The following is a 70843-nucleotide window of genomic DNA, read 5'->3' on the forward strand; positions in this document are numbered from 1 at the left end:
AAATATACCTTTTTGTCCCTCACTGCTTCTTTTACATGGTGGTTAAGCCACGGTGACTCTTTTTTAGGTCTCTTGCTATGTTTTTTAATTTGGGGTATACATTTAAGTTGGGCCTCTATCATGGTGTCTTTAAAAAGTTTCCATGCAGCTTTTAGGGATTTGGCTCTAGTCACTGTGCCTTTTAATTTCTGTTTAAGTAACCTCCTCATTTTTGTGTAATTCCCCTTTTTGAAATTAAATGCCAGGGTGCTGGACTGCTGAGGTGTTCTTCCCACCACAGGAATGTTGAATGTTATTATATTATGGTTTAAACATGGCTTCTTACTAACACCTGGTTCTACATCAGGTGACAATATTTTCCTATGCTGAATATGGGACACCTGGTAAAATTATTCATATTCAAGCAAGTTCAATGGCAATCAAGCAGAAATATGTAGTACAAATGTTCAATTTAACATCAAGCTGACTGATCCTGTTAAAAAGGAATACTGTGTACAGTAGACTTCCGATAATCCGGCACCTTTGGGACCCAGGGGGTGCCGGATTATCGGATATGCCGGAGTATCAGGAGGTACTCCAGCGGGGGCTGTGACGGGTCTGCCGGGACCCACACTGCGACCGGCAGGAGGCGTGGAGGTCGGTGGGGAACAGCGTGGCGAAGGGCAAACCCTCCGCCGTTTTGCAAAGAGGCGGGGGAAGCCCCGCGCAGCTGCTGGCAACAGGCCAGCTGGGGCTGCAAGCAGCAGCGGCAGACTTGGGAAAGCGGCGGTGCACAGCAGCTGGGCTGTTGCTGGGATGGTCCCGCAGCACCACCCCTCGCCTTGCCCCCTCTCCTCTGCCGCTGCTTGCAGCCCCAGTTGGTGCCGAACTATCAGGAGTGCCAGACCACTGGATGCCAGACAATTGGAGTTTTATTGAGTTGGATTCTTTTTATATCTCCTTTAAGTTTCATAGGGCGAAGAGGTGACACACAAACTCCCATACTGGGACTGGTGGCACCAGCTGGTCATGGAGCGGTGGGACGACCAGCAGTGGCTCCAAAACTTCCTCAAACAGAAGACCACCTTTTTGGAGCTGTGTGCCTGGTTCACTCCCACCCTCTCTCCAGAGAGACACCCACCTGCAGCCCGCCATTCCCGTGGAGAAGCGGGTCACAATCACCCTTTGGAAGATCGCCACCCCAGACAGCTACTGATCGGTGGGCAACCAGTTTAGCGTGGAGAAATCCACCATCAGGGCCCTTCTCATGGAGGTAAGGCACTCTCAGTCTGCAGTCCCTATGTGGGAGGGATGGGAATCCTGTTAAAGGGGGACCCTTGGGAAAGGGGGGCTGGCGGCTGTGAGGGTAGAGTGGGAATGGGGGGGAAGCCCCATCCCTGGGGGTTGTGCCATCCCGCCCTCACACAGCCCTGCTGAGGAGCAGCCTCAGAAGGTGTGGTTCCTGGGATGTGTGTGTGGGGAGGGGAGATGGGGGTGGACATCTCCCAAGGGCTCAGGCACCCCCTCTCTCATTCTGTTTTGTACGTTTCTTTGTCTCCTTCTGCAGGTAGTGAGGGCCATCAACTCCATCCTGCTGTGGAGAGTCATCCGTTTGGGAGATCTGGATGTGACCATGGCCAGATCTGCTGCCCTGGGGTTCCCGAACTGCGGTGGAGTCATTGATGGGACCCACATTCCAATTTGTGCACCAGAGCATCGAATGGCCCAGTACATCAATCGCAAAGGCTACTTCTCAAAGATGCTGCAAGTCCTGGCCGACCACCGTGGACAGTTCATGGACATTTTTGTCAGGTGGTCGGGCAGGGCACACGATGCCCATGTCTTCAGGAACTCTAGCCTGTGCAGGAAGCTGGAGGCGGGCACATTCTTCCTCCGTTGTGACTTTGCAGTTGGGAACATGCAGATGCCATTGTGCATTGATGGGGACTCGGCTTACTCCCTGATACTGTGGCTAATGAAGCCATACACAGGCCACTTGGACCCCAGCCGAGACCAATTTAATGCCCACCTCAGCTGCACCCGGATGGCATGCTTTGCAGAATAGTTCTGGTTTTCAGGGGCACAGCAGGAGGGAGAGAAACAAAAGGGAGACCAAGCCAAGGAGAGGCTGGTCTGAAAACAGCAGGGTGCTGACTCCAGCTCTGAGAGCTTCTCCCTTCTTGTCCCCTCACCCCACCCCAGCTGTCTGGACAGTGGTGGCCCCTGCTCAGTCCCAGCTGCCCTGCCAGGAGGTCCCCGAGCCAGTTCCCAGGGCTCAGCGCAGCCCTGCTCTACCCTGTGGCCCAGCTGCCCCAAAGCAGCCCCACTTGGCCAAGTGAACTGGCTGCCCCAAGAGCAGCCCTACCTTCTGGAGCAGCCACCCACCACGTGGCCCCACCGGCTGGGCTGCATGGCTGCCATGGAGCTGGAACTGCGGCCACAATGAGGCTACCTCAGTAGGGACAATCTCATTGTGGCCTGGCTCCAGCTGTGGCACATAGGGTTCCCAGGTGTCCGGGTTTGAACCAGACAGGCCAGTATTTGAGCTTTCTGTTTGGGAAACAAATTGAGAAAATAGAAATGTCCGGTATTTTCTAAATAAGATGGAATGTAGATTGTGATGTAATGTCAAGTGTGTCCAGTATTTTTGCTGAAACCATCTGGTAACCCTAGGCACGGAGTTGGGAGCATGGCCTGGCGGAGTGCCATGGCCAGCCACCGGTCTGCAGACCGGTGCTTGGGAATCTCTGTACTTGTTGCTTACCACATCCTTACCTTGGAGGATGCTGCATTTCACTGATGCTTTGTGTATGTGTGTATATATATATACACACTATAGACTGAGCCTTCCAAAAGAATGTTGTCTTCATTCTTATAAGATGTCCTTTCTGTTCTCGGTTTGGTGGAATTATTGTCACTTCAACTTCTGTTAACTCTGACACAGACTTATAGCTCTATAAATAAATTAATCCTGGATTCTAGAAAACATTTAAGCCATGTCTGTAATAGAAAAACAAGAGGTTAGGATTGTCCATGAGCACATAATACATGTAAGCAACCCTTCCCTTGTCTACGTAGACTGGGTGAAAAGTCCTGTTTTATACTGTATTTTTAAAATTGCATTTGCTAACATGATTTCAAACACAACTTATTTACCTAGTCCTGGGCAGGTCTTCAATACTGTAAGAATTTTATGACTGAAATGTCTATATTTTCCCAAATCCTGCCAAACAAAAGTGTATTTAACCAAGAACAAGTCCTGTTTGTTGTGTGAATGTTTATTCATGCCCACATTGCAAACATAATACATACACACTTAATTTTATTGTACTTATTCACAAAAATATACATCCAACTCCTTGCTCTGCTTTTTTGATGCTATGACAAGTAAAAAAATTATGTGTTGATATAGAGATGACATAGGAAGGCACATCATTATAAATTAAGATAATTTATGTTGAGTTGGTACAAAAAGTGTTGGTTTCAATAAATTGATTTTCCTATTAAAGTGACAGTAGAAGAATCTGACCACAAACAGACATTTATTTTTCTGGATTAGTTATTCAAATCCAGTAATGCTATCCAAGAATGCAGCAAACTTTTCTGGCTGTCCAGGAGGAAAAGGTTTCAATGTTGACAAATCAATTGACTTCAGTGACTCCAAAAGGGTGCTATAAAAACATAACAAAAACAAAGGCGATATGAACAATTAAATACTTTACACGGGCAATGTTTCCTCTAATCTTTTCCACCCACGTGCAGATTTTTTCTATCCATGTATGGAATAAGTTTTTTCTATGTGCACTGAGGCATGTGCAAACGTGCTCCACCAGTAGAAACAAAAACCTATCAGTTGACACTCTGCTAATCAGCTGGGTGGTATTTCAATTTCTCCTGAGAGTCTGCACAAGCACACAGCTTACAGGGAGTGCTGCAAAGGGGGTATTTGGTCTTTCACTGTTTCTAATTCTGCCTTAAATACATTACTCCCTTTGGCATTAAATCAGCAACAAGAGCACACCCTGGAAGGAAAAAAAAGACACCATAGTATCACGAAATTTAAACTATTTCAGCACATGACCGATGGGTTTTCCTTTCAAAGTGGAGCCAGACTCAGAGGCTACGTCTAGACTACATCCCTTTTTCGGAAAAGGGATGTAAATTAGACGTATCGCAATTGCTAATGAAGCGGGGATTTAAATCTCCCGCGCTTCATTAGCATAAAAATGGCTGCCGCTTTTTTTCAGCACGGAGCTTTGCTGGAGAAAAGCACCAGTCTAGACACTGATCTTTTGGAAAATAAAGCCTTTTCCAAAAGATCCCTTATCCCTCTTGAAATAAGGGATAAGGGATCTTTCGGAAAAGGCTTTATTTTCCGAAAGATCAGCGTCTAGACTGGTGCTTTTCTCCGGCAAAGCTCCATGCCGAAAAAAAGTGGCAGCCATTTTTATGCTAATGAAGCGCGGGAGATTTAAATCCCCGCTTCATTAGCAATTGCGATACGTCTAATTTACATCCCTTTTCCGAAAAAGGGATGTAGTCTAGATGTAGCCAGAGGGCTTGTCCCACGTCAAAAGCAACCCCACACTCCCTATTTTGTCAGCTCTGCAGATCCCTTCTCAAAATTCTTCTTCCACTAAATATTTTCACTCGGTTATTTATTTGTCTCATGATAATAATTTTAAATTTACCAAAACATAAAAAATTACCATGATGACCCAAATTTCCCAAACATGAATCATAAAACAAATATACCATGTATCCTAAAGCCTTCTCATTCTCCCTTCTTAATTTTTCCTGAATAATTTTCACTAAGGAAGGACAAGAATATTCACTGTTATTTGTGCTTATATTAAGTTTAAAATCTTTGAGGGGGAGCTCATATTATTTTAGTTATACAGAGAACCATGAACTATATAAGCAGGGCTCGACAATTAGGGCAATCTACTCGCCCATGGTGAGTAGATTTTAGCCCGGCATGGCACCACAGCACCATCAGTGCATGCACAGCGTGGTCTGCGTATGTGCAGCATGCTAAACCACACGGCTGGCGAGAGGGGCTTGCTGCCACTTGTCAAGCCCTGTATATAATTAATAAGATAATTAAATTTAAGATACTTTTAAATGCATTTTACAATACCCAATATATATCCTGTTTTTATCCCCCTAAGGATCCCCAACAGACAGCTACACAGAGTCTTGACTAGGTGTTAGAATTAAGCTGACAGCAGGAACAATGAGGCTGCGTCTAGACTGGCAAGTTTTTCAGCAAAAGCGGCCGCTTTTGTGGAAAAACTTGCCAGCTGTCGACACTAGCCGCTTTGAATTTGCACAAGAACACTGACGATCTAATGTAGGATTGTCAGTGTTCTTCCAGAAATACAATGACTCTCCCATTCGGGAAAAAGCCCTCTTGCGCAAAAGCATTTGCGCAAGAGGGCCAGTGTAGACAGCTGAGAACCGTTTTGCGCAAAAAAGTCCTGATGGCGAAAATGGCAATCGGGGCTTTCTTGCGCAAAACCGCGTCTGGATTGGCACGGATGCTTTTCCACAAAAAGTGCTTTTACACAAAAGCATCCGTGCCAATCTAGACGCTCTTTTCCACAAATGCTTTTAATGGAAAAACTTTTCCGTTAAAAGCATTTGCGGAAAATCATGCCAGTCTAGACGTAGCCTCAGTGTGCAAGACAAGAGAACTTATCAGATCTAAATGGTTACTCACTATCCTAATCAGAGGGAGAGTTGTTGATCAACCTAAACTGTTTTAAGGTTGTACTCAACATGCAGCTCTAAATACTTTCAATCAGAAGCTTCTGAAGAGACACTGCCTTTTACTACCTTACAAAGTATGTTACTTAGGTCTATAGACCAGTGCTGCTTTCTACCAACTTCAGAGGACTTATCTGATTTTTCCTAACAGTTTGAATAACAATTCAAATTCCTACACTTTACTTTGTTTACAGTATTCATCATTTAATGCAGCGATGGGCAATCTAGGTTAGTGAGTGGGGCACATGAGTGGCCCTCCTTCATCTCAGTGGGCTGCAGGACTGTTGTAACCAAGATAGTCTCCTAGGAAAGAATAGCAGAGTGAACTGTAGCAACACTGATTGGATGCAGAGGAGGTACAAGATTCACAATCAGCAAGCACCTTGCTTTATGTGCTTGTCACTTTAGTAATACTGATAGGGAAAAAAACCCGCATAGATGGAAACTACCAGAATCTGGCAACCCTGCTAACTAGGGATGTGAAGACAAGATAGTCAACTAGTCGCTTCTCTACCCTTGCTGCCTCTATCAGGTAGAGGCAGCAAGGGGGAAGGGGAGAGGGAGGGAAAGGAGGGTACTTTAAAGCAGTAGCGTTGCATGTAGCCCAGGATCAGCTGCTCCATGCAGCGCTGACACTTTGAATGTCATGGAGAGCCTGGCATAAGGCTCCAGCTGATCCCGGGCTCCTGGCTTTTCAAAGCGCAGCACCGTGTGGAGCCCAGGATCAGCTGTGGAGTCTTACCACTTTGAAATGCTGCATGAAGCCCAGGATCATCTGGACTCCCTAGCTGGCCCCGATCTCCACATGGCGTTGCCACTTTGAAATGCTGCAGAGAGCCCAGTGTCAAGCTCCTCACGGCATTTCAAAGCAGCAGCACTGCGCCGAGCTCAGGTTCAGTCCCCAGCTGACCCCGGGCTTCGGCAATTTCGCCTTTGAAGCATAGCAAAAATGCATTGGCTATTCAATCAGTCAGTTACCCCATACTTAACATCCTTACTGCTAACACTCGGCAAAATGTCTCATGGGCCACACATCACACGTATATGCCTGCAGGTTGCCCACCGCTGATTTATTGGGAATCAAGTAGTGCCCTTGAAAATTATAACCCTGGAACCTGATTTTCAAGTGTTTGGTGAATGCTGCACCAAGCATAACTCTAGTAATCTACCCTGGCAAAAATATGTGGCAGTGGTAGACCTGCCCTGGAGGGAGCTATGTCCAATCTAGTCACTATTTTAGGGATGTGAATGGGTAACCAGTTACCCCTTAAGCATTAACCTTAACAGTTAATTGGTACCTGTGAGCAGTCAACTGGAGGGCTGCTCCAGCCCTGCCAGCCCCCAGCCAATGTAAGGCACGCAGAGTTCCCCACCACCCATCACGCCAGGCTGGAGTGACCCTCCTGCTGCTGCTCTGGCCACGTTGGAGCAGCCCCTGCCTGCGGTGGGGGAAAGGAGGTTCCAGCCCTCCCCCCCATTAATCAGTTAACCAGTTAAACACTATTAAACATGATTTACATCCCTAGTCTGTTGGAGGAAAAGTTACTGATTTTTGCCTTTGATGTAGTTGCAGAAAAGAGGGTTTTTTTTCCAGTAAATCTATGTGTTGTAATATAGTAACATACAACAGTGACCACCTTATACCTAGCACCGTGGGGACCTACCTCATGACTGGGTCTCCTAAACACTATCTGAATATTACCACTAATAATACTTGTTCAGACAAGATGGCTACTCCTAAAAAAACTAAGTGCGAACAATGACTGTACACTTAGAGGCACAAATGATGTGAAAAGATCTGACGTACCTACACGTGCAATAGAAGAGGTGTTCATCTTTGTAGAGTTGCCTGGCTAATTCTAGCTGATGATTGTTCATCAGCTTTTCATTTATAACCACCAAGAGTGGTTTTCCTTTTTCCAGTGTCTCCAAACATGTGCCTGCACCTACAGAAGAAATCAGTAACATGAACACTGTTTGCACAAATGCATCCATGTTTCACCTTACACTCACAGGAAAAAACAATTCACCCTGAAATATTTACTCAGGTCATACTCCCATTGTCCTGTTTGAGCCCACTGACATTTGGTTTGAATGGATGCTTTGCTTAAAATTTTACAAAATATCACAGATCCCTAGGATTGGTACAGAAACCCCACTTCTCCTGTCTCCAGGACTGTCTCTCCTCCCTGCGCCGCCTTGGATTCTCTGCATGATGCTGCCTTGATGCAGAGGACATTGCCCAAGCCCAGGAGTGGGAGGGTCAATAGGGGCTGCAGCTAGGGGTGCCAGATGGCTGAAACAAAAATACCGAACCCCTCCTCTCCCCCCCTCCGCAAAAAAACACCAGGAAAAAATTCTGTTGAAGGAAAAAAAGAGGGAGGGGGGGACCAATGCTGTTGAGAAAAAAAAAAAAAAAGACTCCGAGAACCAGGATCACTGCTAGGGGTTACCAGGTAGTCATTTAAAAAAAAGCCAAAAAACCGGACATGCTTCATGGGGGGGGGACGACACCGGCCAGGAAGGGAGCAGTGCTGGCCAGGAAGGGGGGAGGCCTGGGAACAGCTAATGCAGGGGGAGCAACAGAGCTGGCCGGGGAAGATGGGGGGGGCCCAATGGGAAGCAGAGCTGGTTGTGGTGGGGGGGGAGGGAGAGGTCAGGCGGAACGGGCCTGGCCGCGGGATATCAGGGTATGGGGGACCGGCTGGGAGGGGGCGGGGCTGGCCAGGAGTAAGGGGGGGCAGAAAGAACAGCTGGGGGGAGGGTTGGGGGCCATGAGGGTGGCTGGGAGGAAGGGGGAGCGGGAAGCACAGCGGGGGGGAGGGGTGAAGCAGCACTGGCTGGGGGAGATCAGGAAGAGGAACGGGCCGGCTGGAAGCACAGCTGGGGGGGGGGTGCAGGGGGGCTGGCTGGGGAAGATCAGGAGGGGAAGTGGGGGAGAACCGGCCGGCCGGGAAGGGGGGGATGAGCAAATTGGCCAGCGTGGAGTGAGACTGACCTGGGCAACTACTGCCTGTCCCGCACAGGCTCCCGGCAACGCACGAGCGAGGAGGCTTCCCCTCCTCCTCACACTCAACCGACTGAGGGCTCCCGGTGGCAATCGTGGCCCCGCCTCCCAGCTGGGACTCCCAGCTGCTCCCCCCGCCCACGCCAGGCTTCCGTCGGGTGCGCAGCAGGCAAAATAAAAAAATACCGGACATTGCACATGGCCGGTATTTTCTGATTTTTTTACCAGGCAGAGCACGCAAATACCAGACACCTGGCAACCCTAGCTGCAGCATGGTGGATTGCTCACTAGGACCCAGCAGCAGCAGGCAGGGGCTCTGGGAGTCAGGGCAGGGCTGGGCCCCTGCAGCAGGTAGGAGCTTGCAGCCACTGCTCACGCTGAATCTGAGGCCAGGCTCCAGACCAGATCCGTGATTCCCAGAGGGGGGTTGCAGCTGGGCCCCCAGGGCCCAGTCTGCAGCCAGGAGGGGGAATCTCCAACAGGGCCAGTCCCGCTGCTCCCCAGGAGCCTCTCCCAGGGCAGCGTCCCCCGGCCTGTCCAGCCCGTCTGGCCCACACCCTGCCCCAAAGCGGGCAGGTAAATGAGACACACCTCCCTTCCCCAGGCTGCAGGGGAAGAGTTTGGCCCAGGGCTGCTCACAATGGAGCTAGCTAACATCTGCCTCCAGCTCCCAGTGTGTGCAGGGTGGGGAGAGGGGCTGAAGAGAGGCAGGGGGACAGATAAGGGGGGAACAGGGCCATGTGAGGCAGAGGCAGGATAGGGATACAGGAGGCGCTGAAGGGAGGTTGGGGGAATTCAGAGACTTACTAGGGCAGATGAGAACAGGGGTGCCATGGAGGGAAACTCTGAGGGGAGTCACAGGGAATGTGGGATGTGGGAAAGGGAGGCTGGGGGGAGACTGTGGGACCAAGAGCAACCTGAGGGGCAGGGGATGTACAGAAGGAGATAGGGGAAGATACATGGGCAGCTCCGCCACCCCATAAAGCAGGAGAGGGAGAGGGCAGATGTGACTGGTGGTAGCACTTGGGGGCACCAGTTCCTATGCCTCTGACAAAATTTCAGTTATTAAATAGGGTGCCCTACATGCCCCCGCTCCTGTAGGTGCCCCTCCTTGCACTCCTCCTTCTGCAGGTACCAGTTGCCCTCTGTCAATCTTTTTCCTGGGCCCCACTGAAACTCAAGACAGCAATGTGACATTCATATGCCCTTTATCTGGCCTGAAAGCAAACTGTCCCTTCCCGCCCATTGGATGGAATAACAGGGGAAACCGAGGCACACAGTGGTGCAATAAAACCACTACAGAAAATACCCGGGATGTGTCAGGGTCAAAGATGAAAAACGTGGCAAGGGGCCCTCAGGCTAGGCCAGTTTGACAGACAGACCCGTCCCCCCTCGCACACCCGCTTCAGATCACCAGGGCTGGCTCGCAGGAGGCAGAGCTGCCACCTCCCGGACCCAAACCTCACCCGCGTGGCTGATCACCAGATCCGCTCTCTGGAACTCTTCAGCCAAGGACTCCCTGAAGCGGAACACTTCCAGTGTGAACGCCGGTGTGCGAAGCGGGGTGGGCGCCGCCCCTCCACCAACCTGCAGGACGAGTCTGCTGTAGCCCAGGCTCTGCAAGATCTGCAGCGAGACGGGAGCGTTATATCGCCCCAGGCTTTGCATCTCCCGGTCCAGGCCGCACCGGATGGCAGCGCTGCTTCTCCCCTCACGTGCCCAAGGCCTGAGCTGCGCCCGGGTGAAGGGAACGAGCCCCCAGCACAGGAGCCAGCCTCAGCCCGCACTGGGGGCCAGTGGCTCAAGCAGCCTCTAGGTCTCTGGGACCAGGCGGGAACCGCAGCGCAAGCAGGGGCCACGCGGGAACTGCAACAGACCCCGCCGCCTCCGGGAAGGACACGCCGACCTCACCTGGATAGTCTCTGGGGTGCTCACCACCGCAATCAGCTCCTCGAAACAGGTTGTCCCCACGGTGACAAAGACCGATTTCATGGCCAGCTCCGGGCCGGTAGCAGCCAAGCGGCGTCTCTCCCAGCTGCAAGTCGCCGCTAGGGGCGCCCTCCGTTCAGCAAAGCCGGACCTGGCCTGCCCGGGGAGCAAGGGCCCTGCAGGCGGCAAGTCCCCCTGATAAGGTTGCCAGGTGTCCGGTTTTGAGCCAGACCGTCCAGTATTTGACCTTTCTGTTCAGGAAACAAATTGAGAAAATGTAAATGAGAAAATAGAAATGTTCAGTATTTTCTAAATAAGATGCAATGTAGATTGTGATGCAATGTCAAGTGTAAAATGTAGAAAGCTCCTACTTGGGAGATTGTGCTACTTCCTGATCACTGAGCATGCCCAAACATACTGAGCATGCTCAGCAGTTCTTTTGCAGCCACTCCCCTTCTCTCAGCTGGGACAGGCTGTGCGTTTTTGCTTAGTTCATTTTAAAAGCATTTTGAAAGGGAGAAAAGTGGCTCAACAGAGGAGGTGCCTTCGCAGTGACTTGGCAAGGGGGTAAAGCAGATGCAGGCAGGCTTAGGATCATTTCTGGGGCAAGCTGGTGGGGGGCAGGGCGCCAGCTAAACCCATCATCAATGCAGAGTCCAAAGCCAGGGCATGGTCATAGCTGGAGGGTTAAAAACAGCTTTCAAAGTGGGAATGAGGGACGAGTCCAAGTGTGGTCATGTCACAGTGAAATTTTGATGTGTTTAAATATGTTTTTTGCCATGTATTCACCCTGGAGTCACTGAGCATGCTCAGTAGGGCTGCAGCCGTCTTTCACTTGTCTGCCCACTCACTAAGTTTTTGCTCATTGCTTTTAAAACAGTTTAAAAAGGGGGGGAAAGTGGCTCAACAGAGGAGATGTCTTAATATTGACTTGGCAAGGGGTTGAAGCAGATGCAGGCAATTTTAGGATGGGTTCTGGTGCAAACTCAGCTCTGGTGGTGGGAGGAGCATCACAACACAAAGTGCAAAGCCCCAGCACAGGCACAGCTGGAGGCTAAAAACAGATTTCCCAGTGGGAACAGTGCACAAGTCAAAGTGTGGTCATGGCACAGTGGCTTTTTTTTATTTTCTTAAACACTTTTTTAACCATTTGTTCACCTCAGGCACCGATCATGCTCAGTAGTGCTGCAGACACCCCTGCAGTTTTCCCTGCGCATTCTCTCTATAGGGTTTTGCTTACTGCATTTCAAATTAGTTTCACAAGGTAAAAAGGGTGCTAGAAAACAAGACTTGATGTTTCATCACATTTGTCTTATCTTATGCCTGGGACTCACTGAATTGCGCTCCCATTTTCATTGCATCCCATTTTCATTGTTTTGCTCCTTGCAAATGTAATGTCTTGTACTGTAAGTGCAAAGCACAGTGGCTGCGTCTAGACTGGCAAGTTTTGCGGCAAGTTGCTTTTGCAGAAAAACTTGCCAGCTGTCTACACTGGCCACTTGAATTTGCGCAAGAGCATTGACGATCTAATGTATGATCATCGGTGTTCTTGTGCAATTACAATGACTCTCCCGCTCGGGAAAAAGCCCTCTTGCGCAAATGTTTTTGCGCAAGAGGGCCTGTGTAGACAACTGAGAACCGTTGGCAAAAATGGTGATCGGGGCTTTCTTGCGCAAAACCGTGTCTAGATTGGCACGGACGCTTTTCTGCAAAAATGCTTTTGCGCAAAAGCGTCCGTGCCAGTCTAGACGCTCTTTTCCGCAAATGCTTTTAACGGAAAAACTTTTCCGTTAAAAGCATTTGCGGAATATCATGCCAGTCTAGACACAGCCACTGTGTTTAGTACACCCCACACTTCACACACATTCCCTGTGGCTGTGCCCTCCTCTCTGAATAGTGACCACAGCAGTTCACGGCCCACAGGAGGGGGAAGTGCCTGGTGCAAGGCCATGTGTGGCCAGCCCAGCACGCCCTGTGTCACAGGGCCCTCAAGGTGGCCAGAGGACCGTGCTGCCTACTCCTGTTCCCCTGCAAAGGCACACCACAGCCAGAAGTGAACGGCCACAGTGGATCCCCTCACGGGTGGAAAAGAAGCTGTGAGAAGCCTTCCCCTCTCTGAGGTCTGCACACACAGCTGTGGCTCACTGGGCTATCAAGAGAGCAGCTGCTGCCTCGCACATGGTTCTGTGCTGTGTGCTGCACTCCAGCGTGTGTGTGAGGTGGTGCCTACACCCTTGCGGCTAGCCTTCTGACTATGTGCCCCTTACTACTTGGGCATAGGGCTCGTGTGGCCAGTCTGGCAGCAGTCTCCCAGGCATGTAGAGGTGCTGGCTGGTGTGTCCATGTGCCCCACCCTCCCATTGCACATGGTTGCATGTACCTACTCTGCAGCAGCATGTGCAGGCCTAGCAGTCTGCACAACAATGAGCCCCCTGCCCCCTCTGCAGCCACCTCCCTCCCCCGCTCTGTGTGTGTCTGCGTGTGCGTGTGCACATGCGCCAACATACCTGAGGATCCCTCCCAAGCTTCCATGGAGGCCTGAGAGAAGTCCAGGCTGGCAGGAACTGGCTTCAGGGACAGGATGATATTCCCACTGTCCTGTTTGTTCTACTCCTCCATCGGGGGCTGGACCTGCCCCTCCGTCTCTTCTGTTTCGGGGACAGGCCATGGGCGCTGGAGGATGTTTTGCTCCAGGCCGCAATGCACCACAATGGAGGGGTAAGAAGGTTCCCCACCAAGGATGTTGAGGAGCTCTTTGTAATATGGGCAGGCATGTGGTCCTGCCCCTGAGCGCCACCTCCACTCCATCGCTCCTACACTGTGTGCTCTGTGTCATAAATTTCATACTGCATAGCCTGCATCCATTGCAGTCACCACATTGATGAGCCAGTTTGCGCTTCTAGCATTCAGCATTTTCCATTTCATGAACCCCGCTATAGGCCAATTAGATGTGCAGCGGGCTCTTCATTATAAAGTTGGACAGGTTTTGAAGCGTCTAGGTGTATAATCAGTTTACATCTGTACAGTTTAATTACTGCTTATATCTCTAATATGTGTCCATTGGCAGGGCAAGTTTGTATAATTTTTGGTGGTGCCCAGAATGGATCTAGTCCCCCCCTCACACACACACCCTGACCCTTGTTAAGCATGCACCTGACCCCCATTAGCCACACCCCCTGACTCCCATTAGCCAGGCCTCTGGAGGTAACACGCTCGGGGCAAGATGGACACATGACCAGAAGTAAAAGGTGTCATTTGACCCCTCTCTAAGGACTTTTCCCACCATCCTCCTACCAATAGGGATTAGTTTGGCTCCCACCAAACCCCACTCATGCAACTATCCTGCAATTGCATTAACCCAATATGTGTAACATTAACTCAGGGACAGAGAGACTGGGGGAAGTGTTCCCTCTACGGCTATGTCTACACTCGTGGCTTCTTGCGCAAGTACAGCTGCTCTTGCACAAGAACCCACAGAGCAACCACACTGCCCGCCTTCCTTCCTTGCGCAAGGAAATTTACAGTATGGTGTGGTAAGAGAGGGCGTCTTGCGCAAGAGCTACTCTCTTTTCTAACAGGTGTAAGCTCTCTTGCGCAAGATGGCAGTGTGAATGCTCAGCAGGGATTTCTTGCGCAAGAAACCCCTATGGCTAAAATGGCCATCGGAGCTTTCTTGTGCAAGAGAGCATCCACACCGGCATGGATGCTCTTGCACAAAAGCACAGCTCGCACATGGCAGTGGGGATGTGTTCTTGCACAAGACTTCTTGCACAAGAACCCTTGCGCAAGATGTTCTTGTGCAAGAAGCCACCAGTGTAGACATAGCCTAAGAGTTTCCTCACATGAGCAGAATGAATTTTGTATTGCGCACCAATACTGAGTTCATGTGGCTTGTTTGGATGTGCCTCTGTGGCATCCAAGTTATTAATAAATATTTTATAAACCTTTACTTTTTCTCTCTTCTGCCATGTCTCCTCCCCTTGCTCCATCAGCGCCCCAGTGCCTGCTGCCCCCCAACTCCTCACCCTCCTCTGCTGTCTTGACTCCTGCCCTTCTCACTGCCCTCAGCCCTCCTGCGACCTGCCCCCCTCCACCAGCCCTTCTCTCCCCCCTGTGCCCACTCCTCCAGTAGCCCCACTCTGATCATGTGAGCTATCCCTCCTTATCCCCTCTCCTAACACCTCCCTCTATGCACCTGCCCTGCCTCTCTCCTCTGATGCTGGTCCCTCCCCTGCAGGTGTCTGCCCTTCTGCTTTACCCCCAGAATCCCCTGGCACCTGCACCTTCCCTTAGCCCTGCATCCTCCTGGTGCCTACCCCTTTGCCCTCTTTTTCCCTGATGCCCAACCCCTCATCACCCTCTGCCCCTGTTCCTCTCATGCCCCTGTGCCCTCACACATGCCTTGCTCCATCCCTATCCTCCTCATGCCCACCCCTTCTTTCAAGCCTTCTGTCAGCACCTCCCCTCCCCCCTCTAGCCTCCAATGCCCTTACCCTCTTCTCTCCCACATCACCCTGTCCCCCTCCCACTGACACCTCCCCTTCTGCCCTTTTCCTCATTGTCTCCACTTGGCCCCCTGGCATTTGTCTCTCCTCCACGCTGTTCCTTGGTGCCTTCCCCTTTCTTCTCCTGACCTGCCCCACTCCTCTCAGCACAAGCCCCTTCCAGTTTGCAGGGTGGCTGTAAGTGCTCCCTCTGACAGAGCCAAGCAGCCCAGAGCCCCCCAACCAAATCTCCCTCCCACAGAGCCAAGCACAGGAGGAACAGGTCAGGTAAGTTCATTTTACTTTTAAAAGAGGCTGCTGCTGCCGGCTGCCTCTGCTCGCAGTGCGTTCCAGGCGGCAGCATATGGCCCAGCTGCCAGCTCACTGATCTAGCATGAGGTGAGCCTACACAGCGTGCACTCCCCTCCCACCCCGGCGCCCCCCTTCGCTAGGCCTCTGGTGCTGGAGGAGGGGAGGGCTGGCAAGCACGTATGTGCTTCCTCCCACTCCTGAGTGCTCAGGCTCTTGTTGCCATAGGCAACAGCAGCCCGCAGCACGTGCGCGCAGGCAAGGGAGAGCCTGCGCAGCTTTCATTCCATCAGGGACGCTCAGGGGTGGTCGGGGCCCACTCCAGGCAGGGCCGGGGGAGAGACCCAGCTCCAAATATTGGTGGAGCAGGGCCCCCGGCTCTGAATATTCGTGGAGCACGGGCACCGCAAGCCCATATAACTCGCCGCCTATGTCCATTGGCACACTTGTGAAAGGGGTCCCATTTAATAAGACCCCTGTCCCATCCATGTCAACAACTGACTACTCAGAAACAATTATTTGACAAAGGCGGTCATTGACAAATCCTTCTAACAGGCATTTTTCCAAAGATATATCAGCCACCCAAGAGATGCTGAAGCATCATTCTATGCCAAACTATGTTTTTTGTATGATTGTCCAAAGGTTTAATATACATTTTCCCTCTCTCCGAGAAGTCCTCTTATCATGTCCTTCCTGATCATTGTGTAATTGCTCTTAACTTATTATCATATATGTCAATTGCTTAACAAGGGCCTTTGTGTGTCCCTATTGCAACATGTGTCCTGATTATTCAACTCATCTTGAACCAATTAGTTTTGACTTATATTTACAAATACATCTGCTGTGTCTGAGGGCATTTTCCCTACTTTCATCCTATTAGGGTGAAAAGTCCAGATCTAAGTTCCCCTGTTTCAGTCATGAGAAACCATGTAGGTAAGACCATGTCTCAACCACGGGTGTCTGCTAACCTCTTGTTCTGCAGATGTTGCATATGTCCTGTGGGATTGAGGCTGTACCATCTTGTTATACTGTATAGCAGGGTCCATTGCATTGCTGGGGAACCCGACTGCAACGCCCAGCCCAGGGCTGGGCTGAACTGCACCCATGCTGTTCCTACACCTGATGGTATCTGGAATGCCACAGAGCCCAGTGAGTGCGTGGCAACAACAGGATTGTGGTTGGCTGGGGGACGGGGGGGATGGCAAGCAACATATGCACACAGACGCCTATATATCAACATGCCCACATCTCGGAAAGGGCATGGACCTGTTTCAAGGTGGGTTAATGCCTAAGCCCTCCCACAAGGAATTGATTGCTATCGTGTTAGCATTAGCAGGCATTCACAAACTTGGGCAGACCTAAGGCCTTGTGTATTACACCTGAATCCAGACATCAATCAAGCTAACACAAAGGGCCAATGGGAATGCTGAGAACAGCTTTTACACGATTTCTTGAATTACAGCTTTTAAATATTACCAAATTAATCTACATTAACACATATTATTAACATCATAGAAAAGTAACTTGATAGGCTACAGCATGTCCTTTCAGCCACTGTGAAAGCTACTGATGGGAGTCTCCAAAAGCTGTGATTGCCTGAAACCACCACTCCTGCAACTGTCCTTAATCACTAATGGGGAAACAGTGGAGGCTATGGCTCACTGCTTGTAGAATAGGGGCAGCACCTGGTGCCATGGCTCTACATGACATCGGATTTGAAGAGTGGTGCAGTGCCCAGGCAGAAGCAAGACTACCTTCACAACACTGGTGAAGCCATCATAGAGGGCTGCAGTGAGCATGGTGAGACCTCAGAGAAAGGGCAGAGGAGGGCAAGGCCTCAAAGAAGGGCTGGCCTGAAGTGGGTCATGGTTATTTCAGTTTCAGAACCAGCTTACATTGCACATACATTGGAAAAGTGATCTTGTGGTTGCAAAGGTTGGAGAACAATGTTATAAGTAGTGTGATGAGGGAGAACACCCAAATTTAAAAATATATTTACAGAAGGGAGAAGAAAATGCTCCTATAAGAAAATAGTGGAAGTATCACTGACCTATAAGGATCATTGAGAAAGTCCTAGTGGAGGCAGGACATTCCTATGGGGAACAGTTATTTAGTCTGCAGTGCAAGAAACTGCTACCTCGTCAAAGCCTCAGACTGATTCAGTAGTAGCAAATTCTTGGAGTTCATACCAACAATGACATTTGCTCTTTGGGAGGACTTTTACAGAGCCTTTACACTGTCCCTGAAAGCATTCATAAAGTGCACCTGTGTTATTTGTTTAGAGCAGTGTGTCTCTAACAGTGGTACAAGTTCCCTTAGGGGGGACACATCAGGGGAGGAGAGGGGGAGGATTTCAGCACAACTGAAATTTTGAGAAAACTGAATTTGTGTTTTCAATTTTACAGCGTTTTATTATTTTTGTCATTTTTACATGAAATAATGTCATCTCCTGACCAGCTATGATTAAGTAGTTTAATGCATGTTTTGGAATGGTAGAAAAAATATGTGTCTGAAAACTGTAGAAACAAGGTTGAGAAACACTGGTTTAGAGTAACCATTTGTAAACAACTGTTGGTGTTCAAAAATGGTGCTCCATGGACTGAACACTTTCAGCAAAGATGACATTGATACACCAGTAGGAGTTTCTTATAGTAGCAATTTCTAATTTCTGAAAATCAGAAACTGCCCCGAGGAGCACAATCTTACATGCAGCAGTTCCCAACATTTATGTGTCGAAAACAGCTCCCTATAGAATTGTGCTGCTGAAAGCAGCTGTTTCCTATAGTAGCACTTCCTTATGATCATGCTAATAAGAAAGTGCTACCTGTAGCACATTCCTATAAGGTAGGAACTTTTGACATTACACCAGTACCTCCAACCATCACGTGCCCACGCAGAGCCGCAAAGCAGCGTTGCCTTTGCCACAGGGTGACAGCCAAAAGGTGCGACAGCCACGGCGGGCAGCCCCAGCCAGCAGTGGGGGAGGCGGCTGCCGAGTGCTGCCAGGGCCGGGCAACGAAGGGGGCAGTGGTGCAAGGGCTGGCGACCAGCCAGGGAGCACAGCGCCCATGCTGACCCCCATGAGGGGGGGTTCTTGCGCTCAGCACCCCCTCCCTCCGATCGCTCAGTGCCCCCTCCCCCTGATCGCTTCGGGCCCCAGACCCGCCTCTCTCCCCTCCCCGGCGGCAGTGTCCAGGTACGGAGTTCAAACCAGCTGAGAGGAGAGACACCCGGACATCTCCCCTCTCAGCTGTTGTGAGGCATTTGAGCACACTGCGCATGCACTCCCTCGGCCCCACCATGGCCTGTACATGGCTGGCGCCAGGGAATTTAAAGTGCGGGGCTGCAGTGCCCTGTCACAATCCCCCTCCTCCTCCAGCAGCCGCCGGACGGCTCTTCGGAGGATGGCCCACCGGGAAATTCCCAGTAGCTCACCGGGCCAGTCCGCCCCTGCCCGCTGGCTATTATCTGAAATACCACAGCTCTGTCACTGACTGGCTGTATTAATTGCCTTATGCACCTCAGTTTCCCTTTTTGTAAAATGTGAATAATGATACCCCACCATTCTGAACTGCCCTGTGACTTACAGATTAAATGTAAAGTGCAAAATATTATCCAAGCACACTGTCCAGGCAACCAGCTTTATTTCCCCAGGAAAATGTTAGTCTGAGATAAATCTGGAGCAAATTCCTGCATTGGATCAGAATCTGGGTCATGCCCATTGAAGTCAGGGCATGATCCCTGGGAGCTAAAGTCAGAATCTGCTGCAACTCCATTGCAGTCAGGGGGTGACTCTGAATTGACCCCAAGGAGCTGAGATCAGAACCTGGCCCTAGCCTCCTTGTGGGCAGAAAGTGACTCTGGAGCTACCTGGGGAGCTAGGATTAGAATCTGGCCCTGATCATGCTTACTTCTAGGAAATTCCTCCAGCTGCCTGTGGATCTCTGCTCTCCCATGGTGCTTGGCTTGGAAACCTGCTGGTAAGGGGGTAGCAGGAGTCAGAGAGCCATTAGTGAGCTCTGTCACTGCAAGCACTCACCTCCCTACTCCAGCTGCCCAGGCTCTGAAAGCACCTCTTGGGTGACCCCTCTCCCAGCCCACATGTCCCCTCACTCAAGACTCCTGCCTCCCATTCCAAAAATGCCTGACTGGCTAAGGTCCACCCTGCAAGGACAGGATTTCAAGAGAGCGGGGGAGAGGGGGGCAGTAGCCCTCTGCCCTGGGATGTAACTTGCCTTTCTTCCTGGTCCCCTGCTGATAAGGAGGTGAGCGGAAAGTACTTGGATTCTGTGCATACCTCTCACGCCTGGCTGGTGAAGGGAGGAGACAGAGGTGTAAATCACAGAATCCAAGTACTTTCCCCTCACTCCCTTACAGCAGGAGAAGGGGAAGAAAAGCAAGCCCCATCCCAGTGCGCACAGCTAGGGTCCCGCCCCTGCTCACTCAAAACTCCACCCTTGTCACTAGGACTGCCAGATGGGTGAAACAAAAATACCGAACATCCCCTCTCCCCTAAAAAAAAACACCCGGAAAAAATTCTGTTGAAGGGGGAGACCAAAGTTGTTGAGGAAAAGAGGGAAAAAAAAGAAAAAAAGGACTCCAAGGACTTATTAAGCCCCCCTCCCCAAATTAAAATAAAACAGCATTAAAACAGCATGTCTCCTTTAAGTGCAGGGATCAGAACAGGGGTGAGGTTGAACACTAAGACCCAGGGGAAGCATTTCTTCCCCTAGGTCTTTTGGCCAGCAGCCATTTTGTACCGGCAGCCTAGGGGAATCAGGTAAGCATGGGGGCTGGGAGTGTTGGGGATCAGGGGGTGACTCGGGGGGGGAAGCTGGGCGCTGAGTGTTTGTAGGGTTGCCAGGTGCTCGGCATTTTCCCCTCCTGGCCAGGGAAAAATTCAGAGAATACCGGACAGCTCAGGTGTCCAGTATTCTCTAAATGTTTTTGCTGGACAGGAGGCAAAAATACCAGACTGTCCGGGTGAATACCGAATACCTGGCAACCCTACTTGTCACCCTGCATGGCTAATTCCACCACTCCCTCCCTTCCATTAGATTCCCCCTCCCTGTCAGCCGACGGCCAGGGCAGTGAGTGGGGGGGGGGGGGGGGGAGAGAGAGTGAGTGTGTGTGTGTGTGTGTGTTATACACCCGAGACTTCAACTGCTGAGACCAGGGTCCCTTGCAGCGGGCAACCTGGAGGAGGTTGACGGGCGCCCCTATAAGTTTAAAGGGAGAGCTTATTACACCTCAGATTTTAGCTGCTAGAATCCGTGATTCCTTCACAGCGGGCAGCCTGGGGGAGGCTGAGAGGTGCCCCAACGGACCTGTCACCTGGGAGTGACACAAATCCAAACGCCCAAGCTCTCCCTATACCTGTCCCTGATGACCGGCTGAAGTTCTTTTAAATTGTGCTTGGTTCTGTTACAGCAACTGAAGAAGTCAGGTTAAAGCTTAAACAGTTACTATTTTATTGTTACAGGGTAAACTTAGTTGTTAAATGCTACTGCTGTGTTACAGATAACACAGCCACTACAAAGGACAGGACAGAAATTACACTAATAAGTCACTTACAGGTACCATGAAACCCTTTTGGTTCTCTGAGCTCTTATTAAATGCATGCAAAATAGACACCTAGCAGGTATAATTCTCACCCCTGTGTTCCAGACTTGGCGTGGCCAGCGTCTTTCTCTCAATCCCTCGGGAAGAAGTAGGGCAAGGTTGGGCGTCCCACAGACCTCGGGAGACAATCAATACCTGCCAGAAGGTATAGATGATTGGAGCTCAAATGGGGTGGGCTACTAAACCCCTCCTTATACCCCTTGGGTCATGTAGGCTTCTTCCTGGTCTCAAGTGGTCAATTAGGAAAAATGGCTTTGAATGCCAAGTTTCCCACGAAGGGTGCAAAGCATAACTCACACCTGGGAAAATGCAGTCAATGGGCACCTCTGGTATGTGATGGCCGAAGATTCCTCTTCTGGGACAGTGCAGGCGTGTCAATTACTGGTAAACAAGATGGGGTTCATGTCTGGCTACACTCCCCCAGCTGCACCCCTCACCATGAATCCCACAGCCAGGCCTTCCTACCCTGTCATGTGCCTACACCATGTAGTCTAATCCAACCATGTGGGAGATTTATTGTCTGGAGTCTCAGTGCCCACCTGCCCCTCAAATGTAATGCACCCCACAGTACTATTCCTAGTGCTAAGTTTGGGAAGCTCACATACTCCCCCTGACCATGGACAGCTGCACTCCCCTCCTCCAATAGTGTCACTCAGTTGAGGTGAAAGGAAGAGGAAGTTACTCACCTTGTGTAGTAACGATGGTTCTTCGAGATGTGCCCCATGGGTACTCCACTCTAGGTGACGGGTCCGTCCCGGCGCCACTGATCGGGAGATTTCATAGCCATATCGGGCCGGACCGCGTATGCTCCCTGTGCCGCTGGTCATTCGCACCCTTTCAAACGTGCGCGGTTCGGCCCCCCCCACCAGTTCCTCTCACCACTTGGTCTCTGAAAAGAGAAAGAGAGAAAACAACCCTGGAGCGGGGAGAGGAGGGCAGGACGTGGAGCACCCACGGGGCACATCTCGAAGAACCATTGTTACTACACAAGGTGAGTAACTTCCTCTTCTTCTTCGAATGGCCCCGTGGGTGCTCCACTCTAGGTGACTGTATAGCAATAGTTGGAACAAGGAGCGCTCTGGGTTAATTAGGTTTTACTGTATAAAGGACTGCAGAAGCCACTGTATGGTCCACTGCCCACTTTTGCACTATAGCGTAATGTCTCATAAATGTAGAGCTGGAAGCCCATGTGACTGTCCTGCAAATATCTGCTAATGGAACTCCTCTGGCAAAGGCGGTAGATGTCGCCACTGCTCTAGTCGAGTGCACTCGTGGCTGAGAAGCCAAGGGTCTACCCCAAATGGAATGGCATGTGGTAATGCATAAGGTAATAAGCTTGGCAATGCGCTGAGTGGAGAGTGCAGCACCCTTAGATCGGTGAGCCGTCGATATCAGAAGTCTATCTGTCTCCACTGGCGGGTTCTGTCTATGTAAAAGGAAAGAGCACACCTAACGTCCAGCGTATGCAGCAGGGCCTCCTTTGTTGAGGCATGCGGCTTAGGGTAAAAGGAAGGAAGGATGATCAGTTCATTGATATGAAATGACGAAGATACCTTGGGTATGAACGCTGGGTGTAATCGTAATGTCACCAAGTCCTTTGAGAAAGAAGTAAAAGGAGGATTTGTCATTATCGCCCCTAGCTCGCTAACTCTACGTGCTGATGTAATTGCGAGCAAGAAAATGGTCTTCATGGTTAACATCTGTAAGGGTACAGATGCTAGAGGCTCGAATGGAGGATACATAATTGTATCGAGTACCAGGTCGAGGTTCCATGACGGCGGAGGTGGCCTTCGAGGTGGGCTTATATTGGTCAGGCCTTTGAGGAATCGTTTAGTCATCGGGTGAGAGAACACCGAAGAACCCTGTATTGGGTAATGGAAGGCACTGATGGCTGCCAAGTGAACTCTGAGGGATGCCAGAGAAAGCTTCAAGTTTCGCAGGTGAAGAATGTATTCGAGAATTTGGTGTGGAGGAGAAGACAACGGTTGAACGTTATTCTGGAGGCACCAGTAGCAGTATCTGTGCCATTTAGCCAGGTAAGTACTTTGCGTAGACTTCTTTCTACTATGTATCAATGTGGACCTGACCTGATCTGAACAAAGCTTTTCATCTAGTCTAAGCCAGTCAGGAGCCATACTGTCAAGTGCAATGCTTCTAGTTTGGGGTGAAGGAGAGATCCCTGGTCTTGAGAGAGGAGATCTAGGTACAAGGGCAGAGGCCATGGTGGTCGAAGTGACATCTTGTGTAAGAACGGATACCATGCTTGCCTCAGCCAAGCTGGTGCTATTAAAATTACTGTCGCCCTCTCCATCTTGATTTTCTCTAGTATTCTGGGAATGAGGACTGTTGGTGGAAAAGCATACAGTAGTGACTTTTTCCAATTGCTCAGGAGTGCATCGCCGAGAGATCCTTTGCCGATCCCTGCTCTGGAGCAAAGGCGACACTTTTTGTTGATGGATGTCGCAAAGAGATCTACAGGGGCATTCCCCATCTGCGGAAGATCCTCTGAAGTACATCCAACCTCACCTCCCACTCATGGTTCGTGGGGAAGCGTCTGCTGAGGGAATCGGCAATGACATTGGCTATGCCAGGTAAGTACGATGCTGTTATGATTATGTTGTTCTGTATGCACCAATTCCAGTATCGTACCGCTTCGGCGCATAGGGAGCGTGATCTTGCTCCTCCCGGTCTGTTTATATAATATATCGCCGCTATGTTGTCTGTCAACACCCTGACTTTTTTGTGTCTCAGACTGGGGAGGAAGTGTTTGCATGCTAGAAAGATTGCTCGCAACTCTAGCTGGTTGATGTGAAGGCGTCTCTCGGTGTGAGACCATTGGTCCCTGAATGCGCTCCTCACCCATGTGAGCACCCCATCCGATGAGTGAAGCATCTGATGTTAACTGAACTGATGGCTGAGCTTGGTGAAACGGTACTCCCGTGAGGATGTTTAATGGGTTCGTCCACCATCGGAGGGACCTGTGCATGTGGGATGGAGGAGTAACCAATGTGTGTATGTCGTGTCTTGTGGGGACATACACCATTGACAGCCAGTGCTGTAGATTTCTTAGATGGAGACGTGCGTGCGGGACGACGAAGGTGGCTGCAGCCATGTGGCTGAGCAAGCGCAGGCAAGTATGTGCTGAGACTGTTGCGGTTTTGTGGAGAAGATTGACCAGGTCTTTTATTGCCTGGAATCTGTCCCTGGGCAGATACACTCTCGCCGTATGGGAGTTGAGAACTTCTCCTATGAACTTTATGTTTTGTATTGGAATTAACGTGGACTTTTGTTCGTTTACTATCAGCCCGAGTGAGTTGAAAGTCTCTCTGACGATTGAAAGCATCCGTGTTGTCTCCTGTCGTGATGTTCCCTTTATGAGACGGAGTCATCATATTCCCTTACCTGGACAACTGAGACGACAAAGGTGGGCGGCGACAACGGCAAGTGTTTTTGAAAAGACTCTTGGAGCCGAAGCCAGCCCAAACGGAAGGACGCAATACTGAAAATGCTCGTTGCTTATAACAAATCGCAGAAAACGTCTGTGCACCGGGTGTACGGCCACATGAAAGTAGGCATCCTGGAGGTTGAGGGCCACGAACCAGTCGTCGGTGTCGAGAGAAGGAATGATCGTAGTCAGAGTCACCATTTTGAGCGCAACCAGGAACAGCTAACAGGAGAGTTTGGAGAGGGAGTTCTCCAGGTAAAAGAGGACTAAAAACGGGACCCTTGTGGTAAGTGGCTGTCTGGAATGTGTGTTTGTGTGTGGGGAGTTATTTGCAGTGTGCTGAGCTTGTGTTTGTCTGGATTGTTTGTTTGGTTGGTTGGTTTGTCTGTTTGAAGGAGCTTCTAAAAGGTTTGAAATCTAGAAGCCTCTGTTAATTGGCTGAGCCTCAGTCAGGGGGAGGGGCTACCAGAGCTATATAAGCCTGTGACTCAGCGACCAGGGAGAGCGCGACCAGGAACAGCTAACAGGAGAGTTTGGAGAGGGAGTTTAGAGGGCACTTGTGACCTTCTTTAAAACATAACTCTTAGAATAATCTATATTCCAGAGGTTTAAACAGAATCCCTGTTTACACTTTAACTTATTCATTAAAAAAATGGAGACAGAAGCCCAGCAGCAGAGTGGGGTCTATCCTGTTTATTGCATCGAGTGTAACATGTATGATTACCTGCCCTGTGGGTGGGTGGCGTATGTGTGCACCCGTTGCAAGGAGCTCCTGACCCTCAGAGACCGAATTCGGGCTTTGAAGGACAGGGTGGCTGAACTGGAGGAGCTAAGGGAGATAGAGAGATATGTTGATGAGACTTTCCGGGACACTGTAGTACTGTCCCACCTCCAGTCTGAGAGCCCCAGTGCTCTTAAGGAGGATGAAAGTCTCAAGGGAACAGAGCATTCAATGGGAGCAGAGGGAAACCATCCCGTAGTTGGGACCCTCCTTCCAGAGGATGTTGCGGTATCCTCTCGCACTGAGGATACCTCTGAGAGGGAGGGAATACCAGTTAGGAAGAGGCAGGTGTTAGTAGTGGGTGATTCGATCGTTAGAAACATAGATAGCTGGGTTTGTGATGACCGGGAGAACCGTATGGTCACTTGCCTGCCTGGTGCGAAGGTTGCGGATCTCTCGAGGCATCTAGATAGACTTATGTGTAGTGCTGGGGAGGAGCCGGTGGTCGTGGTACATGTAGGTACCAATGACGTAGGGAAGGGTAGGAGAGATGTCCTGGAGGCCAAATTTAGGCTGCTAGGAAAGAGACTGAAATCCAGGACCTCTATGGTGGCATTCTCGGAAATGCTTCCAGTTCCACGCGCAGGGCCAGGTAGGCAGGCAGAGCTTCAGAGTCTCAATGCGTGGATGAGATGATGGTGTAGGGAAGAGGGGTTTGGCTTTATTAGGAACTGGGGACACTTTTGGGAGAGGGGGAGCCTATACAGGAAGGATGGGTTCCACCTAAACCAGGGTGGAACGAGACTGCTGGCACTAAACATTAATAAGGCTGTAGAGCAGTTTTTAAACTAAGAGATGGGGGAAAGCTGATTGGTGCGGAGATGCACGTAAATCGGAAGGAGACTTCTCTTAGAGGAGAATCCATTGATAGAGAATCTCTAAGCTGTAGTCAGAAAGAGAGGAGGGGAGAGGGCAAACCAAGGGCCCGAGCAGACAAACAACCGCATACAAAGAAATCCAATGCATCAGGGAAGGGCAGACAAATAACCAGTGGCAAATCTCTAAAGTGCTTGTACACAAATGCTAGGAGTCTGACTAATAAGATGGGTGAACTAGAGTACCTCGTATTAAATGAGGAGATTGACATAATAGGCATCACTGAAACCTGGTGGAATGAGGAAAATCTGTGGGACACGATCATACCAGGATATAAAATATATAGAAAGGATAGAGCAGGCCGGGTGGGTGGCGGAGTGGCACTGTATGTGAAAGATAATGTAGAATCAAATGAAATAAAAATATTAAGTGAATCAACATGTTCCATAGAATCGCTATGGATAGTAATTCCATGCTCCAATAATAAGAAATTAGCAGTAGGGATATATTACCGACCACCTGACCAGGACAGCGATACTGACATTGAAATGCTGAGGGAGATTAGAGAGGCTACCAAAATAAAGAACTCTATAATAATGGGGGATTTTAATTACCCCCATATTGACTGGATACATGTCACCTCAGGAAGAGAAGCGGAGATAAAATTTCTCAATGGTTTAAATGACTGCTTCTTGGAGCAGCTAGTGCAGGAACCCACAAGGGGAGAGGCAATTCTCGATTTAGTCCTGAGTGGAGTGCAGGATCAGGTCCAGGATATAACTGTTACAGGACCGCTTGGGAATAGTGACCATAATAGAATAACATTTAACATTCCTGTGGTGGGAAGAACACCTCAGCAGTCCAGCACCCTGGCATTTAATTTCAAAAAGGGGAATTACACAAAAATGAGGAGGTTAGTTAAACAGAAATTAAAAGGCACAGTGACTAGAGCAAAGTCCCTGAAAGTTGCATGGAAACTTTTTAAAGACACCATAATAGAGGCCCAACTTAAATGTATACCCCAAATTAAAAAAACATAGCAAGAGACCTAAAAAAGAGTCACCGTGGCTTAACCACCATGTAAAAGAAGCAGTGAGGGACAAAAAGGTATATTTTAAGAAGTGGAAGTCCAATCCTAGTGAGATAAATAGAAAGGAACATAAACACTGTCAAATCAAGTGTAAAAATGTAATAAGAAAAGCAAAAAAAGATTTTGAGGAACAGCTAGTCAAAAACTCAAAAAGAAATAACAAAATGTTTTTTAAGTACATTAGAAGCAGGAAGCCTGCTAAAAAACCTGTGGGTCCCCTAGATGATCGAGCTATAAAAGGAGCAATCAAGGACGATAAAGCCATTGCGGAGAAACTAAATGATTTCTTTGCTTCAGTCTTCACGGCTGAGGACGTTGGGGAGATTCCTCAATCTGCACCGTCCTTTGTGGGTGATGAATCTGAGGAACTGTCCCGGATTGAAGTGTCATTAGAGGAGGTTTTGGAACAAATAGAAAAACTTAATGTTTACAAATCTCCGGGACCGGATGGCATTCATCCAAGGGTTCTAAAAGAACTCACATGGGAAATTGCTGACCTATTATCTGTAGTTTGTTACCTATCCTTTAAATCGGCTTCCTACCTAATGACTGGAAGGTAGCTAACGTGACACCAATATTTAAAAAGGGCTCTAGAGGCGATCCTGGCAATTACAGACCGGTAAGTCTAACTTCAGTACCGGGCAAATTAGTCGAAACAATAGTAAAGAATAAAATTGTGAAGCATGTAGAAGAGCATAATTTATTGGACAAAAGTCAACATGGTTTCTGTAAAGGGAAATCCTGTCTTACCAATCTGTTAGAGTTCTTTGAAGGGGTTAACAAACATGCAGACAAGGGGGATCCAGTAGACATAGTATACTTGGATTTTCAGAAAGCCTTTGACAAGGTCCCTCACCAAAGGCTCTTGTGTAAATTACATGGCCATGGGATAAGAGGGAAGGTCCTTTCTTGGATTGAGAAGTGGTTAAAAGACAGGAAACAAAGGGTAGGAATAAATGGTAAATTTTCAGATTGGAGAGGGGTAACTAGTGGTGTACCTCAAGGGCCAATCCTGGGACCAGTCCTTTTCAACTTATTCATAAATGATCTGGAGAAAGGGGTAAGCAGTGAGGTGGTAAAGTTTGCAGATGATACAAAACTGTTTAGGATAGTCACAACAGAAGCAGACTGTGAGGGACTCCAAGAAGATCTCACCAAACTGAGTGATTGGGCAACAAAATGGCAAATGAAATTTAATGTGGATAAATGTAAAGTAATGCACATCGGGAAAAATAACTCCAACTATACGTACAGTATGATGGGGGCTATTTTGGCTACGACAAATCAGGAAAGGAAGGGATCTTGGAGTTATCGTGGACAGTTCTCTGAAAACTTCCACGCAGTGTGCAGCGGTGGTCAAAAAGGCAAATAGGATGCTGGGAATTATTAAGAAAGGGATAGAAAATAAGACCCAGAATATCTTACTGCCCCTGTATAAAACTATGGTACGCCCACATCTTGAATACTGTGTACAGATGTGGTCTCCTCACCTCAAAAAAGATATTTTGGCCTTGGAAAGGGTTCAGAAAAGGGCAACTAAAATGATTAGGGGTTTGGAACGGGTCCCATATGAGGAGAGGTTAAAGCGACTGGGACTTTTCAGTTTAGAAAAGAGGAGACTGAGGGGGGATATGATAGAGGTCTATAAAATCATGAGTGGTGTGGAGAGGGCTGATAAAGAAAAGTTATTTATTAGTTCCCATAATAGAAGAACTAGAGGACACCAAATGAAATTAATGGGTAGCAGGTTTAAAACTAATAAAAGAAAGTTCTTCTTCACACAGCGTGTAGTCAACCTGTGGAACTCCTTGCCAGAGGAGGCTGTGAAGGCTAGGACTATAATAGAGTTTAAAGAGAAGCTGGATAAATTCATGGAGGTTAGGTCCATAAAAGGCTATTAGCCAGGGGATAAAATGGTGTCCTTGGCCTCTGTTTGTCAGAGGCTGGAGAGGGATGGCAGGAGACAAATCGCTTGATCATTGTCTTCGGTCCATCCTCTCTGGGGCACCTGGTGCTGGCCACTGTCGGTAGACAGGATACTGGGCTAGATGGACCTTTGGTCTGACCCAGTACGGCCGTTCTTATGTTCTTATGAACCGCTGCTTCCGCAGATAACGGTTTAACCTTCGTAGATCGAGTATGGGTCTCCAACCCCGTTTTCTTTTGAGTTAGGAAGTACCTCGAATAAAACCCTTTTCCCCTGAAGCAGTCTGGGATCCTTTCTATCGCTCCGATTTCTAACAGACGATAGGCCTCCTGTTGTAAGAGGGTCTCGTGAGAAGAGTCCCTGAAAAGGGACGGGGTGGCAGGGGTGAGGGGAGGAAGGGATGTGAATGGGATAGTGAGTCCGGATTTTATCACTTCCAAAACCCATCTGTCCGATGATATGGCAACCCACTGATAGTAGTAGGGTCGCAGCTGATGTTTGAAAATGGGAGTGGTGTCTCTGACTGAAACAGGAATGTTCGGTGTGCCCTCGACCTGAAAGTCAAACCTGCTGCTTGGGTGCCACTGCATTATTCGCCCTAGATGTCTGAGGGTGTCTGCGCTGTGTCCTCTGCTTGGACTGGTTCTGATCATATGGACAGTTTTGCTGTCTGCGAAATTGGTACTCATAACGTCTTTGGAATGGGAAATAACGCTTACGGCGGAAAGGTGGAACGTACATCCCGAGCGTACGTAAGGTGTCCCGGGAATCTTTGCCCGTGTGGAGCACCTCGTCTGTTTTCGCCGCAAACAACTTAATCCTGTTGAATGGAAGATCCTCGACCTTGGATTGCAACTCTTTCAGTACAGCAGCGGTCACAAGCCATGAAGGTCTTCTCATGGAAACTGCTGTTGCAATTGTTCGAGCCGCTGTGTCTGCCACATCCATGGCAATTTGCAAACCTGCTCTGCTACATGCATAGCCCTCCTGCAGTAAAGATCGGAGAAGTATTTTGTCGGTTTCGGAAATTCTCTGAGCAATTTCCAATAATTTCGCAATGTTATCAAAACTATGATTAGAAAGCAAGGCTGCGTAATTTGCGATACGAAGGAGAAGTGTTGAAGAGGAGTACACTTTTCTTCTGAATATGTCCAGTCTCTTTGCGTCCTTGTCTGCTGCCGAATTTCTTACTTGCGGATTCTTTGCTCTTTGCAGAGCTGCATCCACCACCAACGAGTTTGGCTGAGGGTGAGTAAAAAGGAACTCAGCACCCTTTGAAGATATAAAGTATCTCTTCTCTGCTCGCTTACATGATGGAGTAGTGGAAGCCGGCGTATTCCAAATTTCTGTGGCTGGCTCCAGGATCGCCTCGTCCAGCGGCAGAGCCACCTTAGATTGCTGTCTAGGGTGCAAGTTCTTTAGTAACTTATACTGCTTTGCTTTCACCTCCACTAACTGAACCTCCTGTGATTGTGCCACCCTCTTAAAGAGGTCTTGAAATTCTCGGGTGTCATCTGGTGGTGAGGAGTCCATTGCAAAAACTGCGTCATCAGGAGAAGATGACTGGGCATCCTGTGGGGAAGCTTGTGGCGTCCACTCATCTGTGTCCGAGATTTGACCCTCTTCAGGTTTCGACAGGACCGAAACTGAAGGGGCACTAGGAGGAGGTCCAGGTGACTGCAGCAGTTGGTGGTCAGAGACAGGTGGCGAGCGGCATCTATAAGATGACTGGCGGCAGCAACACGAATAAGAATGGGACGGTGATCTAACCTGCCTCCCCATGTAATAACTCCTGTGATAACGATAGTCAGAATCAGGAGATGACCTTCTGGAAGCGTATCTACTGCCATATCTAGTATGGTGAGATCTTGGAGGGGAGTAACTCGGAGAGCGAGATGTGTATTTGTAATAATGGCGAGATCTTTGTTGCGGGGAACGCAAAGACTTATGCCTTGGAGAGTAAGGTCCCTTTCCCGATACTGGATAATGGGGTGGGGAAGGGTCTGTTGAAGGCACAGGAGAGGGAGACAGTGAATGATCCCTAGGGATCGACTTTCCAGATGCTTTTATAGGGACTGATGATAAGTGCCCTTTAACAATTGAAGAGTCCCCTGCTGTGCTCCAGTAGATCTCTTTCACAGATGGAGAGTCTGATTCATGGCAGGAGGGAGAGCCTGTTTGCAGTCTTGATGTACACTGCTAAGTAGGGTGTGAGAACGCTCTCGGTGCCGATCCGGATAATTCCCGCGGCACCGGGTGTGCTGCGGAACAGCTGATGGCTGCCACTGCCGGCTGCATTGTCGGCGCCGGGTCCACACTTTGCGGTGCTGGGCTCTTCCGGTGCGGTCTCCTGTCCAGTGCGGACGGCACGCGGTCTCGCAGAACCATAAGCGGCACCGCCTCAGTGACCGCCCTGACTGCTGACTCTGGTGCCGATCCCTGCATGTCCTGCTGTTCCGGGGACGGTGCCTTCTCCGTCGGTGCCATTAGCTGGGGCCGCTTGCTCCCCAAAGGGGTCGGAGCCTGCGTATGCTCCCTATGAAGAGGGGAGGCTGGCGGTGGGGCAGATGCCGTGCATTGCTTGCCAGGCTTAGAAGATCGTGGCTGTGAAATTGACTTAGCTGCTGAGCAGCTATTTTCCGATCCCCGGTCTCCCTGATTTATCAGAGGTAGAGGAATCGCTGGCAGGGAGCGGGCAGGGGAGGCTTTTTTCTTCTTTGCTCCCACTGCTGCAGGGGATAATGTCCTTCTTTTCGGGGGTTGAAGGGACTCCTGTTGTAGAGTGTGTGATGGCTGAAGAGCCTTATCACATAGAAGGAGTTTCAGGCGTAGGTCTCTGACTCTTCTTGCCCTCGGTGTTAGTTTACAGCAGTGGGCGCATTTGCTAGTGACATGAGACTCCCCCAGGCAACGAATGCAGTGTATGCCCATCAGAAGCGAGCATTGCGTCTTTACACTGACCACACCACTTAAAGCCGGGTGATCCCGACATGGCGGTGAAACTGACAAGAAAGCGCTTCAGCGCGTAACTGACTAAAACGATCTTCTTTTCTCTTTTTTTTTTTGAAGACTAACTAAACAAAGGCTAATAACTAACTAACACTAAAGTTTAACTATTTACACGAATGAGGTTTTTTTTTTTTTAGAGAAATGGTAAGCGACCGAAGAGAGATCGCCAGCTCCAGTCAGCAACTGAGGACGGTTGAGAGGAACTGGCGGGGGGGGGCCGAACCGCGCACGTTAGAAAGGGCGCGAATGACCAGCAGCACAGGGAGCATGCACGGTCCGGCCCGATATGGCTATGAAATCTCCCGATCAGTGGCGCCGGGACGGACCCATCACCTAGAGTGGAGCACCCACAGGGCCACTCGAAGAACTTAAATTTCTTACAGGTACTGTCCTATCGCAACTCAGGTCCCTGCCAGCTTTTTCAATAGCTCCCTGATGGCTTTTGCCACAGCTCAGCCAGTTCTTGCTGGAGCTGCACACTGAGATGCACCCGTTTACTTTCACCTCTGGGATCCAGGCAGCCTGATTTCTATTTCCACGAGCACTAACAGTGTGGTTTGTGGGGGAGGGGGAACTGACCCCTCCCCTGCCCCCCACTTCTCATCCCAGACCTGGGTTTCCCAGCTGATTCTAACTGGCTCTTCTCTCTGCTGGACACCAGGTGGTGCTGCTGGATTTCGGAGCCACTCGCAGCTTTGACAAGACAGATCAGTACATTGAGGTGAGACTGTCCCTGCGCTGGGCTTTCTCCAGCAGGGCTCACTGTAGGGAGCAGGGCAAGAATTCTGTCAGAGGAGAGGGACCCCGGTTATTCCAGCCCTGGCTTCTCCCAGCAGGAGGCACTGAAGGGAGTGGGACAGAAGGATTTTGAGCCCTGTGCTTATCTTACATGGCCTCTGGGCCACTTTGATTCCAGATCATTCAAGCTGCGGCTAAAGGTGACCGGGCTGGGGTGCTGCAGTGATCCATCGCACTTCAGTTTCTCACTGGCTATGAGACTCAGGTGAGATACAGGCAGTCCCCGAGATACAGGCAGAGCTGCGGGGGAAGCCGACAGCGGGACAGCCCAGACGCCCTGCGGCTGTCCTGTTGCCGGCGTCCTCAGCAGACCAGGGAGACTGGGAGCAAAGCTGCAGAGGACCCAGGCGGCGGGACCGCGGTGCGTCTCGGTCTGCTGCCCGCGTCTTCCTGGTCTGCTGGGGTGGGAGGGGGGGGGCGCAGCTAGTACGCCCCTCCCCCCCCCCAGCAGACTAGGCTTTTCTCCGGACGCCTGTGGCAGAGCAGCTGGGGCGCTGCCGGTTGGTCCCGCAGCGCCGCTCTGGGCGCTACTGGACCAACCCAGCAGCACCCCAGCTGCTCTGCCCCAGGCGTCCTGATTTAGCCGCTGCTGAAACTGACCAGCGCTGACTACAGGAAGCCCGAGGCAGAGTTGCTCTGCCCCGGGCTTCCTGGAATCAGCTGCTGATCAGTTTCAGCAGCAGCTGACTTGGGGACTGTGACGGGGTGAGTCAACCCCGTCACTCAACCAAGCCGGGAGACGCAGGCGCTGCCAATGAGGCGGGGGATGCTAGTCGGAGGGAGCAGGCGCTGGAGGCCCGCCGCAAGACCAATCGTCATCCGGGGGCGACAGGCATGCTGGATGACGTCAGCGGCGCGACGCCAGTAGGGGGCGGGACACCCGGAAGTGCGCCAGGGCCGGCAGAGGCGGGGAGGGATACAAAAGGAGGAGAGACACCCCAGGGGGAGGAGGTCGGACGGGGGAAGAGGGATGTCGGGGAGATCCGAGGGCGCCCGGTGAGGAGGTGGAGGTGGGATGTGGGCTAGACCCGCTGGCGGGGTTGGCAGTGACCCAGGGCGGGTCGTGGAACCCGAGAGCAGGCGAGTTTAGGGGCGAGCCCCCACCTGCTACCACCAGGAGTATTGAGCTCCTGGTGTTAGGGCCCTGGGTCGGGGTCTGGAGAGAGGGTGGGCCCGGACCCCCCACCCCGCCGCCAGGGCGTGCGATATTGTGACCGGTGGGAGTCGTAGCGGGGCCCCGCGAGTAAGGGGGGGGACCTCTCCCCCCACAAAGGGAGGGTAACCTGTGACACGTGGTGGAGAATGTGGGCACCGATCCGGGCCCCGCGATAAGGGCCGGAAACCGGGAGACGAATGTATTTGATGTTTAAAGGGACAGACGCGATGGAGGCGAATAAAGTCGTGGAATGGCTGGTGGAGAGCCAACGCCAGCTGCAGCAGCAGCAGACTGAAGCGTTGCAGCAGCTCACCTCGGAATTCCGGGAACAGCAGCGACAACTGGTGCGCGAGCTGAGGGATGGGGGAGCCGCACCAGGACCCGCGTGCAGGGAGGACGAGGAGACGATAAGTTCCCGCCTCCCAATTAGGCTAACCAAACTGGGGCCCGAGGATGACGCAGATGCATTCTTGATAACATTTGAACGCGTGGCCACGGTGGCACGGTGGCCCCAGGAACAATGGGCCACCATTCTAGCCCCTTACCTTTCGGGGCCAGCACAGCTGGCATACCGGGGCATGTCAGATCGAAAAGCTCTGTGTTATTATAAGGTAAAGGAGGCCATACTGGACCAATTGGGTATTTCACCGGAGACCTATAGACGGAAGTTCCGGAGTGCGAAGTACGGAACGGGGGAGCGGCCCAGGGCGGCGGCCCAAAGGGTTAAGGAAGCCGGCCTGCGGTGGTTGGAACCCTCCACCAAGACGGCGGCACAAGTGGCAGACCTGGTAATTTTAGAGCAGTACCTCCAAATATTACCCCTGGAGGGGCAAAGATGGGTACGTCGCCACCTCCCCGGGACTTTAGAGGAGGCGGTCACTCTTATGGAACATTTTATGGCTGCCGAGGAGATGGAAGAAAAGGGTAAGGTGGGGACTGGGACGGGGACCTTAGTGAAGGGTGGGTTTAACCCCCGACCAAAGGATCCCCGAAACGACGGGGGCCCAGTGCCTAGGCTCCCGCCATCACGGGGCATGGGAGGGAGATTAGCGCCGGTGTGGCGCAGCCCGGAGAAAGGGGAAAACGAGGAGAGACGGAGCAACAAGGAAAGGAGACTGGACGCCAGACCCCCACCATCTCCAAAACACGTGTTTCCAATGCGGACAAGAAGGACACTTTAAAAGAGAATGCCCGATGATGGATTGTACGTACGGGCAACCTGGCCCCCGGCGAGCCACACAGTCGGAGGTAAGCCCCGCACGGATAACACGGAAGATCCGGGTAAACGGGCGGTGGGTCGAGGCTATACTGGATTCAGGGTGTGGCCAGACTCTGGTCCGGACTGGCGTAATGGGGGCGGGGGCGCTCGAGGGAGGCCGGATATGGATCCGGTGCATTCACGGGGACGCGTGGGCCTACCCCACTGCCCGCGCCAACCTCTACGACGGGCAGCGAGGGGGAGTTATGAGGGTGGCCATCGCCAGCCAGCTACCCTACCCAGTGTTGCTAAGGCGAGATTGGCCCGGGTTCTACCAGCTCTTACAGGGAAGAATCGACTCCACGGGAAGGGACGTCAGACCTGTATGGGCCGCGCAACAGGAGGAGCGCGGGCCCTCACCCCAGCGCAAGACCAGAGAGATGAGCTGGCGGAGGGACCCCACGGCACTGGAGCCAGATATGGGAGACTTCATGATCTTGCAGAGGGAGGATCCCACACTACAACATGCGTGGGAGTACGCCCGGGTAAGGACAGAAGAAGAGGGAGAGGGAAGTGGGATTACCCCACAAGGCCCACGCTTTGAGATTCAAGGCGATAGACTATATCGGATCCACAAAGGGGATGGGCCGCACGGGGAAGAAGCCCAACTGGTGGTGCCCCGCGCCTATCGATGGAGGGTAATGGAGCTAGCGCATGATAACCCCTGGGTGGGTCACCTGGGAGGGGAAAAGACCCAGCAGAGAGTGCTCCAATGATTCTTTTGGCCCGGGATATACCAGGATGTTAAGAACTTCTGCGCCTCCTGCCCACAATGCCAGCTAACGGCCAAAGCAAAGGTTCCCCTAGTCCCAATGCCCCTGGTAGAAGAGCCATTCGAACGGGTAGGATTGGACCTCGTGGGACCCCTGGAGCGAACCCGGAGGGGCCATCGGTACATTTTGGTCGTAGTAGACTATGCCACCCGCTACCCCGAGGCGGTACCGCTCCGTAAAACCACCGCCCCGGTGATAGCGGATGAACTAATGAGAATGTTTTCCCGAGTCGGCCTACCAAAGGAGATCCTGACTGACCAAGGTCCAAACTTGGTGTCGAGACTGATGAAGGAACTATGCAAGTGGCTACGGGTCAGAAAAATTCGGACATCCGTCTACCACCCACAAACAGACGGACTGGTAGAGAGGTTCAACCAAACACTGAAAGTCATGATACGGAGGCTGGTGCAGGACGACCCCCGCGACTGGGACAAACTACTTCCCCCCCTGCTCTTCGCTGTACGAGAGGTACCACAGGCATCGGTGGGGTATTCTCCCTTCGAGTTGTTATACGGGCGACGCCCCCGCAGGATCCTGGACCTAGTACGGGAGGGCTGGGAGGAACAGACCTCGACGGCACTAGGAGCCACCCAATACGTGATTAAGTTAAGAGAGAAGATGCAGACGATCGGGCGGTGGGCCCGGGACAACTTGGAAAGGGCGCAGGAGACACAGGGCCACCATTACAACCGGGACACTCAGGCTAGGGAGTTTAGGCCAGGGGACCCAGTATTGATCCTACTGCCCGTGGGCGATTCCAAATTAGTAGCACGGTGGCAGGGGCCGTTTAGGGTGTTGCGGAAAGTAGGGGAGGTGGACTACGTGGTACAAGTGGAGGGTAGGAGGCGTCGAAAGCAAATTTACCATGTGAACTTATTGAAACGTTGGGTACCCCGAGATAATCCACAGGCCGAAGCCCTGAATGCGGAAATAGAGTTCGGGCCATGGGGTGAAGAGGAGGTGCCCTGGACCGCCAGCCCGCTAGGGGAAGACCTGAACCCGGGCCAGCAAAGGCAACTCCGAGAGCTGCTGGAGCGATCCGCCGCCGGGCTCACGAGCAAGCCGGGGAGGACGACCCTCGCGTGCCATTCCACAGAGACGAACCCCGGACAAAAGATACAAGACCTCATATGCCCCGTGCCCCGTAAACTGTGGGAGACCATCCATCGGGAACTCCGGGACATGATTCAATGGGGTATCATAGAAGAGTCCCGGAGTGAGTGGCGTAGCCCAAATGTGTTGGTCCCAAAGAAGGACGGGTCAGTGAGGTTCTGCATCGACTTTCGGAAAGTCAATGCAGTATCTAAATTCGATGCATACCCAATGCCGCGGATCGACGGGTTGTTGGAGTGTCTGGGACGAGCGAGATACTTGTCCACCCTCGATTTAACGAAGGGGTATTGGCAGATCCCGTTATCCCCAGAAACGAGGGAAAAAACGGCATTCGCGACCCCGTTTGGCCTATACCAGTTCGTCACAATGCCCTTCGGTCTCCACGGGGCAGCGGCTACGTTTCAGCGACTAATGGACCGGGTCCTCAGCACGCATAAAGACTATGCAGTCGCATACATTGATGACATTATCATTTTTAGCAACTCATGGGAAGACCACCTGCGGCATGTGGACAAGGTCCTACAAACGCTCCGACAAGCAGGGCTTACCGCTAATCCAAAAAAATGTCAGTTCGGCAAGCGGGAAGTATCATATTTGGGGTACACCGTGGGGAATGGGCAGCTACGTCCAATATTGGACAAGGTAAGGGTGATCAGAGACTACCCACGACCCAATACTAAAAGACAGGTACGGCAATTTTTGGGTCTGGCGGGTTACTACCGCCGGTTTATAGAGCATTTTGCCTCGGTGGCCGCCCCCTTGACAGACATGACTAGGAATAGTAGACCGCAAAGGGTGGTGTGGGGACCTCGTGAGGTGCAAGCTTTTGAGACGTTACACAGAGCCTTGATGACGGAGCCGGTGCTACGCCAACCGGACTTCGAGAGGCCATTTGTAGTGCAAACTGATGCATCAGAGGCGGGGCTGGGGGCAGTACTCGCGCAGGAAGGAGAAGGGGCCGAGCACCCCGTGGCATACCTAAGCAGAAAGCTATTGCCCCGGGAAAAACACTATGCCACCATAGAAAAGGAGGCACTGGCGATTAAATGGGCTGTCGACTCTTTACGCTACTTCCTTCTAGGCAACCACTTCACGCTGGTGACCGACCACGCACCCCTGAAGTGGATGCAGAATATGAAGGACACCAACGCATGGATACTACGCTGGTACCTAAGTCTGCAGCCCTACTCTTTTGAAGTAAGGCATAAGCCAGGAAAGGACAACCAGAATGCAGATTGCTTATCCTGGGTGCCAGAGACCGAGCAAGAGAGGTCGGCAAGTATGCGGGACGAAGGCGGGGGTGAAGAAGGGGAAGGGGTGGAGCAACCCCTTCACCAACAACCATCCGAGGAAACAGCCGTGAGGGTGAACGGTGGGGAAGAAGAGACAGCCACACAAAGGGGGGAGGTGTGTGACGGGGTGAGTCAACCCCGTCACTCAACCCAGCCGGGAGACGCAGGCACTGCCAATGAGGCGGGGGACGCTAGTCGGAGGGAGCAGGCGCTGGAGGCCCGCCGCAAGACCAATCGTCATCCGGGGGCGACAGGCATGCTGGATGACGTCAGCGGCGCGACGCCAGTAGGGGGCGGGGCACCCGGAAGTGCGCCAGGGCCGGCAGAGGAGGGGAGGGATACAAAAGGAGGAGAGACACCCCAGGGGGAGGAGGTCGGACGGGGGAAGAGGGATGTCGGGGAGATCCGAGGGCGCCCGGTGAGGAGGTGGAGGTGGGATGTGGGCTAGACCCGCTGGCAGGGTTGGCAGTGACCCAGGGCGGGTCGTGGAACCCGAGAGCAGGCGAGTTTAGGGGCGAGCCCCCACCTGCTACCACCAGGAGTATTGAGCTCCTGGTGTTAGGGCCCTGGGTCGGGGTCTGGAGAGAGGATGGGCCCGGACCTCCCACCCCGCCGGCAGGGCGTGTGATATTGTGACCGGTGGGAGTCGTAGCGGGGCCCCGCGAGTAAGGGGGGGGGACCTCCCCCTCCCCCAAAGGGAGGGTAACCCGTGACAGGGACGCTTGGGGTTCTTAAGTTGATTCTGTATGTAAGTCAGAACTGGCGGTCAGTTTCAGCAGTGGCTGAATCTGGACGCCAGTTCCGACTTACATACAGATTCAACTTAAGAACAAACCTACAGTTCCTAACTTGTACGTAACCCGGGCACTGCCTGTACTTGGATCTCTCCCTGGCCACAGCATGGGGGCTGGGGGGTTAGTGTCCAAGTGTTAGAGGGCAGAACCTTGTTCCCCCAGCCGTCTCCATGCCTCCAATCTCTGCTCAACTTCCCCAGCTCTCCCAGCCTGTTCCCTGAACCCACCCTTGTCGACCTGTGTGCTTCCCTCAGTCACTGCTGGGCCTTCAGGTCCTGTGTACCCCCACCCATACCTCTCTGCACTCTCAGCTCCCAATGCCCCCCCCCTACTATCCACCCCACCCTATGTCTCCCCCTACTCACTGCCTCAGTGCCCTATATGCCCCCACCCCATACTCTAACTTCCCCATGCCCACCTCTGTCCTGCCACCATATTTCCCTCCAGTCCCTGCCCACCCCATCAGCCATCTCTGTGCCCCTTAGGTGCTCACACCACTTTGGCTCCCAATGCCCACAGCATTCCTGCCATCTCCCTCCTGCCCCCTGGTGTGCTGGCTTGGCCTGATCAATGCTCCTCTCCCTCAGGCGATGAAGGATGCCCAAATAGACACTGTGATGATTCTGGGCGGGGCCTTTGCTGCTGATGGCCCCTTTGAGGCCCAGAGCACAACACGCTGCATTCATGCTTTCCTGCCCATCGTGATGCAACACCGTCTGAGGCCGCCCCCTGCATCGCAAGATGGCCGGCTCCTTCCTAGTCTGTATCCGGCTTGGTGCCCGCATCCACTGCCGGCCCATCTTCCGCCAGGCCTATGCCCGCTACTGGGGCCGGGAGGGCTGAGACTTCTGAGTGTGGGGAGTGTCCTGGTAGGGTGGGGGGCCCAGCAGATACGTCAGGGTGTGGCCTCCACAGGGGGATCCTGAGGAAATAGGGTACCATCGTGGAGACTGCATGGGAGCCCCTGTCCCATTGAAATATGGGCATTTCAAAGGACCTTTCTGGGCAGGACTCAGGGGCTTTTTGATGGTGACTTCATGGAATGATGGGAATTTTGAGGGCGCCCTCAAGACTGTGACAGCTTCAGGAGGGCTCTCATGGATTAGAAGATTCAAAGGGGCCCTCATAGAAGGGTGGGAGTTTCAAGGGACCTTTAAGGTAGGTCACAGGTGAGTTTCAAAGGAATCTTCATGGGATGAGAGGAGATCCAAAGGACTCTTATCAAGGTGTTTCAAGTGAGTTTTGAGGGAGTCCTTATAGCATTATGAGATTTTTGAAGAAACCCTTAAGACAGGGAACCCTAAACAGAAGGAACCGGTGCATAGAAGAAGGGAGTCAATTCCAAGCACAGGGGAGAGGGATCAGATTTATGCCCCAAAAGCGGGCAGTAGATTTATCTTGAGGGCAAGATGGGTTAGATTGGAGCAGACCTCAAACTGTGGGTCAGGACCCAGAGATTGCAACCCCATTTTAATGGGCCACCGGAGCCAGCATTAGACTTGCTGAGACTTGGAGCTGAAGGCCAAGCTCAGATCCTACCCAGGGCAGGAGAGCTCTGGCTCTGTCCCCTCCCACAGCAGAGGGGGATTGTGGTGCAATGAAATTTGAGAGCTGCTGGGTTAGGGTCCAGAGATGAGGGGTTATGTCTGTGCATTGCACTTCTTGAGGTGGGAGTGGGGGGTTTCAGCCCTTTTCAGTTATGCAGCTTTGTTCCTGGTGGCAGGAGTAGAGGAGGGAGCCCTAGGCTATGTCTACACGGCAGCGCTATTTTGGGATAGTGGAGGTACCCAGAAATAGCGATCCTGCATCTTAACAAGCAGCCGGTTATTTCGAAATATAACGGGCTCGCTATTCGACTTCCCTGTAAACCTCATTCCACAAGGAGTAAGGGATGTTTTGGAATAGCAGGTTATTTCAAAATGTGGTGCTATTATGAAATAAGGTATTTCAAAATTGACTCGAAATAAGCTATGCGATTTGCATACCTCAGATTGCTTAGCTTATTTTGAGCTACAGGGGCAGTGTAGATGCACCTCTAGGGTGCAAGGAAGAATGTCCCAATCCCTCCCCTCAGCACCATGGGGGCTCCAAGGGGCAGGGTATGAATCTGCACTTCTGCCATCTGACCACTAAGTGGCGCGCTGCTACTGCTCATCCCTGGAAGGTGTTCTGCATTGTCTCTCAAGTCTGCTTATATGGAGCTTGGGCTGGCAGCTTGTTCTGAGGGCCAGGCTGAGCGGGGTGGAGGGGACAGAGACAAAGGCTGTGGGGAGTTCAACTTCGGGGAGGAGCCTAGGGAGGACAAAGGGGAGGGACTTAACATTTCACTGTCAATAATCCTAACAGGGCCACAAACTGCCCCCTGTGCTGCTCAACATGCTCTGACTGCAGGCTCCTCCTTGCACTTTTGTGTTTCAGGGCCTCCTGCTCTAGAGAGCAGCCTGGATGAAGTGCTGCTGTGAGGCTGCTGGGGGCAGAGAAGACCCCATTTCCTCCTCCCTCGGAACCAGAAACCACTAAGGACCCAGCTGTAGCCCTGGGGGCCATAACTCAGGGACTGGGGACACCCTCCTCAGGAGCTGCATAGCTGCAGGAAGGAATGGGTCCCCCCCCAGCAGAACCTTGGAGGTGGGGGGCATGGAATAAGACCAGTCAGGGGCATCTCCCTGCTAGACTCTACTCCCTATCTGTAAGCAAGAGTCAGCCTAACTTTGGTCTGGGACATCAGCACCATGGGGCACACACTTTCCCCACCACCTCCAGGAGCTGGGCCCAGACCAGGCACCTGCTCTGTATGGACAGTGGGGACCAGAGGAGCTGAGGGGCCTGCCACCTGCAGAGTTTCTGCTGGAGGGATACAGGCTGCCCCCTCCTCCCTTACTGAACTCGGCAATAAAAGGTTTCTGTCCTATCTGTGGTGTCTCATTGTGAAGTGGTTGGTGAGGCCCTGGGAACCAGGCCCCAGATATAGCAACCCAGTGGGGCTGGGCTGTGAGCTTCACACTCTCTGAGCCTCAGGCTGACTGATCTGGGAGGAGGCAGGCAGCAATATCTGGGCACCTGCATGGCGGCTGATGCAGAGGAAGGGGGATGCTGTTCAAGTGGGGAGTTGTGCACAACAGGATCTTGTGTTGGGGGGGCAGGGGAAGTAGGAAACTGAGCCAGACTCCAGAAAGGTGATAATTCCTTTATTAACAATTCTCCTGTTGACTTGGGTACCCCCACCTGAGTACATGCTGCTGTTGCAGTTTGCTGGCTGAGGGCACCATCCCCCTAGTTCCTAATGCAGCCTGTCCCTGAGTCCTACACTCCCTTTGTGCAGTCTTCAATGCCCCATCTCCCTATCCATGGACCCATAAGGAGAGGTTACTCACCTCTGCAGTAACTGGAGTTCTTCAAGATGGTTGTCTCCGTGGGTGCTCCACCTTAGGTGCTTCAGCGCCGCTGAGCCCAGGACGGCGATCTTTTATAGCAGTACCCCTGGCCAGCCGCATACGCAGGGAGCCAGTGTGTGTTCTATGCAGGCTACTGCGCATGCGCAATTGGCCCTCCCCTCCCCACTCCTCAGTTCCTTTTCTGCCCCGGAGATGTTGTATCTCGAAGCAAAGGGGAGGCGGAAGGGTGGTGGAGCACCCACGGGGACAACCATCTTGAAGAACTCCAGTTATTGCAGAAGTCAGTAACCTCTCCTTCTTCGAGGACTGTCCCCATGGGTGCTCCACCTTAGGTGATTATGAAGCAGAGTTTGTATGAGGCGGTGGGAGCTTCGGATGCTGAAATTGTGAGGCCATTAGTATTGTGTGGCCAAAGTTTGTGTCTGCGCCTGCAAAAGTTTGCAGTGTGTAATGTTGTGTGAATGTATGTATTGAGGCCCATGTTGCGGTTCTGCAAATGCTTTCAGTAGATATTCCTCGTAGGAATGCCGTGATGGCTGCCACTGCCCGTCTCAAGTGTGCCCGTACAGTTGGTGGTAACTCCTTTTGAGCTATGGTATATGCTAGCTTGATGCAGCCAGATATCCACTTTGATAGTCTCTGATTTGAGATTTGCAGCCCCTGTGCTCTCTCTGTGGAAGAGACAAAAAAAGCCAGAGAGTTTTCCTAAAAGGCTTAGTGCGCTGTAAGTAAAAGGCTAGTGCCCTGCGGATGTGTAGAGTACAGAGAGCTGCTTCTTTTTTATTGTTGTGTGGTTTGGGGAAGAAGACAGTTAAGTATCGGCTCACTGCAGTGGAACTCGGTAAGTACTTTAGGGAGGAACTTGAGGTGGGTTCTAAGCACAACCTTATCCCTGTGGAATATAGTGTAAGGTGGATCCGCTGTCAAAGCTGCTATTTCCCCTACTCGTCTGGTGGACGTGATTGCTAGCACTTTCACAGAGAGATGTAGAAGCGAGCATGTGGCAAGCAGCTCGAAAGGTTTACCCATGAGCACTTTTAATACCAGATTTAAGTCCCATGCTGGTGTTGGATCTTTATGGGGGGGAACAAGGTTATGTAGGCCCCTGCATAAATCGCTTGATTGATGGGTGCGTGAAAACTGAGTGTGCTTGTATTGGAGCATGCAAGGTGGAGATAGATGCCAAGAGCACTTTGATGGTATTGAGGGAGAGGCCCGTGGTATGTAGTTCTAACAGGTATTGCAAAATGTGAGATACATCAGTGTGGGGAAGTTTGCATCCATGAGCTGTGCAACAGACCTGGAATCTGTTCCATTTTTTAGCATATGTCTTTCTCGTTGCAGGTCCTCTGGAGTTGGCGAGGACATGTTGCACCGGATCTGTGAATGTCTGTTCTAATGGGGACAGAGATGCTGCCGTGTTAGTCTGGTCTAGCTGAAACAATAGACAGGACTATGCAGCACTTTAAAGACTAACAAGATGGTTTATTAGGTGATGAGCTTTCGTGGGCCAGACCCACTTCTTCAGATCAATATGTGGAAGAAAATTGGCACGACCATATATGCCAAAGTGATACAATCACTGTTTTTTTGATTGTATCACTTTGGTATATATGGTCGTGCCAATTTTCTTCCACATATTGATCTGAGGAAGTGGGTCTGGCCCACAAAAGCTCATTACCTAATAAACCATCTTGTTAGTCTTTAAAGTGTTGCATAGTCCTGTCTTCTGTTCTGATGGGGTCAGCCAGCAAGCATCCATGCTCGCAGATGTAATTTGTGGATGTGTGGATGAGGGATTTGACTGTTTTGTTGCATGATCAGCATACGTACTGGCGAAAAGCGATATGGTGGCAGTACGCTCATCCATAACAGGTAAGGATACCAGGTTTGTCTGGGCCAGTTGGGTGTTACAAGTATCACTCTGGCCCTGTCCCATCTGATTTTGAAGTTTACTTTCTGTATCAGGGGAAGGGAGGGAATGTGTATGCTAAGTGTGCGTTCCATTCTATACTGAAAGTATCCCCCAGAGAGTCCAGACCTATGCCTGCTCTGGAGCAGTAGCATGGACATCGGGAGTTGCTGCTGGTTATGAAGAGGTCAACTGTTGGGAAACCCCATTTCTTGAAAAGGTGGTTGAGTATTGTTTCGTTCATCTCCCATTCGTGATTCTGGGGAAATTGTCTGCTTAGCCTGTCTGCCAGCATGTTGTCTTTGCCTGGTAGATAGGTGGCAGTCAGCTGTATGTTCCGTGGAATGCACCATTCCCAGAGGCTCAGTGCTTCCTGGCACAGTTGGTAAGAGGTGCTCCTCCCTGTCTGTTAATGTAATACATTGTTGAGATATTGTCTGTGAGAATCTGTACCATTCTGCCCCGAATGGTAGGGAGAAAATGAAGGCACGCATTCCTTACTGCCCTTAGTTCCAGTACATTTATGTGTTGTCTGGTCTCATCTACTGTCCATTGCCCCCGTGCATGTTTGTGGTGCAGATGTGCTCCCCACAATCTAGGAGTGAGGCATCTGTGGTGATTGTCACCGATGTAGAAGGCCTCTGAAAAGGCATTCCTGCACACACGTTGTCATGTACAGTCCACCATGTAAGGGAGGTTTTTATGTGGCTGGACATGATAAGGTTCTTGCTCAGTGGGTGGAGGTGAGGTCGGTATATTGTGCACAGCCACAGTTGCAGTGGTCTCATTCGTAGCCTGGCATATTGAACTACAAAGGTGGCTGCTGACATGTGCCCTAGTATTTGCATGCAAGATCATGCGCTTATTCTTGGACATGATTGTGCTGTCTGTATGATCTGTTTGAGAGACAGCCATCTGTTGTGAGGTAGGAATGCCCTGGCTTTTGTGCAGTCCAAGTATGCCCCTATGAACTCCAGAGTCTGTGAAGAGGCGAATATGCACTTTGCCGTATTAAGCATCGGGCCCAGCTCACCAAAGAGGGCTGTGGCCGTGGAGACAGCCTGCTGCGTCTCTTGTTGAGTAGGTCCAGTTATGAGGCAGTCGTTGAGGTAAGGGAATATTGTAACATTGTTCTTGCATAACTGGGTGGCCACAACTGCCAGGACTTTTGAGAAGATTCTTGGAGCTGTGGAGAGTCCAAAAGGTAGCACCCTGTATTGGAAGTGTTTGTGTCTTATTGTGAAGTGGAGGAATCTTCTGTGTGATGGGTGGATTGCGATGTGGAAATATGCGTCTTGGAGGTCAAGGGTAGACATCCATGCTCCTTTTTCCAGGGTAGGAATAATTGTAGCCAGAGTAACCATCTTGAAGTGTTGGTATTAGACATATCGATTGAGTTTTCGCAGGTCTAGTACTGGTCTTCATCCCCGATTTTTTGGTCTTGAGAAAATAATGGGAGTAAAAACCCCTTCCCCTGTGCTGTTTGGGGACCTCTTCTATGGCTCCTATTGCCATGAGGCGTTCTGCCTCTTGTAAGAATAAGGTCTCGTGAGAGGGGTCCCTGAAGAGGGAGGGAGAGGAGGAGTGGGAAGGAGGAATGTATGTAAAGGGGATGCAGTAACCGTCTCTTATGATTTCCAACACCCACTTGTCGGTGATGATTTCCTGCCAAGATGGATAAAAATTGGCTAGTCTGTTGCCAAATGATGGAGATGGCTTTATTTGCTGCCCTAGAGAAACGGGTGATGTCAGACCCTCAACCAGACCTTAAAATTTGCTGTCTGGTTGTCATGGGTTGTTGATTGGATGATTGCCTGCGTTTGTTTTGTCTTTGTCTGCGTCTGTTATTGAAGTGTCTTTGTTGCTGGTTGAAGGATGTAGCTCTGTATCTTTGTTGAAAAGACCTATTCTGTTTTCTTCTCACTGTAGGTACTTGGATTCCTAATGTTCTCAGTGTAGCCCTGGAATCCTTCAAGGTGTGAAGAGAAGTATTTGTGGCCTCTGCAAATAGCTTTGAGCCTTCAAATAGGAGGTCCTCTAGCGTGTTCTGGACTTCTCTGGGAAAACCTGTCTGTTGCAGCCATGACGCCCTTCTCATAACTACTGCAGAAGCAAGGGATCTAAATGCGCTGTCCGCGGAATCCAGTGTGGCTTGCAGTGCTGTGTGCACTATAAGCGTGCCTTCTTTAACATTTGCTTTAAATTGTTCCAATTTAGTGTCTGGAATGTCTTCAATAAACATTGACATTTGGTCAAAAATGTGATAAGTGTAATTTTCTAATAGGGCTGTGTAATTAGCAATTCTCATCTGCAGGCTTGTGGAGGAATAAGCCTTTTTCCCCTATCACATCCAGTCTCTTCCAGTCTTTGTCATTGGGGGCTAGGCGCAGGTTTTGTTTTGTAGCCCATATCACCTTTGCCAGGTCCATTAGCACCTCACTCATTGGGATGGCCAGTTTTGAATATGCTGCTGCTTGTAGGATATTCGTGAGCTTGTGTTGGGTTTGAGGTGTGTCTGAGAGTGTGATGTTTAGTGTTTCTATCACTCTCCTGAATAGATCTTGAAAAGACCTACTATCATCACCTCCTGTGGCTAATGAACCTGTTATTGTGTCTTCAGGGCCCTTGTCGGTAGCTTGCTCTTGTGGGGATGAGGGGAAACTGCCTGCCTCATCTGTAGTGTATCCTTCCTGGTCATCTGGGTTTGGGATGTAATGTGAAGAGCTTATTGGCAAAGTCTGTGCCCGAGCTGTCACTGATTGAGGCTGTGGCTGCATGCATTGTTGCTGCCTGTAAAAAGCCCTGAGTGCCTCCTGTGTTCAGTGCTAGCTAATCTCTGGAGTGGAACTGGTTGAGGGAAATTGCCAGCGTTTGGTACGGCGTGCTGAGGCAGCTTTTTTCGCGCCCTCTGGCGGGGGGGGCTGGTACCTGAGGAACAGGACACGTCACATCTCAACCCTCGCTGAACAACACCCCATCCCACCCGGGAAGCTGGCACCCACCTGCCCAGGACCAGAGCAGCCGGGGCAGGGACCCGAAAGCCTGGCCACCCCGCGCAGGGAGCATCAACACTGCCATAAGGTAGCTACCTGAAAGCGCAGGACCCTGCTCGGGGCCTCTCTGCTCTGCAGCCGAGATCCTCTGCCGGGCGCTGCCCTGCCCACTTCCTGCAGCACCTGGCTCAGAGGCGGGGCCTTGATCCCAGCACTTCTCCTCCCCCCGCGGGATGGGAGGCGGGGAAGCTATGTGGCTCTGGTCACAGCAAGCAGCTGCCAGGGGAGGGGCTGCCTCCCATTAGCGAGTAGCTAATTGAGGGGCCTGAGAGGAGGGGTCAGACCCAGCCACACTTCACAAGGAGACTTTCCTCGCTCAGCCCCCTAGATGAAGCAGCTGAACCGGCCAGCGGTTTAAGCCAAGTGCCCCACCAAATCCCTGTCCCGCAAACAGAATCAGGCACTAACAGGAACGTGTTCAAAACTTTATTAGCATAACGAGGCAATCACCTGAACACCCCTTTCTGATCAGCAGAGCCGGCTTGACCAAGGCCAGGATCGCTTCAGCCCACTGCTAAAAGAATAGCAAACCAAGGCCATCTCCCCTGACGCCCACTGCAGAAGTCTACGTAGGCTGCTCTGCCACTTCTAAACGGGCTCAGCTCAGCCCACAAACCTTCCTATCCCAAACCAGCCATTTCAAACTAGAAGCCACCCCGTTTCACTTGACATTCTTCTACACAGGGACTGGGTATGGGGGTCTTAGCATCCCTACATCTAACACCATCAGCCCTCTGAAAGGGGATATTAATTCCACCCCTCCAGTCAGCTCAGGTCTGAACCCAAACTGCAAGGAGTCAGCTGTAAACCAAGCTGCGTGCTATTTGCATGAGGATCAGGCACACCCCTGCCCCAGGCAAGCGAGGAAGAAGCCTGCAAACTTTCACACCTGTACGCTACCTCTCACCTCTCCTTAGGCAGCAGGTCTTCTAGAAGGATCAGAGCAGATCTGGAGAGGAGGTTGCAATAGCCTTGTGGCTGGGTCTAAGCACTAGCGGCAGCAGAGCCGAGTCCTTGTGGCCTTCCGGAAGCCTGGGAAGAAAGAAAGGATTTGTAAGAAAACTCCTCCCCATGGTCTGTAAGAAGGGCCAGCTTCCACCTACCACCAAATACTGATGCTTTTTTGCCCCATCCTCCAGGAGACCCCACCCACCCAAACTGAGCAAGCAGCCTCTTCACAGGAGAAAGCCGCGTGTCCCGGAGCTTGAGGATAGAACCAGCAGATGGGTAAGCCACTGGCACCGAAGACAGAACACCGGAGGGATGGATCCCCATCATCTGCCTCCAGAACATCACAGAGCCGGGCACCGTACCACCCGGATCTGCCAAGAATAGGAGGCACCATCCTAGTTCCCCTCCCCCCCCCCCGAGATTGCTGCTCCCCGATGTCAAACCACCGCCAGTTGCCTCAGTTCCGACCCCAGACTAATCACTGTTCCCACTATGGCACCCTATTTTACACACAAAATTACCTGTCAAAGAACAGGCCACGCACCTCCCCAGGTGGCTGCTTATAAGGCAGGGGCGTGGTTTAACACATCTTCATTGTGACTGGCCAGCCGGTCTCCCAATCAGGGACTTGGATCCAACTGGACCCAATCAGAGACACCTTACAAATTCAAATCCCTTCGCAAAGGCGGACGAAGATGGGAGTCGTGTCTATGAAGGCAGGAGGAAGGAAACAGAAGGAAAGTGTAATGTCACGTGGCATAACTATCAGAAGCGGTTGTGGGAGATTGCGAGAGCAGGCCCAGCATGGGGACCCCAGGAGGGAAAATCAACCGGCCCCAAACGGTGAATGAGAGCTGCCCCCCAGCCTTACCCCGCGGTTCCCCCTCAGAATTCCCCCGCCCGCACAGCTGAGGGCGCATCGTTTCTGCAGCCGCTGTGCCTCTCATGGGGTCTCCCTCTGCAATCCCTCTCGTGGCCTCAAACCATCTTCTGGGGCTTTCTTCGGCACCTCCATTGACCCCATAACTCAGCCCCGCCTCTCCTTTGTGTAATGCCTAGTCCCGCCTCAGATGCCTTTGGCGGGTTCCCCTTCCTTATCTTTGAGATTACCCCGCCTCATAGCCAGAAACCCTCTTCTGAAACACATTGTCTCCTTGGGACACCAGCCCATCGTCCCTCTCCTCCACATGTAGCTCTGATCTATGGCATTTCTGCAGTGCTGAGCCCCAGACCCTGGGCTCCCTGCTTTGCCCCAACTCAGTACAGAGCTGGGGGAGCCCCACTGGGTGGTAGTGACTGACGAGCATCTTCAAAGAATTTGCTGTGGGTTTCTCAGCTCACTATGGGATGAATAGGCTGGGGTGTGTAAAAGATTTTACATCTCTCCAGCCCCTAAATTCTCTCCAGCTTCTAACAACCAGCAAGCTTCTCCCTTCTCCATTGTCATTTGCTTTATGATCTGGATTCTGTAATGTTTTGCTGGGTCTGTGACTTTGCTTCCTGTGCCTCCTACACTCCTTCCACCCAGTTTCCCAGCCGCTTGGCTAGTCCAGAGGTGCTATTAGTATCTGGTGGTGAGTTAAGAGCATTGTGCTTTTCTTCCATTAGGAGCTGAAGAAAAAACTTTTCAAAAGATGCCAGGTTTTAAGAAAAAAAGGAAGCACAGGATCACAGGAGCTGTGGTGGATGAGGGACTGATCACCATCCATCACCTGAAGAAGCATGATGCGTTAGTCACCTTGTTCCCCCCACCATGAGGATCCAGATACTGCTCTCAGCCCAGCCCGTAGAAACATTCAGACCTCAACATCTCTTCAAACACCTTGGCTGCGTCTAGATTGGCATGATTTTCCGGCATGATTTTCCGGAAATGCTTTTAACGGAAAAGTTTTCTGTTAAAAGCATTTTCAGAACAGAGCGTCTAGATTGGCACGGATGCTTTACCACAAAAGCACTTTTTGCAGAAAAGCGTCCGTGCCAATCTAGATGCGCTTTTCCGCAAAAAAAACCCAATTGGAAAACAAATCTGAGCTGTCTACACTGGCCTTTTTGCACAAAAGCTTTGCGCAAAAGGGACTTTTGCCTGAACGAGAGCAGAATAGTATTTCTGCAAGAAGCACTGATTTCTTACAGGAGGAAGTCAGTGCTTTTGCGGAAATTCAAGCGGCCAGTGTAGACAGCTGGCAAGTTTTTCCAGAAAAGTGGCTGATTTTCCAGAAAAACTGGCCAGTCTAGACCCAGCCCTTGGTTCTATCCCCAGCCCTGAGAGAGCAGTGGGGCCAAGTAGTTAGACCAGGGGGTGGGCAAAAGGGCCTCTGCAGGCTGGATCTGGCCCACAGAGGTCCTGCTGCTCCCCCATCCCCAGGCCAATCAGGGCCTACGGATGGGAGAGTGCATGGCACTTAAGAGTCAACCCTGGTAGTTGACTAAGCGCCACATGCCAGAGGGCAGGAAGGGAGAGACTTCATGCACACCCCTGCTCCCAGACCAACCAGGACCTGGGGGTGGGGAGGAAGTGTGCAAAGTCTCCTCCCACCCTGCAGGAGGCTGGGCACTTAAGAGTCAACTGCCAGCTGCTGCTCAGCTGGCAGGTGACTAAGTGCAGTGCTCTCTTGCAGATGAGGGCAGACTTCATGTGCTTCCCTTCACCCTCAGGTCCTGATTGACCTGAGGATGGGGAGGGGAATGCTGGAAGTCTCCTCCCACCGCCAGGGGGGCAGGCATCTAGAGGGAACCACCAGCTCTTCAGAACAGCTGGTGGTTCTCTCTGGGGGGGCATAGGGACAGAGACTTCATGTACTCTCCCACCCACAGACCAATCATGGTCTGTGGGCAGGGAGGAAGTGTCCTGGCTCCGCCCCTTCCACCTGAGGCCTGTGCTCCTTCCAGGGTGGTCTGGAGCCAGATGAAAAATTGAAGTAGCCACTGGGCAGCTCCCAGCACCTTTGGCTTCTACGTGATTTTCTGGAGGTAAAGTAATACCAATCCTATCTACGTGGGAAGTGACTGGCTGAACTGGGGCTGCGTGTGACTCGGCCGTATTTTTTCAAAGAAATAAAATCATAACTGGTCCTCCTGCAGGGTCAGAGGCACTTGACATCTCAGCTTGTTTGTGCTGCTACCTTAGGGACTTTTCATTGTTGCCCCTGCTCCCACTGCCTGTGCCAAGCAAGGAGGCTGTAAGTCAGGGTCAAGAAAAGGCGCCTTTGGGAGAGGGAAGGAGGACAGTGGCTGTGTGTGAAATGAACCACTTTGGCGCTTACCATCTCCCTCTGGACAGACCCCTAAAGAGACAAGTAAGGATGGGAAGGACTTTTTTTGTAATGAAAAGTCTGCGTGGCCTTTGGGAGACAGGAATTGAGCTGGGCTAGGTGGGTCTCAGGCCAGTAGTTGTGCTGGGTCATTCCCCTTCAGGGTGAGCATGGGGAAGGGCTCCTTCTACAGCAAGTGTCTGACTGTTGGGGGTCTCTGTAGGGCAGTGATTCCCAATTTTATTTGGCCATGGAACCCTTTTAAACTCAAGAGAATTTTGCAGAACCCCTAATAACAGTCATATATGGACCAGGATGTGAGCACAAGCTGAGAATGCGGGGGTCTTGGCGGGAGGGAGGGGAGTGAGTGCGGGAGATTTGGGTGCAGGGCCTCGGCATGGAGAGGGGCAGATGCTTACCTGGCTTGGCACCCTGTGGTAGACAAGAATGCCTCCAAGCAACATGCTCTTGTTCCCCCAGCAAGGGGGCAGGAAAGGGAGCTCAGTCGTCCATTCTATCCCCATGCAGCTGGGATCTCAGCACAGTTGCAGCACCAGGTCAGGCTTCCCCATGGCAGGGTTGGGGGCCCCGCTGTGGTAATCCCGATCTTCCCCACCAGACCAGACTGCCACTTCCCCAGCAGGGTGGGGAAGGGCGTGGGGGGGGGGGGAGGAGAGTGGCAACGCACGGGGGGCAGCAAGCCCAAGTGTGCCCAAAGGGAGGGGGGCGTAGAGCTCCAGCCGAGTGCCACACAATCCCTGCCAGGGCACAGGCAGTTTAAAAATGCCGAGGTCCGGGAGCAGCTACTTGGCGCCTCGGATCCAGCCACCCCTCTCCTCCTGGCAGCAGTGGCTGCTGTAACAAGCCACCACCTGCACACAAGGAGGAGGCTGCATGGCACTGGAGGCCCCGTGGGACAGGGTCAGTCCTGCAGGGTGAGGAGGGGGCCACGCGGTGGTGGGACAGCTGCAGTGGGTGGTGGAGGGGGCACGCTGCCAGATGCCTGCCCCCGCTGGCACAGATCCAATGGGAGCTGCCTATGGGCTTTGTAGGGGGCGGGGAATAGAATTTTCTCATGGAACCCTTCGTTTCACTTTGTGGAATCCCAGGGCTGCGTCTAGACTGGCATGATTTTGCGCAAATACTTTTAACGGAAAAGTTTTTCCATTAAAAGTATTTGCGCAAGAGAGCGTCTATACTGGCATGTGCCTTTGCTCAAAAGATTTGCTTTTGTGCAAAAGCATCCATGCCAGTGTAGACACTCTCTTGCGCAAGAAAGCGACGAATGGCCATCGGGCTGTCTACACTGGCCCTCCTGCACAAGAATACTTATGCAAGAGGGCTTATCCCTGAGCGGGAGCATCAGTATTTGCGCAAGAACCACTGATTTTGTACATTACAAAGTCAGTGATCTTGCGCAAATACTAATGGCAAGTGTAGACAGGCGGCAGGCTTTTGCGCAAAATCATGCCAGTCTAAACGCAGCCCAGGGTTCCAGAACACCATTTGGGAAACACTGCTTTAGGGAAACTCCCATTGTCTTACTGTAGTTGTGACCAGATGCAGCCGCCTTTGGCGGCTGAAAACCCAGAGTACCTTCTCCAACTCCAGTTAGCAATAAGCAGACTTGGGGAATGTCCTGAGTTTCATGCTGTTGTGATGATTTCCCTTCAGGGTGGGATGTTGTTCAGACACAGAGGGATCCCTTAAGACAGGGGAGGGGAACCTAAGGCCTCGCCCCCAGCTTGCCTGCATCAGGTCCCCAAGGCTTGGGGCTCCCCCCCCAGCATTGAGGAGCCAGTGCTGGTTCTCCAGCTCTCCTGCTATCTCCCTGTGGAGCTGGAGCACACAAAAATCTACTAGCTGGGCCCCCTCCCAGGCTCTGGTGTACAAGGGAAACGTGGGGAGTGTCTTTCTCCTCAGTTGGTAAGGGGTTTTTGGTTTTGCTTCTCACTGTGTGTGGCCCCTGGCTGATTTTCCTGTTGGTCAGTGATCCCTAACCCTAAAATTGTTCCCCATCCCTGTCTTAAGATCATACATTTGGGCAAGGAGGGATCAAGATGAACTGTGGGAAGAGGCCAATTTAGCTCCAACCTTACAGCTACTGCTGGACTCCACAGTCTGTACAAGGTGGTGGGGGTGCATGATTGAAGGGACAAGAGGTTGGATGCATTATTACTGGCCACAGCAAACTTCGTTGGGGTCATTGCCAAGATGTTCCTCACTGAGCCCCAAGGCAGAATTGCCTAGTGGGCATAGCATGTTATGCACCACAGGATCTCACTGATGGAGATGGAGAGTGAGGCAGGATGCTAGCTTGAAGGGGCCACATTAGCCAGGTCCCCCAGCCCTGCACTCAGTAATTGACAATGCTTCTGTGGATGGTAGGGGAATAGGGAGAAAGCTCTTCATGGATACAAAAAAATTGGATCTGCAAAGATGGCAAACAATACAACCACAATCATGGATGTAGATAGCTGTGTATTGAAAGTTAGTATTTGCATATTTGCAAGGTTCTAGGGTAAGCATACGCTTTATTGCTTTCAATAGGAGGGCAGGCCTCTGTCCTGAGAGGGATTGGGGTGGGCGGTACCTACAATGGTTGTCCCAGCAATAGTGCTGGGGGACTGCAATGTTTGGAAGGAGGCGGCGCCAAGATCCAAGCCAGGGGCAGGAAATAACATGGTGGCGATTCACTAGGGTTAGCCACTGATGGGATGGCCAGTACTTTACCTGCATGGCTGCAGGTACCAGGGATCACAGCTCCTGTTGGCTGTGAATCACTGTACCCAACCAATGGGAGCAGAGTGACCAGGACACTGCTCCCTGCAGCTCCCATTGACCAAGAACTGCAACCAATGGGACCTTTGATCGCTGGTACCTGCAGACATGCAGGTAAATATAGTGGTGGGGGCCCATCAGGAGCTAACCCTGGAAGACCTGTCCTGCAGGATGGTATTTGCTCCTGCCTCCATCTAGGCTGTACTGTTTGGAACAAACTATAATAAACACTCCTGCAGTGAGGGAACGGGGAGCCACCCAAAAGTGAAACCTTTTAACATGGGAACCCAGTACAGCATAGATGTTTCCAGCCTGGATTTCTGCTCAGTCTAAATCTCAGATTAAATCCACCCACCTATGGTAAAAATCTGTTTCTCTTCAGCCCAGAGTCCAAACTCACCAACAAGCTCAACATCTCCCTCCTCCTTGCAGTTCAGAACCTGGCAAAACTCTAGTGCAGGCCTCACCAACCCAACCCCCCCACAGCTCAGCACCTAACCCTTCAGCCTATCTCCCAATCCCCACAGCCAGATGCCCCATTCCCTTCCCTAGTGAGACACCCTATTATGTAGCCCATTCCCGCACTTTTCCCGGCCTGAGCTCTATCATCTCTCATCAACGTACCAGGACAGGAACCTTCATAGCAGCACTGGGCCCAGAGGCCCCATTTCACTGTTACACCTTCCCCCAGTACGCAGGCACAGAGTGAGCCTGGCTGCTGCCACTGGAACCCCAAACCCGGGATGTCCGCACTGTGCAACCCCCCAGGGAGCGGCGCCCACCGCAGACCCCGGCTAACGGGGCCCACCCGCCGCTCAGGTACCAGGAGCCCCCCCGGCAGATGTCCGACCGGGAGCCCTCCCAGTCCCACAGTCCCTCCCACCCCCGGGCAGGGACCTCTCACTGGTAATACCCCAAGAGCCCCACAGCCCCTCTCACGGAGGGACATCTCCCTGGGGACCCCCATCCATGCCCCCTTTTCTCCTCCTGCACCTCAAAGCCCCCTCCCGACGCAGGGACCTCTCACTCAAAACCCCAAGGACAAACTGTCAGAACATGGGCAAACTGTCAGAATCCCAACCCCGCTCACTGGGGCTCCCCTTGCCATTCCTGGCAAAGCCCCCACTGGGAACTCTCCTTTGGGGTCTTGTTTTTACACATCTATGTTAAAAGAAAGCAAAGACACTGCAGGGATTTGAACCCCATCCTGGAAACCAGGAGTGCCAACCACCAGCATCTTTTGCTTTTTTTTCTTAATATTAAAAAAAGGTGAAAAGCAAAACCTGAGACAACTAATTGTTCTCTCAGGAAAAGAAAAACCTTGAAAGAGCACTGAAGAAATCTGCTTCATCTAAGCTTCTACTTCTGACAAAACACTTACTTTGAGCTTGTTAGGAAACCTGAAAAAGTCTTAGAGAGTTGCAAGAGCCCTCCCAAAAGCCACCTCACCATGAGGAAAGCAGAAATTTACTTTCTACTTATTTACAGCCAAATATGGCAGATTACCCACCCTAACATTCCTCCAAAGTGGTTTGTGTTTTGGTTTTTCGTGTTAAGTATTTTGCCATCTATTCTGTTTAGATTTACTATTTAGTTTTAGAGTGATTTTGCCAGTCAATATTATTCTGAATGTCATCCGAACATAAAGCTATTTTGGTAATAGTTTATAATTAAGCATCATTGCTTTTTTAATATATTAGCTCCCAAAGTTAGGAAACTTCCAGGCAAAGTATTTTATCCCAGGTTGTTTTTTCCCTAGATTTATGTTTTAAAAAAAAAAATTACCTTAAGAGGAAACTGCACATCAGTGACAAGGATCCAAGCTACCAGCTGAAGCAAGAGGGAAAACGCTGTGTGTAGTCTGAACTAGGTACTGAATGGCAGGTTTCTGGAAAAAAAGTCTAATGAAAACTGGTTGTGGTTTCCCTCCTCCCCCTCTAGTATTTACATTTATCATTTTAAAGTATAAGCCATGATCTGAAAATTAGTGTTTTTAAAGGGGGGTTACATGAAGTGATAACATGGCTGTACATGGAAGACACACATTACTTTTAAAGTAATGTATTTACTTGCTCCACGCATAGTTAATGCAAAGAGCATCCCTTAGAGGCACATACCTTCAAGTTATATGCAAGTTTATATTAGAACTGCCAATCCTTCTCACGTTCAATAAATTCATTAAATTTTAAGTGTGACCTTGATGTAACTGCTTTGTTGTCCGGTCAGTTTTATTCACAAGTCTATAAGAGTCCACAGTTCTGCTACTTTTTAAAGCCTTTTCGGTCTTTAAATGGGGACACCTGCAAAAGTCTTAAGCAAAAGAGGTCTCAACCTATTTTCCCCCACCCACATCCCTAAAAATTCTAAGATCTTTTAAAAGAGAGATACAACTGCAGCATAAAGCTGGATAATAACTTAGTACTTCCCCATTTTTATTGTGGGTGGGATAGGGATGAGATTCCAATTTAAAAAAAAATCTTTTTATGGTACATACAGAAAACGTTTATTCACCTGTTCTCTTTTTGTCCACTGTGGTATGTTCAATTCATTGTGTCTGGCTGCTCCTTCTACAAGTCTGTGAAAAGTAATCTTAAGACTAGGTTGCCCCCCCCCCACCCAATTACCAGTAAACGCCATGAAAATGAAGTCAAATTTGTTTCAAAGTAAATTACTATTCTTACTGAATTGGCTTCTGTGGCCCATCATGAAGAACTGCCTTGTTTTGGTATTTCCTTGAAAAGAACTGTTAAAAAACCAAGAAAGGAAGAGACCCATACAAAAGCAACATACTGAAAATGGTCACTAAACTGGTGGAATTTAAAATGTCACTTGCCAGTTAGTTTCCTGAAGGATAGTTGCTTGTTTGGAAGCTTTTATTTCTTGCCAATGAGATCTTTTAGAAGTTATCTGGAAGAGACTAAAGGCTTCAGTATGCCCTTCCCCCTCCCCCACCCACTTCAGAAAGGGGAAAAAAAAAAAGCAGTTACCTAAAAAGCAGCACAGCGAAATGAACTTCGATCTCAGTCACATACACTACAGGACTGCTTAAAGCTGAAGGGAATTTACTCGAAGGGTAAAGAGCTCCTTTCAATACAGGCACTTTTGTCATTCAGCTGTAATTTTTTTCCGCTTTCAAACAGTCACATGGAAAAAAGCTTTGGGATACATATTTGTCGATTCAAATGCTCTACACAAGCAAGATCAAGCATACTGCACATTACTTGCCAACAGACCAGACCTGCTTCAGACACAGCATTCTCTGTGAGTCTGTAAAAAGAAAAGCTAGAACAAGTTGTAAGCCCCTCCCCACCCTACCCCTGCCAGTCCAGATATTTAAAAAAAAAGGTGCTGTTAATGTTTGAAGGTACAGAACTTAAAACTCACTGCAGGGGCCTGGCCTTCACATACACACAAGGTGTGGGAACAGAAAAAAGCGCCAAGGCATGTCAAGCAAAATCATCCTTAACAGCTTCGTGAGGGATGAGTAAGGGTCTATACATTATGAAATGAAGCTTCTACAAAGAAACATACTAAAAAAAATTACCCATTTCCCCGCTAATGTTAATTGGAAGTACAAAATGAGAGGTCACTAGCACTAAAGGAAATGGTTGCAAGCACTGTTAGCATGCAAGTTTCTAAATATGCAAACTGACTAGTGTTAAAAGATTTAAATTAATTGCACTTGAAAGTCAGTTATTTTAATTAAATTGGGACCTTAGCTCTGGAGACAGAGCAAGTCTTAAGGTCAGAATTTTACTGTGTTATATACTTACTCAGATTGGTAAGTTTTCCCTCCACTGGTCTAGTTTAAAGCATTTTAGAAATCATTCTTTGGGCAGATGATACTTTCCTTAATTACAGGACCTCAATTGCCATGTACCTCGATCTACATTTGTCTGATGAAGAGAGGGGTAGAGAGGGAGGGAAGGAAAAGATTCTGCAAAAGACTTTCCTGCCTGAATAAAAAAAGATAATTTCGGTCTTCTGTTCAATTCCTGCTCCCGTCCAATAAGATCTGGTATTCTTGGAGAAAGATTCTGAAAGATTAAAGAAGAATCCCCCCCCAGATTGCCCCAGAGCTAACCACACACAAGGAACACGGACATCACATTTTTATTAATAAAAATGAAGACAAACTGTCTATGCTTATAGAGCACATCAATAACTTTATTAAATGGTGCCTTTATAGCTTTTTAAAAAATCCCATGTTTTTGAAAAATATTTTAATGCTACAAAATAGCAGAATGTGTTTTTCGCAGCATAATGTGCTGTTAATATTGCAGGTTCTCAAACTGCAGGCCCAAAGTAGGCTCAACCTCTAAGAGAGGGTAAGCACCACAGCATAGTTTATGCTTGTCTGCCTTTAGATGATACAATCCAACTGTGACAGGTACACAGAGGAGAAAGGAATTTAAGAGTGGTAAGGGCACATTAAGTCCCTTTTACCCATTCCACACACTGCTCAAAGGCTGGGAATGGGAAATGGCAGTTCATGTATCCAGGACTTCCACTGCTTCATAGCATTTAAAAAGCACATTTCCCTAACATGCAATATCTGCAGATATAATTGATAAAACTTATCTGTAATAGATGCCTGCTTGTGTTTCAGCTCCCAGATGAAATGAAGCAAAACTCCTCATTAAGTGTAGAGAGAAACCTGTCTCAGGTAAACAACGGAATACAGCACAAGCCTCCTCTCAAATCCAACAGCAGTGAAAGTTGATCCCAAATTAATGTGGTTTCGAAATAATTCATTCTTTCTTCTAATCCATTAAGATTTAGGTAGTAATATTTATACCAAATAGTTTGGTAAGAGCAATATGCATTTGCATTTTTTCTGCTGCATTTTCTTTCAATTTAATTGAAATACTGTGGAGGTAGTAGTAGTTCATTGCTTTAATGAAATTCTCAAGAAGGACATTTGCTCTTTTCTGCATGTAACTGAGATTTCTTAGAGCAAATATTATAATTAGATATTAGATAGTCAATTCTTTTACTTCAAATTTGTCAGTTTCATTGATTTTTTTTAGGTTTTTTCCAGTAGACACATTGGGTTTTCACTTGTTAACATCTGGGATCCTTTTCCATCAAGTAGTAAGGAATATTAGAATCTTTTCTGCCTTTACTTATCATTCGCCAAGAAGCTGTTCCCTCTGCATTTATGAGGCCATATTTTCCCAGGCTCGTTGAGGCTATGATTCTGAAGGCGGATCTGAAAAATGTCTACAAGACAAAGTTGTTCCCCATACCATGCCCCCCACCAAAAAAGACACGTTCAAACTAATTCATTACAACTATATTTCTTACTTTTAATTACTGTATTTTAATTTAAAAATTACTGTGTTTACATTGATAACTGAACTGCTCTTTGGTATTTTGTTTATTTATTTTTACTATGACAGTTAAGTTCATTCCAGAGTTTTACAGAGTTAAGTATGGTGTAACATACTGTTACATTTTTAAAAAAAAATACAAAAGAATCTAAATAAAAAATTCCTACACTCAAACCCCACATTTCTAGGTTATGGACAACTGAAAGCAGAATCTTACTTGAAAAATACAAAAGCTACCATCAGAAGGAATCACACACCAGGGTCATTAAGCAACTTCTTTCTCTCTGAAGTCTCTACAGTAGCATTAAGTTAAATTAAGCACCTGAAAAAAATGCCAAAAGAGAGCCACACAACACCATATCCAAGATTTCAACTGATTTCCCACAATCAGAGATATGCACCAGAATATGCATCTAGACACCACAACCGTGCCTTTTAATCTGTAGTCCATGTTAATTTGGACTAGTGGAAGCTTTCCACTTCTGAGAGTATTTTTGGAAGTACGCTTTATGCTATGTGAAATACTTATGTGTTAGTCTGGGTTGTAGTTTTAAATTTGTCTATTCTCTTGCCAACCCTGTGTATATTCTAAGAACATACAGGCACATATGGGCTGTATGAAAACATTAAACTCCTCAATGGGAGGCTTCTGCTTCCCCTGAACAATTTAAAGCTACATTTCGAGAATTACTTGCCAGGATTGAAGCTGAACATTCTTTTTTCAGTCCTAAAGTTATGGATGTTTCTGCAGTTTAGGGAGAAAATCTAAAGAAAATAGACAATTATCTTACCCCACCCCCCCACAAATGTTAAACCATATAAAACTGCACCTAAAATTTCACCCCCAACACAGGCACACACACAATATATATAGTCTGTTTTGTTTACTAGAAAAAACTTAACTTTAAAAGTTCTGGACTAGCCAAGCTCTTCTTAAATTCTCCTTAGAGGATGACTGAACGACCATGACTCCTGAATACAAGCTGCAATCCAACTTTCCAACTCCATTTTAGGTAAACTGTCCTTTTCTTCCAAGGTAAAAGCTGCTCCAACCTCTGGAGAATGTTCTGGCAACAGCACAGTAGATAGACCCACACTTCTAACCAAGCCAATAGGAACTATAGTATCTGCAAAGAGTCTAGAAACAAGCTTGTTTTTAATCCCTACCCACCTCCCCCTTTTCAAGGTACGTTTCCCACTCCCAAAAAATGTAAATAACTTTATAAAGAATCCAAACTCATAGAAGTATAATGAACTTGCATTTCCCTCTGTCTGGCCAGTTTCTCCACATACTTCAATTGACAGCTACAGCTGCAATACAGGTCAATTATATTTCTAAACCACTGCCATCATCAATACAACCGAGTTTTTATCCTTGGTACTGGTTCTCTTTTCCTTTACATTATCACCTCTCCAGTCGTCTGGCTCTAGGACCTAAACAGACCTGGTGGGGGAAAACTGAAGAAATTTTTGGTCCCCCTCCCCTCCCTTCAAGGAAAAATACACTTTGAACAAGACTAACAAAAGCCTTTTCCCTTCCCACTATAATGCGACAAAAAACATTCATTTTTTTCTTGCTAAGAGCAGCAAGATACATGGGAGAGAATACACATAAGACTTGAGCGAACAAGTTTGTTCTGCTGGCCAATAATCTTTTTAAAATATGGGATTTGCTTACACTTCACTGCCACCAGAGATGCTTGTTGCTCCACCAGGCTCACGATTTCCCCAATTTGGATAGGATTACAGCAATATAGACGCTAGCTACCAGTCCTAAAGCCGAAAGGAAAATTCCAGCCGTTTTCTAAACACTGAAGACCACATTCTCCAGGTCTTGGCAGACTGCCCATTAGCTTCCAGAAAAGATGCAATGAGTAAATAAGCCTGCAAAGAGAAAAACCTACGACACACCACAACTTGGCCCACCCCAACAAACCCCTCTCACAACAAGTTTGTTTACAACTTACTATTAATAAAGAGTATGGCAAAGAATAATAAGAGTTTTAAAAGAAATCAAGGAGAAAGTAAGTTACCGATTATACACGTTAAATTACTGCAGTCTTCACTCATTTTCCCCCTTCTGGCTTTGGCAAAAATATCTTGATTTAGAAGCCTCTATCTATTCTTTTCAAAACTTCCAAAATTTCTTGCTTGATCTTGCTTTCCATGATTTCTCTAGCTTCACCAATTTGCACTGGCTCCTTTTTTCCCCCTCTAACTTCACCAATTTGCACTGGCTCCTTGAAATCCTGTCTTCCTAGTTTCACTGAATCCACATTCAGCCTTGTTCAATGCATCAGCTGTAAAATGGTTGCTTTTATTCTAGTCCTTTGTCAGCTATGTATTTAAACCTTTTAAGCAAGGCCATTTTTTTCCAGTTAGTCCAACACAAAAGTATTTTTAAGAGATTACTCTTGATCTTGAAGTAATTTTCAAAGTCCTTTGAATAGTTTTAATATATTATAAATTTGCAAGCTCGACTTTATGACAAATTGAGCTATTGTGTATTGAGATTAAATTCTTCTGCAAATATTACTTTACAAGTATCAATTTTAAGTCTTTCACACCCTCCCATCTTTTCAAAATTTTTAACTAATCTGTCAGGGAAGTTACTCATCTACCATATACAGAGATACAAATCCTTTGCTCATCTTTAAAATAATCCCCTTCTCTCTTCTGTTTTTCCTGGGTCCTCTTCTAAGTTACCTTCTGCCTTCTAATATCACAAAACAAAAAGTAAAATAGACCTTCTCTCTTCTCAGTCTTGAAAATCTTCCCAAATCATGTGTTTCTAATACTTTACTTTCTAAAATAATTTTTAAATAAATTGTTTTCCTCTTCATATTTCCTTCTGCTTGAAGCAGACTTGCAATAGATCTGGTGCTTTTAAAACAACCAGCTTTCTTAATTTCTCTCTTTTCACCCCGAGCGGGTTTAAAGCATATTTCTGGGGTTCAATTTATCTTCAATTTTATTTTTTCTTGTTTTGCTTTTAAATCTTGTTTTTTAAATCTTGACTTTTTCTTATCTTCAAATTTTAATTTTTTTCTTTCCTCATTCTCTTCATTTTATATTTTGGCTTTTTTTAAAATGCAAGCTCTACATTTCAAAATTTTAGCCTTTTTTTTAAAATCTTCCATTTTTTCTTGTGCTCTCAAACTATATCTTCAAGATTTTCTTTGTTAAATTTATTTTGGAGGCATTTTAAATGCCTGTTTTCTTTCAACCTTTACTCAAACCTCCAATCACCTTCCTGCACTTACTGAATAATCCTGGTTCTTCTCTCCTCTTCCAATTGCCTTTTGTATTAAAAATCTTCATATTTCCTGTTTTTAAGAATATTAAGTGGTTTAACACCCAGTGGTGCATGAATTAACCGTATTTTTAATTAAGAAACTATAATTAATATTTTAAGAGTAAAATCCTCTACTGATTTACTTTAAAAATATTATGTATAGTTTTAAATAGATTATTAATCTAATTTATGTTAACTTTTTTTAAAAGCTATTCCTGGGCTGCTTCCCCTGTCCCTATTTTATCTCCCTCTCCACCTGCCTGTCTCCCTAAGCTCTCTGCCTGCAACTCTAACAGTGTGCTAGGAACAGAACAATTTATACACTGAAGACAGACTCACTAACTGCAGAATGGAATCTCCTTCCGCCCTGCCTCAACTATGGGGGAGGGGAAGGACTGATTTCACAGCTACACAAAAAATAATCCCGGGAAATTCTATACAGTTTTTCAATATTCAATGTTGAGTGTTTTTTTATTAGAAAGAAAGAAATTAGTTCACTGGAGAAATTTAGTTTCTTTTGCTTTGTAAATGGGTTTATTAGATTGATACACCCCTTAATGATTTTGTAACAAGATTCTAAATCATTTTATTGAATCCTTTTTAAGGTGAGTGGCACGAAGATTGCTTTTCAGTTATTTTTATCGTTTTTTAAAATAAAAACGTACATAGCTTTAGTCTGAACGTATCTTGCTTATGGAGTATCATCGCATCTATGACAATATATTTTGGCCTATGTAGAGTTCATATTTTTTCCTGTAATTTGTAATGCTAAATACAATCCTTAAAAGTTTCTGATCAAAGATGAATATTTCAGATTCCAGTTTAACATAGGGAAATATGGAGATCTTACATTTGAAAAAAAAATAATTTCCAACCTATCTACCTATGTACCTGGACAGTTCTATTTCTTTACCTCTTACAATATACACTATCAGACTTTGGAATTGTTTAAATAAATCTAAGAGTTGTAATAAAAATTCAGTGTCCCAATGAGTCCTTATAATGCCATTGAGTGTTTTAAATCATTTTGCAGTGTAATTCACTATAAGGCGCAGTTTACAATATTTAAATTACTGTATGTTGCATGGTGATAGAAATGTAGCCATGTTAGTCTGGGGTAGCTGAAGCAAAATGCAGGACAATGTAGCACTTTAAAGACTAACAAGATGGTTTATTAGATGATGAACTTTCGTGGGCCAGAATGTGGGCTGTATGTTGCATGGACTTTGGTTCAACACATTATTCAAAATAAGTCTCTCTCAAACAAATAGAGGAAATTTTTTAAACAACATCATTGGTTCAATTTTAAAACTTCATTAATTTATTTTTTGTGAAAAAAACTAATGCTTTTGAAAACAAGAAGTAAATCAAGAGTTACTATGCAGATTTAGTAGCTTGGATTGTGTTTATACGGAATTTGTTAAGAGAAGAAACTAATGTTTCATTTTTGTTGTTAATATTGGTGATACTTTCTTTTACTTATTTTTAAGCAAGACAAACATTTTTCTGTGGTTGGAGGAACAAAAATACACAAAGAATCTTTTAAATACAGATTTGTCGGTTTCATTTGTGGAAAAACGTACCAAATTATTTAGCAAAACAAATATTTTTAAAATTAATAAAAATAAATTCCAACCTTTAAAATCTGGTCATGCTTTCAAAGATATGAGATGTGGTCTACTAATTCAAATTGGAGTTATTTTTAAAGAATTTTCTGGAAAATGTATTACATTTAAAATTAACATTGATCCTCATTGTTATAGATGTAAAGCAACAAGGTAAAGGGGGAAAAAAATCAATGTTTATATAATGGTTTGTAAAACCTTATTCCTGACAGATTCCATCTGAGCAAAAAGCAATTAAAGTAAAAAAAAAATCATTTGTAGAAAGGCTACAAAGCTGTGTTTGTGTGAAGACATTAAATCATCTCAAAACGAATCTTTGTTTCTAAGTGATTTCTGAAGGAAAATGGCTCTCATTTGTACATCTTTTCAAACCGTTACAAATTAATGAAATTACTAGACATGTTGCTTGTAATTATCACAAAGTAAATCCTTGGCATTTATGGGATTATTTTAAAATAATTGCTGGGACAAAGTATTCTTTTTCAGTTGCTTATGTTTGAGTATGTCAGCATTCGAGAGCAGCCTCACAAAGCAACTTATTAAAACTCCCAAAATCAACTCCAGAATGTAATATTTTCAGACTTATTTCTGAGAAAAAATATCCAATTAGAATCTCATTTGCCACTTTAAAAAAAAAACCCCACTTTCCTCAAATTCTAGATTCCCTTCAAAGGTATTTTCCCCCACCTGCAAAAAATTGTTGTAAAATCTTTCACACTAAAATCTTCAAGCAGCCAAAAATAAACCCCCTCAATGAGAGGTTTTGAGTAATTAAGGTATTAATTTCCCTTAAACTTTGCCTGACAAGCCTAAATTACCCCCCCCCCCACACACACACACCAAGAGGCAATAAAAATAGATTTTATAGTTTTGAGAACGTTTACTCCTGGGTTTCCATACACAACAATGGTTGTCATTTTTAAATGTCCAGGCCCCTTAAAGATAATTCCATCCCTTTCACAACTAAACCATATCTGTTCAAAGTGAACCAAACAATGAGAGATTTAGAAGTCTTTGCTGAGGTAATGTGCCTCTTTCATCCACGGTAAGATTGAGCCTATATAAATCTTGTGGGGACCTGGACATGAGGTTCTCCCCTACTCCCGAAAATGTGGTCTTTTAATTCAGGATTAAGACACGTGCAAACTGTTTACACTCTAATGGTGGGGAGGGGAGAGAGACTGAGTGGCGGAGTGATATCTAGTTTGAGAGAGCACGGGTTGTTTGTGGCGCAGTAGCTATTTCAGACGATGGGAGGGGGAGTTGGAAAGCCGGTTCTATCCTGCTCAAACCGGTCCCAGCCAACGCCTGACTAAACGGCTGAACTGGCGCAGTGAAGCAGTGCGCATGTGCTCTCCTCTCTCACCCCCTCCCGCTCTACTGCAATGACTCAGGAAGAGCGGTGGGGGAGGGGAAGGAATTTACTTAACGTCCCCTACCCTGCGCTGAAGCCAGATTTTGGGATCTAAGTGCTTGCCCATAAAACATAATAAATACACCACCACCCTCCAGTAGAAATCAAATTTAAGAACTGCCACAGTAAGTAAATTCATATTCCTCAAAGGCCCACTCAAAATACTGGAATCTTTTGCTCAAAGATTGCCTTAAAAAAAGTGTTTGTCCCAAAATGCAAATGGTTCCCAGACCTCTAAATAAATGGAAAAAAACATTTCCTCCCCACAATATTCTGAAGATAACATTAACCTCCTCCACGAAAAAATCATTTGCCCAAATGCAAGCCCCCCCTCAAATAAAAGCATTTCCCAATTTCAGATTGCTTCAGAAGTAAAAGCATTTTCCCAAAAAACAGTACATGCACTCAAGTATATTCATTTTCTTCTACAAAATCCTGAAGAAAAACAATCTCTCTCAAGCAAAGACATATAGCCAGATAAATAAACAAGTTTCTATACACGACTTTCAGTTTCATAGTGCTTTATGGAAGGGGTCAGTATCATTATCTCTATCTGCTTCCCTACTCTGTGCCTCAATTTCCCAGCAGGCCAGTAGCCAAATCAGGACTAGAAGCCAGGTTTCCTGAGTCCCAGCCTAATGTTTCATCTTCTAGGCCACAATGCATTTCAGAGTTTATCAATACACACAATTCTTCCCCCTCCCTTCCCAATATATCTGCAGGCAATATGTTATAACCTTACAAGCTCTGTGCAAAGCAAGCAATACCAGCCATGTGGGGAGAGGGCTCCAAGGCACAGAGACTCACTGCAGGGCTGGAGCCTTCACAGCAGGGAGGAAGCTCCAAGCCTCCCTGCAGGCCAGATCAAGGCAAGATGGGGGTCAGATCTGGCCCATGGGCAGAAGGGATCTTAACTATCAGGTAGTTGTGTAAACATGTAACTTCTGGAAATGTTACCAGTTACACGTTTACACACAGCGGGCAGGGAGGGGGAGGCAGAAGCCAGTTTAAAAGCTTTTAATCCTGCTCCCTGCAAGCATCAGCCCCTGCCTCTTCTCCCTGCCTCCCCCCCCCCTTACCTCTTGATAAAGAGGCAGCAGTGTGGTGGACAGGCAACTCCAGGGTAGCCACTGGTTTCCACACATGTGTTACGTTAATAGAAATATGCCTGTATAACTGTAACTGGTAGATTTCCTAAGATAAAAGGTGCCAAAGGGCCATCATACTAGTGTAACTATACCCACTAAGGATTGTTGCAATTTAACTGTGTCAATTATATAATCACACTCTTAACAGCAATAGTTACACGGATACAAAACTTGCCCTTAGTCTAAACTGTGCTTAGAAAACAATGGGCCTTTTATTTACACCACAAAGAGATCACAAACCCCCTTGCACAACAACAATCTTTGTCTTTTTCTGTCATTACCATGCATATGTCTGCACTGCAACACTATTTCAAAATAACTAGCACGATTCCGAAATAACTTAGTCCACGTTTACACAGCAGGCAGTTATTTCTGTCAAGCTGGAAGATTTCTTACTCTGACTTCTGTAAACCTCATTGTATGAGGAGTAAGGGAAGACGAGTGCTCTATTTTGAAATAAGTGCTGTGTGGATGCTCCCTATTTCAAAATAATATATGCAATTGATGTAGCTCAATTTGCGTAGCTTATTTCGAGTTAAGCCCTGCACTGTAGATATACTTCATCTATAAGGAATAAGAGCCCTTCCTGACACCTGTTTTGTAAGAAGCAAAACAAACAAAAAACCTACTAATCAGAATTAATACTTACTTACTTACTTACTGCCCGTTACGCCAATGGCGCATAGGGCAGCAACAAAGTCCTTCCACTTCTGTCGGTCGCAGGCCAAAGCGCCTATTGTTCCCCAAGTGTGATGATGGTCTTTTAATTCTTGTTCTACCATTCGGCGCCAGGTTGTTTTTGGTCTTCCTCTCTTTCTCTTCCCATCTGGTTTCCAGTGGAGTGCAATTTTCGTAATAGATCCGTCTTCTCTTCATAACACATGACCTATCCATCGCCAGCGTCTTTTCATAATTATAGTGCCATGTCTTCTTGTTTACACTGAGACAGTAGGTCTTCGTTGGAAATTTTATTTGGCCAAAATATCCTGATTATTCTTCTAAGATTCTTAGTATGGAATGTAGACAATTTAGTAAGGTCTCGTATCATGCGTCAACATTCTGCTCCATAGAGAAGCACTGGGAGAAGACAGCTGTTATATAGATTCAGCTTGGTGCGCACGCTGTACTTTGAGGATTTCCAGATGTTATTCATACTGATAAAGGCATTTTGTGCTTTACTCAGTCTATTCTGAATGTCTTGCTTACTTCCACCATCTGGGGTGATGATACTACCCAAATATACAAATATATCAGTAAAAGGAAGATCGTTGTTATTGATCTTGATGGGGGTTTGTATTGTAGTGTTCAGAGTCATGACTTCTGACTTCTTCTGGTTTATCTTAAGGCCAACTCGACGAGGAGTCCTGTGGCACCTTATAGACTAACTGAAGTGTAGGAGCATAAGCTTTCGTGGGCAAAGACCCACTTCGTCAGATGCATGTAGTGGAAATTTCCAGAGGCAGGAATAAATATGCAGGCCAGGATCAGGCTGGAGATGACCAGGTGGATCCAATCAAAGAGGATGAGGCCCACTTCTAGCAGCTGATCTGGAGGTGTGAATTCCAAAAGAGCAGAAGCTGCTTTTGTAGTTAGCAAGCCATTCACAGTCTTTGTTTAATCCAGAGTTGATTGTGTCAAACTTAAAGATGAACTGTAGCTCAGCAGTTTCTCTTTGAAGTCTGGTCCTGAAGTTTTTTTTGCTGCAGGATGGCTACTTTTAGATCTGCAATTGTGTGTCCAGGAAGATTGAAGTGTTCCCCTACAGGTTTTTGTATGTTGCCATTCCTAATATCAGATTTGTGTCCATTGATTCTTTTACGTAGGGACTGTCCTGTTTGGCCGATGTATATAGCAGTGGGGCATTGTTGGCACATGATGGCATATATTACGTTGGTGGATGTGCAGGAGAATGTACCAGTGACAGTATGGCTGATCTGGTTAGGTCCTGTGATGGTGTTGCCATCATGTGCCAACAATGCCCCACTGCTATATACATCGGCCAAACAGGACAGTCCCTACGTAAAAGAATCAATGGACACAAATCTGATATTAGGAATGGCAACATACAAAAACCTGTAGGGGAACACTTCAATCTTCCTGGACACACAATTGCAGATCTAAAAGTAGCCATCCTGCAGCAAAAAAAACTTCAGGACCAGACTTCAAAGAGAAACTGCTGAGCTACAGTTCATCTTTAAGTTTGACACAATCAACTCTGGATTAAACAAAGACTGTGAATGGCTTGCTAACTACAAAAGCAGCTTCTGCTCTCTTGGAATTCACACCTCCAGATCAGCTGCTAGAAGTGGGCCTCATCCTCCTTGATTGGATCCACCTGGTCATCTCCAGCCTGATCCTGGCCTGCATATTTATTCCTGCCTCTGGAAATTTCCACTACATGCATCTGACGAAGTGGGTCTTTGCCCACGAAAGCTTATGCTCCTACACTTCAGTTAGTCTATAAGGTGCCACAGGACTCCTCGTCGCTTTTGCAGATTCAGACTAACACGGCTACCCCTCTGATACTTAAGGCCAACTTGTGAACTATACTTATTTAATTTATCTGTTTTATCTTGCATATGCCGATGAGTGTGAGAGAGAAGTGCCAAGTCGTCGGCAAAGTCCAGATCTTCAAGTGTAGAGAAAAGCGTCCATCTAATGCCGGTATGCCCCTCCTCAGTCGTACATCGCATCACCCAGTCAATAAAAAGATTGAAGAGCAGTGGCGACATTACACAACCTTGACGAACTCCGGTCTTGACTTCAAACCATATATCGCTTCCTCCAACACAACAGCTATAATTTTTGTAGAAGCTCCTAATGAGCTTCACCGTATGATACAGTATTCCATAGGCCCTCAAAATCTGCCATAATCTGTCTCTGTCTACACTATCGAAAGCCTTTTCAAAGTCTACAAAGTTCACGTGAAGTTGTCGTTGCCATTCTGCACTCTGTTCTATGATGTTACCCAGAGCAAAGATCTGTTCTATACAACACCTACCTTTTCTAAAACCTGCCTACTCCTTCCTCAGCATTTCATTAACTGCTGTTGATATTCTACCTATGATGATTTTAGCGAGGATCTTGCTGGGTATTGATAGAAGGGTAATTCCGCGCCAGTTGTTACAATCGCTGAGTATGCCCTTCTTTGGGATCTTGATAATCACACCTTTAGTCCAATCCCCTGGTACGCAGGCTTCTGTCCAAACTGTTCTGAAAAGTGGTTCCAGTATTCCAGCTGCTGTCTCTGGGTCTATTTTGAAAAGTTCTGCATTCAAGTTGTCCTTTCCTGGGGTTTTGTTGTTCTTCAGTTTCTTGATTGCTGATATAATTT

At 48.7% G+C, this 70843-nt stretch overlaps 1 protein-coding gene, 2 long non-coding RNA genes and 1 other non-coding gene across 10 annotated transcripts; 2 read left to right on the forward strand and 2 right to left on the reverse strand.

Moving 5' to 3' along the window:
- Positions 1–3241: 3241 nt before the first annotated feature.
- LOC102450756 (UDP-N-acetylglucosamine transferase subunit ALG13-like) lies at positions 3242–49515 on the reverse strand. 7 transcript variants are annotated; one of them, XM_075939183.1, is made up of 8 exons: positions 49207–49515; positions 48619–48743; positions 21786–21988; positions 21132–21234; positions 10667–10935; positions 10222–10381; positions 7556–7694; positions 3242–3650 (listed from the first exon to the last, which is right to left on the reverse strand). In XM_075939183.1, the coding sequence occupies exons 3-8, from the start codon at positions 21924–21926 to the stop codon at positions 3539–3541; spliced, it is 924 nt and encodes a 307-aa protein (XP_075795298.1). In that variant the 5' UTR covers positions 21927–21988; positions 48619–48743; positions 49207–49515; the 3' UTR covers positions 3242–3538. The 7 variants fall into 7 exon arrangements, with proteins under 7 accessions (XP_075795298.1, XP_075795295.1, XP_075795296.1 ...); XM_075939180.1 differs by having other exon boundaries at positions 49184–49515; XM_075939181.1 differs by lacking the exon at positions 49207–49515 and adding an exon at positions 48865–49069.
- LOC142830948 (uncharacterized) lies at positions 22558–34914 on the forward strand. Its single transcript, XR_012906515.1, has 6 exons — positions 22558–23135; positions 23489–23690; positions 32305–32550; positions 32829–32888; positions 33084–33170; positions 34338–34914. It is a non-coding gene; the product is annotated as an uncharacterized LOC142830948 (long non-coding RNA).
- LOC142830949 (uncharacterized) lies at positions 35071–38874 on the forward strand. Its single transcript, XR_012906516.1, has 3 exons — positions 35071–35369; positions 35658–35864; positions 38347–38874. It is a non-coding gene; the product is annotated as an uncharacterized LOC142830949 (long non-coding RNA).
- Positions 48902–49050, reverse strand: LOC112544880 (small nucleolar RNA SNORA57). Its single transcript, XR_003088284.1, has one exon. It is a non-coding gene; the product is annotated as a small nucleolar RNA SNORA57 (small nucleolar RNA).
- Positions 49516–70843: the final 21328 nt, after the last annotated feature.

The sequence above is a fragment of the Pelodiscus sinensis genome, chromosome 11 (assembly GCF_049634645.1).
Source record: "Pelodiscus sinensis isolate JC-2024 chromosome 11, ASM4963464v1, whole genome shotgun sequence".
Classification (NCBI taxonomy): Eukaryota; Metazoa; Chordata; order Testudines; family Trionychidae; genus Pelodiscus; species Pelodiscus sinensis.

Bases quoted from the DNA above. Each gene is read 5' to 3' on its own strand.
- LOC102450756 (XM_075939183.1), bottom strand. From the start codon at position 21,926: ATGACCAGCGGCACAGGGAGCATACGCGGTCCGGCCCGATATGGCTAT. The intron at 10,936-21,131 runs GTGAGAATTATA...TTTCCTGAACAG, and splicing joins GCCAAGTCTGGAACACAGGG to AAAGGTCAAATACTGGACGG. The intron at 7,695-10,221 runs GTGAGGTTTGGG...TTTCTTCTGTAG, and splicing joins TCTGGTGATCAGCCACGCGG to GTGCAGGCACATGTTTGGAG.